At 36.6% G+C, this 72089-nt stretch overlaps 2 protein-coding genes across 4 annotated transcripts; both read left to right on the top strand.

Annotated features, from left to right (window-relative positions):
• The first annotated feature begins 57598 nt into the window (after window positions 1–57598).
• Window positions 57599–60576, top strand: LOC136229067 (glyceraldehyde-3-phosphate dehydrogenase, cytosolic). The gene is made up of 12 exons (XM_066017635.1): window positions 57599–57734; window positions 57853–57876; window positions 57961–58061; window positions 58152–58267; window positions 58390–58489; window positions 58813–58959; window positions 59060–59120; window positions 59217–59314; window positions 59428–59570; window positions 59674–59757; window positions 60049–60138; window positions 60265–60576. The coding sequence occupies exons 1-12, from the start codon at window positions 57731–57733 to the stop codon at window positions 60308–60310; spliced, it is 1014 nt and encodes a 337-aa protein (XP_065873707.1). The 5' UTR covers window positions 57599–57730; the 3' UTR covers window positions 60311–60576.
• Window positions 60577–64037: 3461 nt separating this feature from the next.
• LOC136229054 (uncharacterized) lies at window positions 64038–67973 on the top strand. Of its 3 annotated transcripts, none has more exons than XM_066017626.1 (8): window positions 64038–64804; window positions 65414–65581; window positions 65810–65908; window positions 66017–66121; window positions 66247–66348; window positions 66998–67135; window positions 67218–67541; window positions 67617–67973. In XM_066017626.1, the coding sequence occupies exons 1-8, from the start codon at window positions 64319–64321 to the stop codon at window positions 67902–67904; spliced, it is 1710 nt and encodes a 569-aa protein (XP_065873698.1). In that variant the 5' UTR covers window positions 64038–64318; the 3' UTR covers window positions 67905–67973. The 3 variants fall into 3 exon arrangements, with proteins under 3 accessions (XP_065873698.1, XP_065873689.1, XP_065873679.1); XM_066017617.1 differs by having other exon boundaries at window positions 65411–65581; window positions 67620–67973; XM_066017607.1 differs by having other exon boundaries at window positions 65411–65581.
• The last annotated feature ends 4116 nt before the right edge of the window (window positions 67974–72089 follow it).

Raw genomic sequence — 72089 nt, 5'->3', positions numbered from 1 at the left:
ACAAGGCAGTGAGTATGCAAGAGTACGTCCTCTATTCGTCTACTCGGCTCCTACTAAGTACTACAACCCAGCACTTAGATTTTTCTACCACTGAATACTTACAACCAAGTACTCAGCTCAACACTCTCAATATTCCTATTGATCACACACTTGTTATTTTTCAACTAAAGAACACTTTAGATGATTACAAAACAATCAATCTAGCATTTACACAGAGAATAGAAAAGTTGGTGTAAGATCTTTTTGTATTTGAGTGCTTTCAGAATTTTCTCTCTTGTATTTTTCTTTTGATACTTGGGCAAGTGATCCAAGAACTACCATTGTCCTTTTATAGATTAATTTCTGAAGATTGGATCATTTGAGATGATTTAGCCGTTAAGTCCAAAACGGCTCTTTTAGCAAACAGCTTCTGGTCAGCTTCAGTCTGTTCCGCCATTCCCTTCCTCTGTTTTCTTCAGGCGTCAGGTTTTGTCTTCTTGCATCAGACTTGTCTTTTTGTGCCAGTTGTCTTTTACCAATAATCCATTGACCCATGATTCTTGGAATTAGTCTTCTTTGTATTTTCGAGGCTTCAATTATTGGTGCAGAAGATTGGAAGACTTTGTCCTTTAGTAAACGGATCCTTCATGCTGTCCTGACTGTCACTCAGCTTCATTCGTTATCTTCGAATGTTCAACTTCCATGCTGAGTTCCTTATTAGTCAGCTTCGTTATGTTTGTATAATTCTGAAGGAGTCTTCTAATTTAGTCAGCTTCGTTCTGGAAACTTTGAAGGAAGCATCTGATGCTGAGTTCTACTTCACTCAGCTTCTATTCTTTCATGCTGAGTTCCGTTCCACTCAGCTTTTGGCTTATGCTGACTTTTGACCTGTCTTACTTTATATATATTTTTTCACTCAACATTGAACAAACACATTAGTATAATTAAATCAAAGCATTTAAATTTAATTGCCTCTTAATCATGGATGATTTTGTCAAATCAAAATCTTGTGGAAAGGTGTTTCAACAGCAAGTTCTTCTGCTCCTACAAAGAAAGGGGCAAAATCCACTAAACTGAAGGTGACCTCTTCTATTTTTAGCTTTACCCTCCTGATAACTCTTCAATCTCTATATCCTTGGCTCCGAGCAGCTTCTTGCTTGGTTCCTACACCTTATCAGAGATATGCGTCCCCTCCTAGGGGTTATTTCGCAGTCTATCAAAGCCACGTTGAAAGGGGCTTTAGTTATTAGGTTCCAAGATGGTTGGGGACATTCTTGAATTTTTCTATATCCCTATTTTCCAACTGCATCCAAACGTTTGGTTAGACTTAATATTAGATACTTACTTGGCGGCAAATCTGGGCTTAATTCTGAGCCCTCGCAATTTCCGAACTCTTCATACCATGTCCAAGCGTGGGGTGGAAAGTCACATTACCTTTTCCAAATTGAAAGGGTATTCGCCTTTTCATAGTAAGATGTCGAACGTCTATCGTTGGGAGCAAAGATTTTTCTTTGTGAAGATAGTGGAAGGCGTACCTCTCGGGTTTCCTGCCGGATGGAACTATAAACCAAAAGAGAAGGCGAATCAGAAGTTTTACCTTACCCAGGAGGAGAAGAATACTCTACGGATTCTTCGGTCTCTCAAGCATGACTTTTGGACGTATGACCAAGCTTTGGCCATTATGAAGTCTGGTGAACCCCTAACGACGATACGGGACGGAGAAATCCGATACAATAATGTCTACGCTTTTGAAGGTATCTTCTGCCTTTTTTTATTCGCCTTATTAACCTGTTTTTGTCCTTCACCCCTTCTTGCAGGGGGAGAATTAATGCCAATGATGTTATTGCAGAGAGGCGGAAACTTCAGGCAGCTCTAGTCGCCCAGGAGAAGGCGAATGATGCGCTTAGCAAGAAGGACAGGAAGCATCCTGCGACCTCTGGTGCCCAAACCCCTCCTTCTTCGAAAAAGGCCAGGGCGGACGGTCCTCCTCGGGAGCAAGTTTCACAAGCCGGCGAATCGGATCAACAAATGATTCCGGCAAAGACTTCTAAGGTCTCCTTATTCTCCTCTTCCTTTTCTCAAGTATGCCTTTATTTTTGATGTGTTTTTGTAAAGAATATTAGGATTTACCTTTGTCTTAGCTTTGCTTTTCGTTCAAATTTTCAGTCTTCAAAGCCCGACCTTGGGGGTTACTGGTTATCCAAGCATGGTCCTGGGTTGGTCTTGGCTTCGGAGCATATAATGCATGACATTGAGGAAGCTATCGGCAAGCTTCCTGTTGTTTTGGAGACGAGGGCCAAGTACAAGACCCTAACCCACCTTAAGATGATCAAGCGGCGATCTTTAGCGGTATGTGACATTTTTGCTCCTGGTACCTTTCATGCTTTCCTTCCCTAACTCACTCCCCTTTTTTTTACTATCTGTTTTAGACCATTGATCACTGTAATGCTGTGGAGGCGGACATCGCTATGAACACGGTGAAGGAAGCCCGTCTCAAGGAGCTGGAAGATGAAGTCTCCATTGCCAAGTCCAATGCTCAAGCGGCAAGTGCTTTAGAGAATGGCTTAAAGGAGAAGCTTGCTGATCTGGAGAAGAAGCTAGAGGAGAAGACCTTAGAAGCTGCCAATTTGTCTGAGGAGTTGAAGGCGGAGCAAGAGAGGCGAGAGAAGGATTGGGATCGGTTAGAGGGAGCTTGCGGACTCCATGCCTACTATTATGGCGAACGTATCCTGGTGGCTCTTCTGAAAGATTTCCCAGATGCTGGCATTGACGATCCCCAAGTGGAAGTGCCTTCCGAGAATGAAGCAGTTTACTATGCTTCTTTAGAGGATGCCAGGGCGGTCATTTTTAAAGAAGCTTTTGCCCCTCCCACCATACCAAAAAAGAGTGGAGAGATCATCGACCTAGAAGACGTTGTTCAGGACACGGAGGATGCCTTGGAGGATGGTGATGTTGCACCTGGTGAGATCTCCCTAAGGCGGGTGAATCAGTGGAAGGTCCACATACCCTTGCTCCTGAACTTACGCCGAAGCCCGTTGAAGCTAACCTGGGCGTCTCTCCTCCTGATGAAAATGTTGATGACCTTACTATTTAAGGTCTTCTTTTTTGATGTAAAAATGCTACAATATCATTTTCCACATTTCTCAATATTTATTTTGCTCCTCTCCAAGGAGTTTTTTGCCTTTGGATGCATGACTTTTACTTTAAGCATTCACTTAGTTATATGCTTTTCGGGAGAGACATAAGTGTCTAGACTTATTCTCTGAACTGCTTCTTTAAGTATTTCAAACTTGTTTCACCATATCAATCTTTCAAGTACTTAAACTTTTTCACCATATTCTGGGGTAGGTGGCCAGCCGTCCCCCGGTAAGCTTGCGATAAGCTTTTAAGGATTTCCTTTACGCAGGATGAATCCGCCTATTAATAGGATATCTAAACGACCACCTTAACAAAGTGTCTATCCGTTGCGGGACATTTATAATTTTGGATCCGCCCTATGAAGGGACTTTTAAAATATTCTTTCACGGGGAAGAGAATCTGCCCTGATATAGAGGGACTTTGTAAAAATCTCCTCACGGGAGAAAAAATGGAGAATCTGCCCTATTGCGAAGGGAGAATTTGCCTAAAAAGTCTCTTCACAAGAGATGTAATGGTGATCATAAGTGGAGAATCTATGCCTTCCCTCTTAGTTAGAAGACATTTATGTATTATGCGTTAAAAAGAAATGTACGAAAAAAAATCAATTTCAATAACAATTCCTTTACTGAGCAAGAAATGGCTTGCCTTTATTACAATGATGAATAGCCTCTCTTATGAGCCTCATTAAAACCTTATAACAAGAAAAAACCCATTGGGAAAAAATCTTATTCTATGGAAAAAGAGTACTCAAGGCCCTTTTCCTTCTACTTCTGAAAGTATTTGCGGAGATTCTGGATGTTCCAAGTTCTTGGTATCTCTGTTCCATCCATCTCCTCAAGCTTGAAGGTGGCGGCTCCAATTTTAACCGCTACACGGTCCGGTCCCGTCCATGTTACGCCTAGCTTGCCTTTTCCATCTACCGACTGGATTTTATCCGCCTTCTTCAGGACTAAATCCCCTTTATTTAGCTCCATTAGGCGAGCGTTTTTGTTGTGGTAGGAGGCGATTCGCTGTTTATAGGCGGCAATTCTAGTAGAAGCTTTATCCCTCTTCGTTTCAAGATCATCCAGGCTTTGTCTAAGCCTTTCTTCATTCTGTTGCTCGTAGTAAAAGGAGACTCGCCCACTAGGATTCTTGATTTCAATGGGGAGAACTGCCTCGACTCCATAAGTAAGAGAGAACGGAGTTTCTCCGATCGCCACCCTGGGGGTTGTACGGTACTGATAGGGGTCAAAAACCCCTATCTTTGGGTACGGTTTTAGGACGGGTTTTAGCATTATTCAGTTAATAAGCGAGCATTTCTCGCATTTAAATGCTTTTGTGTGAGTTAGTTAGGAATTGGAAACCTTTTATTTATTTTTCGTTGTTTAGGCTCGTTTTATGACCAATCTAGGCAATTACGGCCAAAATAGCATGCATAGTATAATTTCGTTATCTTTTGAAGCTAATTGGTCCGTCAAAAGTCGCACCAAACGAAGCGTTTGCTCAAAATAAGCAATTGACGGATCAATTTAGCTTTTGGACTAATGTTATCTGGAGTTTTTGTACATGCGCAGGTGTAAGTTCGGGCGAAAAATGACATCGACGACATTCGGCAAGCATCGAGGACATGCCGGGCGAAAACGCTCGACGAACGGGCCATTTCTGCTCGCCGAGCAGGCCGCCAGAGGCCTGCTCGAGCGAGCAGGAGCCTGCTCACCGAGCAGGTCGCCAGGCGCCTGCTCGGCGAGCAGGGGGCTGCTCGTCGCGAGTAGCCCTGCTCGCCGAGCAGCTCGCCCTGCTCGGCGAGCAGACCTGCGGGAATTGGTCAAAAAGACCAATTCCGCCCCCACGAAGCCACGATGGACCCCACGACTTCCTACACCAATAAGGACACGAAAATAGGTCAAAAAGAGGGCCGAGCCACGCCTATAAATAGAGTTTTTCCAATGTAAATTAGATATCTTTTATCTTTGTAATTTTCTTAGTTTTTCCTCTTGAGAAATCCTCTCCACCTCCTCCATATCCTTCAAACCTCCATTGAAGACACCTCCGAAGCTCCGTTCACCGAGGATTGCTCAAGCTCCATCCTTAAGTCCTAGAAAGACGCCTGCATTAGTAGACAGGTTCCCTGAAAGGGATTTTTCTTCTTTTACATTCTGTCTAGCCTCTGATACATGTTATGAATTCTAGGCTTATTGTAACTTCGTGACAATATTTTCCATCTTTGATATATATTATAGTTCTTGTTCATTCAATTGTTTTAATGCTTTAATCTTTGTCTTACGCTTTGTCTGATTGGTTTAACTCATTCGATAATCCCAAAATCAAGTTGGCACATATTGCGAGCTGAATCTGACCTAGTCAGTGCCTATAGGATTGACGACCCTATAGAAGATTAAGCCCAAATTACTGAGCCTTAGAGCTAGTTTCGGCCTTACAAGGGAATCACGAACTAGGAACTTTAGGAGGATAGGTCGGGTTAATCGCCTCGGACACAAGTGACTTAGGTTTTAATTCAATTGCTTAAACAATCTATTTTCATTATCATCGTATCCCTTCATGTTCCTTCGGATAATTACATTGGTAAAAGATCACTTAGGAGTAGTTTAACTTAATTAGGGGTAGAGTAACTTAATTAGGCGTAGAATAACTTAGTTAGAATCAGATAACTTAGCTAGGAATAGTATAAATCAACCTAGGAGTAGATTAACTTAGAAAAACCAACTCAAAACCCCCTAAGCCTAGATAACACCTGAAACCAAGTAGCTCGATACTTGCAGAAATAAATCATATGGACGATAACCTGGACTTAACCAGAAATTTATTACTTGATAACGACGAGGTACACTTATCCCTTAGTGAGTTCTCATCTCTAACTTAGGTGAGGGCGCATCAAGTTTTTGGCGCCGTTGCCGGGGATTTATTTCGTCTGCAATATCGAACCAAAGGTCGATTTGTTAGTTTAGGCATTCTTTGTGAATATTTTTGTTTATATCATTTATACTTGTATATACAAATACTTGTTGATATACTATTACTTAAATTCTGTAACATTACTTGTGCTTATAAAATCGTTCTTCCAGCAACTATGGACAACAGAGCGTCAAATCCGTCCATGAACGATCTCAACACAAAAATGGATTTCCTTGTGGCTTCATACAGCCGTAATAACCAACCAAGGACACCATTTTGCAAGAGATGCGGCCAGAATCACCCCGGTAGGGTATGCCACATCAACTATTACGTACCTCGAGGTGAGAATGTAAGTTACTTGGGTAATCATCAAAGGCAAACAGAGTGCTCAGAAGGAATAATGACCCTCTTAAGAGAGATATCCGTCCGACTGGCAGCCAACGAGGAGGCATGCAGGACCCTAAGCAACCAGCTTGCTGCAATCAGACAAGAAGAAAGGGAATGCCAAGAGGCGTTCCTCTTATAAGAGGAGGCAATTCAAGCCATTGCCCTAAGGAGCGGCAAGGAAGTGGACACACCCATGGCGTCTCCATCGCAAACACATCCATCACCTCAGGTAAGTAGGGAACCGGAAGTGGTAAGCAACCCCGGTCCCGCATCTGAAACTCCAGCTCCTGAGGTAGCTGTAGAAAGAGTAGTTAGGCCTTATGCACCAAAACTGCCATTTCCTCAGAAACAGAAAAGGCCAATTTAGATAAGAAATTTGCTCGGTTCTCGGAAATCCTTAGTAGATTAGAAATCAATATTCCATTAATGGAAGCACTAGAGGAAATGCCGAACTATGCAAAATTTCTTAAAGACATGTTGTCGAAAAAGAAAAAGTTTGGGGAAAATAAGATAGTGGCTTTAACAGAACAATGCTCGGCCACAATCACCCATAAATTACCCCCCAAGCTTAAAGATCAAGGGAGCTTTACCATCCCGTGTAGGATAGGCAACATGCACATAGATAGGGCATTATGCGATTTAGGAGCAAGTATTAATCTTATGCCTTTATCAATTTTCAGGAAATTGGGACTCGGAGAGCCTAAACCAACAAACATGACACTGCAGCTAGCGGATAGGTCGATCGCACGGCCTAGAGGCATAGTTGAGGATGTATTGGTGAAGGTGGACAAACTGATCTTCCCGGTCGATTTTGTGGTCCTCGACATGGAAGAAGATGACTCCGTCCCCATCCTTCTTGGGAGACCATTCCTTGCAACCGGTAGGACACTGATAGACGTCCATGGAGGTAAATTGGTCCTAAGGGTGCAGGACGAAGAGGTAACATTTAACGTTTATGAGTCTATAAAATTTCCTCAAGAACGCTCCAAAAGTTGTAACTTTGTAGATGCGCTAATAGATGAATGTCTTGAAGAAGTTGACCTTAACATGAGAAATGCCTCTTTAGAACTCGGTCTAGGTGGTGAGGAATGTGAGAACTCGAATGAACATTTGAAGATCTCCCACCTGAAAAATGTTATTGGGTCAAGGGTAGAAAAGAGGATCTTGATCGCGAGATCAAACCCAAACCCAAAACCTCGTTAGAGGAGCCTCCAGAATTGGAGCTTAAGCCCTTGCCCAACAATCTGAAATATGTTTTTCTTCAACCTCCCACAGATTTACCCGTTATTATTTCTTCTTTGTTGACAGTTGAACAGGAAGAAAAATTGGTGGAGGTGCTGATGCAACATAAAGGGGCCTTTGGATGGTCAATCCACGACATCAAAGGCATCGACCCTAAAATCTGCACGCATAGGATTTTCCTTGAGGAAGAGATCAAGCCATCCGCCGAACCTCAACGACGGCTCAACCCTAACATGAAAGAGGTGGTAAAAGCCGAGGTGATAAAACTCCTCGATGCAGGTATCATCTTTCCGATTTCTGATAGCCAATGGGTAAGCCCGGTTCAATGCGTGCCCAAAAAAGGGGGAACAACGGTAATGGAAAATGAAAAAGGGGAATTAATCCCAACTAGAAAGGTTACGGGTTGGCATGTATGCATAGATTATAGGAAATTAAACGAGGCCACCCGTAAAGACCACTTTCCTTTACCATTTATTGATCAAATGTTGGAACGGTTGGCAGGGCACGAATTTTTCTGCACTTTAGATGGGCTATCCGGCTATATGCAAATTCATGTGGATCCTTTGGACCAAGAGAAAACCACATTCACTTGCCCCTATGGGACTTTCGCATATAGGCGGATGCCTTTCGGATTATGTAATGCCCCTGCCACATTCCAGCGCTGCATGATGGCTATGTTTTCTGACATGGTCGAGGAGTTCCTAGAAATTTTCATGGATGATTTTAATGTTGTAGGACCTACTTTCGACCAATGTCTTAAAAACTTGGACCGAGTCTTAGAACGTTGTGAAGATAAAAACTTGGCACTCAATTGGGAAAAGTGCCAGTTTATGGTCCAAAACTGTATAGTATTAGGACACAAGGTGTCGGGGAAGGGGATCGAGGTCGATCCGGCAAAAATTGAGGTAATTGAAAAACTGCCACCTCCTACCAATGTGAAATTGGTTAGGAGCTTTTTAGGACATGCAGGGTTTTATAGACGGTTCATAAAAGACTTTTCAAAAATCACCAAACCCCTCACTTAATTATTACTAAAAGATGCTGATTTTAATTTCAATGAAGAATGTATGTCTGCATTCAAATTACTGAAAAAGAAATTAATCAAAGCACCTATTATGGTAAGCCCAGATTGGTCCCTTTCCTTTGAATTAATGTGCGATGCCAGTGATCTGGCTGTAGGAGCCTGTCTTGGGCAGAGGGTGGATAAACTTTTTCGCCCAATCTTTTATGCTAGCAAAACCTTAAATGATGCACAGCAGAATTATTCAATAACTGAAAAGGAATTGCTAGCCGTAGTTTTTGCCTTTGACAAATTTAGATCTTATTTGGTGATGTCTAAGGTAATTGTTTTTACTGACCATGGAGCCTTGAGATATCTGATGAGCAAGCAGGATGCAAAACCTAGGCTGATCCGTTGGATCTTACTGCTCCAAGAATTTGATATCGAGATCAGAGACAAGAAAGGAGTGGAAAACGTGATAGCGGACCACCTATCCAGGTTAGAGTCAGATCAGCAATCCTTAGAGCATGAGGCAATCAAGGAGGTATTCCCGGATGAAATGTTATATTCGGTAAAAACTCTCCCCTGGTTTGCAGACATCGCGAACTACAAAGTCGGTAACATTCTTCCTCTTGATTTAGATGCAAACAAAAGACGTAAGTTTTTGTTTGAAAGCAAACAATATTTTTGGGAAGAACCTTATTTATTTCGATTCTGCACCGATGGCATGATTAGGAGATGTATACCTGAGGAGGAGGTAGAGTCAGTGATTAACATGTGCCACTCTAGGGAACCAGGCGGCCACTTTGGGCCAGATAGGACAGTGGAAAAAATCCTCCAAAGTGGGCTTTGGTGGCCACAAATGCATAGTGATGTCAATAGTTATATTAAATACCGTGATGCATGTCAGAGAGTAGGGAATATCTCTAGGAGGAATGATATGCTTTAACAAGGCATACTCGTCTGTGAGCTATTTGATGTTTGGGGCATAGACTTTATGGGATCTTTCCCTATGTCACACACCAACCAATACATTCTTGTCGCGGTTGATTATGTCTCTAAATGGGTAGAGGCCGAAGCCTTACCCACAAACGATGCTCGAGTAGTGATAAAATTCCTGAAAAAGAATATCTTTACCAGATTTGGAACCCCCCGGACTATCATTAGTGATGGGGGATCCCATTTCTGCAATAAGCAGTTTGACACGTTGCTCCAAAAGTATGGCGTAGCCCATAAGGTCGCGACACCTTACCATCCTCAGACAAGTGGTCAGGTAGAAGTGTCAAATAGAGAGCTAAAACGCATTCTTGAGAAAACGGTGGGGAATGCTAGAAAAGATTGGAGTCTTAAACTGGACGATGCTCTTTGGGCATACCGGACAGCATTCAAGACTCCCATAGGAATTTCCCCCTACCGTTTAGTTTTCGGGAAATCTTGTCATTTGCCTGTTGAATTAGAGCACAAAGCTTATTGGGCGCTGAAATTTCTAAACTTTGACCCTAAACTTTCAGGTGACCTACGGTTAACACAACTGCATGAACTGGATGAGCTCCGATATAACTCTTACGAGAATGCCAAACTATACAAAGAACGAACCAAGAGGGTGCACGATAAAAAAGTACAGCGGAAAACCTTCCAAAAAGGCGACCAAGTGCTGCTTTATAACTCGCGATTGAGATTCTTCCCTGGCAAGCTCAACAGTAGATGGTATGGACCATTCTCAGTTCTTGACGCACATCGGTTGAGATTATGTTGAATGATGGAACCACCCAGAAAGTAAATGGACATCGACTTAAACTTTATCTCGGTAAAGACACTTCGGGTGTCCAAATCCTCCGTCTTCAAGATGATCAGTAAGTTGTCTTCTCCACCCTAACTCTTTACACTTGCTCTTTATGATCTGTGATGCAATGTTGGAACTTATTGCATATTTTTAGTGTGAGGAGGAGGGGTAGACAAACTTACAAAAATTGTATAATTTTTAAATTTTTGTTGCGTCGTGTCTAGTTTAGTTTAGCGTTTTTGGGTTTTGTTTATGTTTTTGCATGTTTAGGACCTAAAACCGTGGACCTCCTTCGAATCTAAACTTCGTTATTTGTCTTTGAGGGCTGAGAACCGAATCTAAAATTGCATGACAACTAGTTTAGGTGTAGGACACAACTCTTGTATCTGTAAAAGCATGAGCTAAGGTTTGCATTTAGACCCTACTTTTGAAGAAATGCTAAAATCATTACTTAGGTAGATAACTTAAGAATTGAAGGCATGTGACATTAAACTTGAGTTTGGGGAAAACTAGTAAACATAAAATTGAAACCCAAAGAATTGTGAGTTGAATTTGAGCCTAAGAGCGAACATCAAAAAGCTCTTTTTCTTGACATTTTTGTGTGAATGCTTTGACTTGTGGAAGATTACAGATTTTGCACCTAATACTGTGTTGAACCTACATGCAATGATTTGAGATGATAAACGATGAATCAGTCTCATTAGAATTAATCCTTTTCTTTACCTTATTTTTTTTCTTTTTCATCTACTCTAGGAAGCCCCTTTGAGCCTATAATTTTGTAGTTTATAGATTTTTCTTTCATTCTAACCTGTTTTTGCAAACCACAACTTGGTTTCCTACCTAACCCAAAATTTTTGCAAAGCTCAAATTGAGCCTTTGTTTTCTTCTAGCGCTTTATCTTTGTTTATGGCATTATAGTAGCAAGCCAAAAGGCTAAGAAGTGAATGAGCATCACTATCCCAAAAAGAAAAAAAAACAGAAAAAGAAAAGAAAAGAAAAGAGACGAACAAAAGGGAAGAACTTCATTCCCCAGTTCTTAAAAAAAACAAAAAAAAAAATCAAAAACGTCTCAAGAAAACATCCCAAAAAGAAAAAAATAAGGGATGAATAAAAAGCTCAGTCACTTCATATTTGCTAAAGTCATTTTAACTTTGTTTTTGTAACGATAGAACTTTTAACCCTTGTTGTACCTTTAACCCTCTAACCACATTACAACCCCGATTAGAGACTGTTTTTGATATCATCGGAATCATATAGCATAGTAGAGGAACTCGGATGAACGTGCAAAATCAACGTAATCCTAAGCAAGAACATAAGCCGAGAGTAAACACTTTAGCCACCAAAATTGTGTGAATGAGTGAACTACCTATGGTGAGGTGTTTTACTTAGCGATCCCCTCAAGCTCGTTTAATTGAACATGTGTCCTTTTGCTTAAAACTATGACCTATGATAATTGAAATGCGGCTTTTGGATATCGTGTCTCTACTTTGTGTTTCCGAATGCATGTAATTACAGATGCTCGAAATTGTGTCAAGCACCTAGTCAAATCGGGAGGTTTTCTAGCTTGCTTGTGATGGCGGGTTTAGTTTTTTTTGTTTACTTGGGGACAAGTAAAGTTTTAAGTGCGAGGAGGTTTGATAGGGGTCAAAAACCCCTATCTTTGGGTACAGTTTTAGGACGGGTTTTAGCATTATTCAGTTAATAAGCGAGCATTTCTCGCATTTAAATGCTTTTGTGTGAGTTAGTTAGGAATTGGAAACCTTTTATTTATTTTTCGTTGTTTAGGCTCGTTTTATGACCAATCTAGGCAATTACGGCCAAAATAGCATGCATAGTATAATTCCGTTATCTTTTGAAGCTAATTGGTCCGTCAAAAGTCGCACCAAACGAAGCGTTTGCTCAAAATAAGTGATTGACGGATCAATTTAGCTTTTGGACTAATGTTATCTGGAGTTTCTGTACGTGCGCAGGTGTAAGTTCGGGCGAAAAAGGACATCGACAACATTCGGCAAGCATCGAGGACATGCCGGGTGAAAACGCTCGACGAACGGGCCATTTCTGCTCGCCGAGCAGGCCCCTGGAGGCCTGCTCGCCGAGCAGGCCGCCAGAGGCCTGCTCGGGTGAGCAGGATGCCTGCTCACCGAGCAGGCCGCCAGGCGCCTGCTCGGCGAGCAGGGGGCTGCTCGTCGCGAGTAGCCCTGCTCGCCGAGCAGACCTGCGGGAATTGGTCAAAAAGACCAATTCCGCCCCCACGAAGCCACGATGGACCCCCGACTTCCTACACCAATAAGGACACGAAAATAGGTCAAAAAGAGGGCCGAGCCACGCCTATAAATAGAGTTTTTCCAATGTAAATTAGATATCTTTTATCTTTGTAATTTTCTTAGTTTTTCCTCTTGAGAAATCCTCTCCACCTCCTCCATATCCTTCAAACCTCCATTGAAGACACCTCCGAAGCTCCGTTCACCGAGGATTGCTCAAGCTCCATCCTTAAGTCCTAGAAAGACGCCTGCATTAGTAGACAGGTTCCCTAAAAGGGATTTTTCTTCTTTTACATTCTGTCTAGCCTCTGATACATGTTATGAATTCTAGGCTTATTGTAACTTCGTGACAATATTTTCCATCTTTGATATATATTATAGTTCTTGTTCATTCAATTGTTTTAATGCTTTAATCTTTGTCTTACGCTTTGTCTGATTGGTTTAACTCATTCGATAATCCCAAAATCAAGTTGGCACATATTGCGAGCTGAATCTGACCTAGTCAGTGCCTATAGGATTGACGACCCTATAGAAGATTAAGCCCAAATTACTGAGCCTTAGAGCTAGTTTCGGCCTTACAAGGGAATCACGAACTAGGAACTTTAGGAGGATAGGTCGGGTTAATCGCCTCGGACACAAGTGACTTAGGTTTTAATTCAATTGCTTAAACAATCTATTTTCATTATCATCGTATCCCTTCATGTTCCTTCGGATAATTACATTGGTAAAAGATCACTTAGGAGTAGTTTAACTTAATTAGGGGTAGAGTAACTTAATTAGGCGTAGAATAACTTAGTTAGAATCAGATAACTTAGCTAGGAATAGTATAAATCAACCTAGGAGTAGATTAACTTAGAAAAACCAACTCAAAACCCCCTAAGCCTAGATAACACCTGAAACCAAGTAGCTCGATACTTGCAGAAATAAATCCTGTGGACGATAACCTGGACTTAACCAGAAATTTATTACTTGATAACGACGGGGTACACTTATCCCTTAGTGAGTTCTCATCTCTAACTTAGGTGAGGGCGCATCAGGTACGCCCATAAGACTGACATTAACTCATCCGCCCAGCATTTCTTCTTTTCTCCTAATCTTTTCTTAATCCCCTTGACAAGCGTACGAATTGTAACCTCGGTCATCCCGTTTGATTGCGGATAATAAACTGAGGTGAAGTTGTTGGTGATTCCCCAATCTGAGCAGTTCTTGAATTCTTCACAATTGAACTGCGTCCCATTATCTGTGACAATTGTATGAGGTACGCCAAATCTTCCAATAATGTTGTCATGGAGGAAATCTATCATTCGCCTGGCAGTGATAATTGAAACGGGTTCGGCCTCCGCCCATTTGGTGAAATGATCTACCACTACTATCACGAACTTGTATTGTATTTTGGTAGGCGGGAAGGGTCCTACTATATCAATGCCCCAGGTGGTGAATGGCCAGCCTTCTACGATTGGTCTTTGAAGCGCCTTGTGTACATGTGTCTCATTTGCGTGAATTTGACAATTGTGGCATTCTTCCACCATTTTCTTAGCATCTTTCTCCGCTGTGGGCCAATAATATCCTGCTAACCTTGTTTTTCTAAAGATCATAGCATGCGTCTCGTGTGCTCCAGATATTCCTTCGTGCAATTCCCAGAGAACATCTTGTCCCTCTTCTGTAGTTATACATTTTAACCAAGGCTGGCTAAAGGATTTTTTGTATAACTGATCTTCCACAATAGCATGATGAGCGGCCTTCTTGACCACCTTCCTGGCTTGATTTTTGTCTTCAGGCAGAATTCCTTCCTCCAGGTACTTCACTATGGCGGTTCTCCAATCATTCTGAGCCAACTGGACGATCGCCACTTCTTCTTTATCAAATGCCGGTCTCGTTTTGATTGAAAACGGACATGTGAGGTCTTGCCACTGACTTTTGTTGGAGGCTGCTTTGGCTAGGTGATCCGCCTCCGTATTTGATTCTCGCGGGATATGTACTATTTCCCACTTTACGTCTTTTCCCTCCAGTATAGATAGGATTCGCTTTGCTTCCTCCACATATTTTACCAAGGTTTCATCTTTGACATGGAAATTCTTCGTTACCTGGTTCACCATCAATTTTGAATCGTTGTATATTACTATATGCTCTGGCACAACTTCCTTCAACAGTTGTAATCCGAGGATTAGGGCTTCGTACTCTGTCGCATTGTTAGTTGTGGTGAAATCTAATTTGGCTGCATAGCAGATTCGGACATATTCTGGCCCCTTTATTACTACTCCCGCTCCTGCTCCTTCTTCTGAAGAGGCTCCATCTATATGCATTGTCCATTCCTCTTTTCTGACTTTTGGCGAGCTTGTAAATTCCTCGGTGAATTCATTAACAAAATCCGCCAAAACCTGGCTTTTCAATGCTACCCTTCCCTCGTACCGAATTTCAAACTCGCCTAGCCGTATGGACCACTCCATCAACCTGCCGGATGTTTCTGGCCGCTGCAACACCTTCCTCATTGGTATACTCATTCGCACTATGATGGTGTGTGCTTGAAAATACGGACGCAGGCGGATGGAAGTGACTAATACCGCCAACGCCATTTTTTCTAGCTTTGAATATCTTGTCTCAGCATCTTTCAACACTTTGCTCACATAATATATAGGATATTGCTGTCCTTCTTCCTCCCTGATTATGACCGTACATATCGCTTTCTCTGTAACTGAGACGTATAAATAAAGGGTAAATTACATACGTGGTGTACAACCTTTACCCATTTTCACACTTTGGTGTACAACCTTCAATTTTGCACACTAAAGTGTACAACCTTTTGGTGACCTCCCACTAAAGTGTATAGTAGGTAATTGTGACCGGTCAACCCGAAGTCAATGCGCCACATCACCATTTTGACTCCTCTAAAAGTCAAAAAATGACCCACTTAATATGAAATTATTTTTGTACCCTTTATTCTTTAGATAATTACTAAAAAACCCTTTCTTCTTCCTCCATTTTTTTTGTAATTTCTCTCTCTAAAGCTTCCACTCTTTTTACCATTTCTCTCTCTAAGTCCTATCTCTCTCTAAATAGTCTTTGAAATTGAATTCCAAAACTCATTCATTAACTCTCTTCACGTAATGGAGATCGGAGGGGATGGACGATTGGCGGTGAAAATCGGAAGCACCCTTTCTCTCACTAACTCTCTCCATCTTATTTCTTTTCTTAAGAAATTTGTAAAAAGTTCATTATAAGTTCTGGGTTTCCTTTTTTACAATTTGATTTTGCAAAACATTACCAATCCAACTCTTATTTCACAAAAACAAAATTCCAAATCTGTTTCTGCCGAAGAAGAAAGGAAATTAGAGATGAGAGAGAAAGGAAATTGGAAAGTCCCAGATTCAATTCTTTACCCAATCCCACAAACAAACTTCTGCATCTTCACCGACTCACAAAAGCTTCAAACAGAATTTTTGCTCAACAATGGTGACTTTATCGAAAAAAGCTGGTAAATTGGAAAGCTGTAATGCTTCTTCTTTAGCGTCGTCGACGGCCCTCAATTCTGGAGAATGTCGTCGACGGCCCTCAATTCTGGAGAATCGGATTGACGCTGGAGGAATTCTCCCTTCTCGTTCGCTCATCGGCCTTCTCCGTCGCCGCCGATCCCCATCGCAAATTGCGACGATCCCTTTGCTTTCCCTGGATCTATTCTCTGTATCTGTCCTACTCTTTATATTAATTTGGTGTGGTCGGGCAAAATTTGTTATGGAGCAGTAGGCTGTTGGTGTGAAGAAAGTAGGCTGTTGGTGTGGAAGAAAGTAGGCTAATGGGTAAATTTCAAAGTCCTTTTAGAGAGAGATATGACTTAGAGAGAGAAAGAGTAAAAAGAGTGGAAGCTTTAGAGAGAAATTGCAAAAGAAAAAATGGAGGAAGAAGAAAGGTTTTTTTAGTAATTATATAAAGAATAAAGGGTACAAAAATAATTTCATATTAAGTGGGTCATTTTTTGACTTTTAGAGGAGTCAAAATGGTGATGTGGCGCGTTGACTTCGGGTTGACTGGTCACAATTACCTGCTATACACTTTAGTGGGAGGTCAACAAAAGATTGTACACTTTAGTGTGCAAAATTGAAGGTTGTACACCAAAGTGTGAAAATAGGTAAGGTTGTACACCACGTATGTAATTTACCCTATAAATAAAGGTCCTCACCTTTAGTTGGTCTACTCATCAGCGGTGGTTTAGACAGGAACTCCTTTATTCCTTTGAAGGCTTGTTGGCAATCATCATTCCAATCGAAGGATTTTTGCTTCTTGATCACTTGATAGAAGGGGAGGCATCGCCTAGCGGAGCAAGATATGAATCTTCCCAGAGCAATGATCCGCCCGTTCAGGCGCTATACCTCTCGAAGGTTCTTTGGTGGCTTCATTTCTAACACCGCCTTTACTTTTTCAGGGTTGGCTGTGACTCCTTGGCGATTAATGATATAGCCCAGAAATTTTCCAGATGTGGCACTAAACGTACATTTTTCCGGGTTAAGCTTAATATTATGAATTTTTAATACATAAAGTACCTCTTTGATGTCCGCTGTATGTTCCTTCATGGTTTTGCTTTTGATGATCATGTCATCAACGTATATGGAGAAGTTATCACCCTTCTTATCCTCGAAGATCTTGTTCATCATGCGCTGATATGTGACCCCTGCATTTTTTAAGCCAAAAGGCATCACCTTAAAACAATATGTCACCTGATGTGTGATAAATGATGTCTTGATTCTGTCCTCAGGATGCATAGGTATTTGGTGATAGCTGGATTTCACATATGTGAAAGAGTAGACCTCGTGCCCTGCCATTCCATCCACTAAGATGTCAATACATGGTAGAGGATAATTATCCTTCGGGCACGCCTTGTTTAAGTCCGTGAAGTCGACACACATTCTGTATGCTCCGTCAGCTTTCTTAACTAGAACCACATTCACCAGCCATTCAGTATAAATTACTTCTTCTATCGCATCCGCCTTTTTGAGTTTTGCGATCTCTTCCTCTATCGCCTTCTGTCTCTCTGACCCATGATTTCTTCTTCTTTTTTGTGATCGGTGTAACTTCATCCATTGTATTGAGTTTGTGAGTAATGAGGTCTGCGCTTACTCCTCTTAGTATTTCACTATCACCGACAAAAACCTTCTGGCATTCAATGAGTGTTTGCATAATTGCCTCTTTTATCTCTGGGTGCAGCCCCTTTGCAATTTTCACTCTTTTTCCTTCGGAGATAAGGCATGTCTCTGTCTCTCCTAGAGCGGCTGTGTTCATATTCTCCTCTTCTTCTTGTTCATCGTTATCTTCTTGTGGGCGTATGGTTAGAGACGCCATATAGGTTTCTTGAGCCATTTTTTGGCTCCCTTTGACCATTATCCCGCCTTTTTCAGTTGGCACGTACATAGTTAAATGGCGTACCGATATTAGGGCGGTAGCTTCTGAGAGGAAAGGTCTTCCTAAGATAACATTATACGCCAGCCGGCCATCCAGGATGGTGAATTCTTGTTCTCCCTTCCAAGTCTGGTTTCCGTCCGTGATTTCACATTCCAGCATTACCTATCCCTTGGTTTGGACAGTGTGCCCGGTCACCCCTAGGATGTCCATAATATTAGCTTCAACCTGCATTGGATCTATTTTCAACTTGGCAAATGCGCTTCTTGTGATCACATTGCACGAGCTCCCGGTGTCAATCATGACACGCTTCATATCCCATCCTTCAATGTTCATCATGATTACTAACGCATCGGCTTGAGGACCATTAGTGGATCCAACTTCGGCGAAAGGTTTATTGAGAGCCACCTTATCAGAATCCTGCATCCTTGCTTTTTTAGCAAGTGGTTGATATCCGGGTCCACCTGCAATAACGTTGATCACTCCCTTGCCTTTGCCTTTGCCACCTTATTTTTCTTTTCCTTCATTTTGTTCATTTTGAACGAACCTATCAAGCACTCCTCGTTTAATTAATTTCTCAATCTCTTTATCCAGCGCGAGGCATCTATTAGTGTCATGGCCCTGCCTCCTATGGAATTTGCAATATGCCTTTGTGTTTTTTCTCATCGGGATGTGCTGTTCGCCTTTGAAATCAGGGTATGTGACGTCTCTTTTGAATCTACTCTTCTCTAGCCATAATAAGACCTCGTTATTATGAGTGTTAAGATGCGTGAAATGAGATCCGCCTTTGGAGAGACGCTTGCTTCTTTGATCCGTCCACTTGCTATCAACCCATCTGTTATCACGTCTACTGGGCCTGACATCCGCCCATCTGTTCTCGCGCCTGCTAGATCTGCCATGGTCTCTCCTTTCTGGTGAATTATGGCCTGACGATTCATTGTTTCTGTTGATGTCTTCAATCTCCATAAATCTTTTGCAGCGTTCGACTAATTCCACCATTGTTTTTGGTTTATGGGTAACCAATTTTTCCTGCAATCGTTTACACCTCGTGTTTTTTATTATGGCCTCTACTGCTGTATTTACATCAACTTCTGTTATATCCGTACACAAGTCATTGAATCGATTGATGTAGGTTCTCAATGGTTCACCTTCCTTATGCTTTAGATCATATAGTGTTCTGCTAGACACCTTGCAGGGGATACTACCTGCAAATTTCGCACAAAATTCTCGGCTTAATTCTTCCTAGCTATTTATGGATCCAGTCGCTAGGGATTCGAACCATCCATAGGCTGATCCGCTCAATGTTATAGAAAACATTCTACAAAGGATCCCTTCATTTGCTCCCCCTAGGTCCATCAGTTCCCTGTATTTTCTTACGTGCGCTTCAGGGTTTTCTGCTTTCTTGTACTGTGGCAAGTTGGAGGTTTTGTAGCGTCCATCTATTTTGAATCCCATAATATAGGCGATGAAAGTCCAATGCCTATTTACTTGATGGGCGTATCGTTCTTCATTCTGTTTTTGCTTTCGGGATTCCTCTTGGAATCGCGCCTCTACCGCCGCCGTAAACCTATCTGGAGAAAGGGATCCGCCATCTCGACCCTTATTGTTGTTTTCTTGTGGTCTGGGTGAACGTCTGTGACGTGATCTCGATCTATCCCTTGGTTCAGAATTATTCATTGCTGGACCTGCACTAGCGGCGCCTCCTTAGGGTTGTTGTTGCATAAGCACCCTTCTAGCCCGCTCTGTTACATCGTTTCTATTGAGGATATCGCGCGCCTTATCAGCCAATTCGTTGCCTAGTTCCCGCCGAACAGATTCCACCATCTGGTCAAGAAATGACTCGGGAGACCATTCATGTGAAGGTTGCACCGTGCCGTTAGGATGTGGTACAATTTGTTCAAGGGGACTATCATTGAGGTCCTCGTTGGTAGGGATATTTCTAGTGAGATTATTTGAAGACATGTTTGAATGTTCGTCGTGTAAGATGTTCGTCGTGTAACCCTATTAATATTAGGATTCCACCTTCACCGCACCAATTGATATGGTGTAGATTTAGCAGCACCATAAAGCGTCCCTGGGAGGCGCCATTGGGATCGGCCGGGGGCACTCCGATGCCTAAGTCAGTAAACTTCTTAAGAGAATAAACTGTAATGACAAAGCAAAGCTAAGAAGAGTGTGTAAGTGTACCTTTGTTGTCATGTTACAAGGGTATTTATACAAGTTTGAGTGATAACTGTAATAAATTTCTCTTTAATGTCCCTTTAATGAAGAGTAATGCTCTTTTAATGTAGTTTAACTCCATCCTCTAACCTCCGAGTTTTGGCAGGTTCTGAGCTATTATTAATGCTAGTTAAATGATAGTGAGTTACGCCGTATAATCCTCTGCTTCTTCTAGAGGGGGATTGCCATATGAGGCCTTTTTTGCCCCTCTTGGGCGGATCTTTGTAAGTATCCCTGGCACGACACCGTATTTCCAACTAAGGCGGATCATAAGTGGAGCTTTACGAGATGACATCGTATTCCTATTATGTGCTATGTGGCGGATCGTAAGAAGGAATGCTCAAGACGACACCGTATCTTTATCTGTACGCCATATATCTTGGAGGCGGGCCTTTTCTCCCTTTAAGCCCTCTTCGCTAGGGAATATCTCCAGCTTAGTCCTTCATGTTTCATGACGGATGTTATCACGCTTATACCACTATCAAAGAGACAACTTTAATTAATACAACTATTTCTGCAACAAGATAACATGGTCTTATTTGCCTTCGATTTCAAAACCCTTATATTATTGCATATAGATTTTCTCCTCTTGTTCTCCATGTAAGAAGGCGGTCTTGACATTGAGTTGCTCCAACTCTAAATCATTTATGGCAACCAATACAAGAAAAACACGATATGTTTAACAATAGGAGAAAAAACATCATTAAATTCAAATCCTTGTACCTGACTATAGCCATTAGCTACCAATCATGCTTTGTATTTAGCATCCTCAATGTCAGGAATACCATCTTTCCATTTGAAGACTCATTTACAACCAACAATCTTCTTATTCTTTAGTGGCTTCACCAATTCCCGCGTTTTGCTTCTATGGAAGGATTCAACCTCCTCTTGCATGGCTATCAACCATTTTCCATAATCATCATTGGAAAATGGCTTCTGAATATATTGAAGGGATGCCAACTCTTTCAGTCTCTTGTGCAATAAGGGAAAAAGTGGCATAATCTACTAAACCTTAGACGCACCCTTCTTTCTTGCCTGCTTCTAAAAAATTAAGTCTCCTTTTCAGCTGTAAGTTTTTCTACTTCGGTAGACTCTGTCAAATGATCACTCACAATAAAGAGAATAAATTCACGATCTCAACTTGAACGTCCATCTGCTTATTATAATTATGTATCTTGATATCAGATGCAACTAAAAAGTCCTTTAGATGAAGCATGGTAGATTCATCAAATACAACATTTCTATTGATAACATATTTTGGCAACTTGGGACCAAAAAGGAAAACCTTATATCTTTTTACACCAAAGAATAGCTAAAGAAAATTCCCCTTTTAGATCTAGGCTCTAATTTTTCATCCTTCACGTAGACATAAATAATACATGTGAAAATCCTTAGATCAACATGTTATCCAGATCATACCTCTTCAGGAGTCTTACAATTAATTAAAGTAGACGGAGAATGATTCACCAAATGGCAAGATGTTAAAGTTGCTTCTGCTCAAAATTCTTGAGATAAGCCAGAATTAGACAACATGCAACTAATCTTTTCTAACAGAGTTTCTCCAAGACAACATGCTTAATATTTTTACCAATTTGGGTTTCCACTAAGGTTTTTTATTGCTTGAAAGTGGCAAAGGCACCATTTTTTTTGTTTACTTCAAGAAATAAGTCCAACCTTTCTTGGAGTAATCATCAATAAAGGTGAGCATATAACAATCATCGCCTTTTGAAGGAACATATGCATGACCTTATAGGTCTGGATGAATTTAATCCAGAGTGCCTTTCATTGAACACTAATGCTGAAACTGACTCTTTTGTGTTTGCCAAAAATGCAATGCTCACAAAGCTCGAACTTAGAGGTATGTTGGCCACAAAGGACACCTTGTGTACTTAAGATAGATAAGGCTTTCTCACTCATGTGGGCAAGCCTCGTGTGCCATAATTTGGTAATGTATGACTCTAACATAGAAGAGGAAACCGTAGCAACGTATATGGCTATTAAACATTATAGCACATACAATCTTCCAACTTTTCTAGCTTACATAACAACAAGAGCACCTTTCAAAACCTTAAAAACTCCACCACCCAAAAATCTGCAATTGTTTTCATCTAAAGCAGATAAGGAGAAGGTTTTTCTTCATGTTTGGAATGTTCTGAACATTTGTCAAGGTTCTGACAACACCATCATGTATTTTGATTTTGGCGGTACCAATACCAACAATTTTACAAGAATGATTGTTGTCCATCAACACAACTCTTCTATTTACCGATTCATAAAAGAAGAACCAATCTTTGTAGAAACAAATGTGAAATGAGCAAGCAAATTCAAGGATCCATTATTATCTAGATCTAGCACCATCGTCGAACACACCATAAACTTCGCAATCTATTTCATCTTCTATGACACTGGCTTCACCAGGGTTGTCTTTTTTATGACTTTTTTCTTTATTTTTCCTCTGTAGCCTGAAAAATTCAGTTGTTATGATGTGCTCTTTCTTTTTACAATAATTATATATCAGTTACTGTATTTGATTTTGATCTAAATCTGGATCAATTGTTGTTACTTCTACTGTTGGGATCTCTTATAGTATATCTCCCTCTAATGACCAAACTTTCCACAAGACCAATTTTGCAACCAGAAAGCTCTTTGTCTATTAGATCTTTTGAAAATGGTCACTCTTTAACCCAGTCCACAGTTAGAGTGTTTTTACTGTAGATTATAGTCTCTTTTTTTTTGAAAGATGGAGGTAAAGATTGTAACAACATACGGGCGTTATCTTCTTTTTCATATTTAATATCTAAATTCTCTAGATCTAGAAGAATGGAATTGAAATTATCAAGGTGTGACTTTAGGGAGTACCTTCTGCCATAGAGCATGTGAAGTTGATGTTTCATAACAAACTTGTTGATGAGGTTTTTTGACATGTTGAGAGACTCGAGTTTGTCCATAAACCTTGGTGAAATTATTTGTTGAAATATTGGTGAAAATAGTTTTTCTTGTCTGTTAATTAATTTTTTTGTTGAGTTTTACCAAGTTTCATATTGGTAAAATTTTGGAATTCAACAAGTTGCACCTTGGTGAAACCTTGTGAAACTGATGTGAAAATTAATGAAACTATGAAATCTGGTGAAACTGTGGTTTTCATCAGGTTTCACCACTGTTTTTTTAGTTATATTGTAGTGAATATCACAAATTTGCAGAATTATTTGTTAAAATGTTGGTTTTCACCAAGTTTCACTTTAGTGAAATTTTTGTAATCATCAGCTTTCACCTTAGTGAACATAATGAAACATTGTGAAATCGATGTGAAAGTTGATGAAAAACCGTGAAACTTGGGAAAAAAACCGTAAAATCAATGTTTCATTAGGTTTTTCCACTAACATTGTAGTTATACTACAGTGAATATTGAAATATGGTCAAATTGTTTGTTCAAATGTTGATGAAATTTGTTTTTTTGTTTGTTTATGTTTTTTTTTACTTGTTACTTTCACCAAATTTCACCTTGTAAATTTGGGTTTCATTAGGTTTTACCTTGGTATAACTAGCGAAACATATTTGCCTAAGATGAAAAAAATAGGCTTAGCTCCCTAAACTTGTCCATAAATGTATACTGACTTTCTAAATTTTATAAGTGTATTACCAGCTCCTTAAACTTAATTATGTCTTACCACAAACTCCTTGAACTTGTCCATAAAAGTAGATTAGCTCCCAAATTTTATAAGTGTCTCACCAACTCTCTAAACTTGCTTATTCTGTAACAACTAAATACAAAAACCATAATACTAACTCTCAATCCTCATCTATTCGATCTCTCAAAACCTGCAACACTAACTCTTATAATAGGTTGAAAGATATGAGAAGAGAAAAAATTACCAATGTATTTTTAGAATTTAGCTTTCATAGGTTTTTATATTTAGTTGTTATGAAATAAGCAAGTTCAAAGAGTTAATGAGACATTTGTAAAATTTAGAGAGCTAATTTGCTTTTATGGACAAGTTGGAAGGAAGCTGGTGATCAGATATGAAGAAAAATATGAAAAGATATGGTAATTAATTACATGTTATCTATCCTAATATAATAAATTAAATGTCAAAAATAATGTCAATTTAGTTTTTATAGCAAAAAAACAAAAATTAACTCAAATCAATAACTCATCAAAACATGCAATCCAATTCATTCAAAAAAAAAAAAAAGTTTATAAGTGGTTCAACTCATTGAATCTATTCATACATTATCGTTATATGAGTTGAGGTGAAACCCAAATATAAGCCATCCAATATATGACCATGTCTAATTATATATTTAATAAAAAAATATTATTATCATCTCAATTCGAATTTGATTTAAAATCTATTTAAGGAAATTCTAATTTTCTAAAAAAAAAAAAAATCTCTCAATATTATTGAGTTCAAGGATGAAGACTTCTATATCACATAAATGACCTATAATATTTCACAAAGTAAACTTTACTTTGTTTTTTCTACTATTGGATGAACTTACTTTGTCGAAGTTTATCATCATTTAATGGTGGAAAAAACAAAGTAAGACTTACTTTTTAAAAACAAAGTAAGTATAACTTAACCCCTATAATACATATTTTGGCATACATATCTCACCTAAAAATTATAATAACAGACATATATATGGATTCATATTATATATGTCAAAATGTATCTTTTTAATGATTTGCTTTCATGCTAGTTGCAAATTTGTCACCTATATTAATGCAGGGTTATAAAAGTATCATAGAGCATATGTAGTAGTTCAATTTACATATACATGTTCATGTTGGGCGATGCTACATATAATAGTTCAGTTTACATGATATTATAAAAACTTCTATCCAGATTCAGCCCAGTCCGTGTTAAATATGTTTTGGGCTTGGGCCAAGCTGAGCTGGATTAGAGAACCTTAATCACAGGTCTAGCCCTAACCCCAGCCCCAGCCATACTTTATTGGGAGGTTTTGACATGAAAATCATATCTAATTATAAAATTACAATTAAATTATATTAAAAAACTTAATTCTTAATATGTCATTATTATATGTCGCAAATAAAGTATGATTTTATACCGTAATTTATAAATTTTAGATCTCAATTCATAAATTCTAAATTTTAAAATATATATTATAGACCCTTAGTTTATAAAACATAGTTCTTAAAATATATGAAAAACAACAATTTGTTTAGTTTGACATCATTTTTTTTTTGAAGCTAAATATCATTAATGAGCCAAAAGCCGATAAAAGTTTAATACAGAATGAGGAAACTTATTAGAATCTAAAGTTATTAGAATTCAACATGGGCTAAACTTATTAGAAGAATTCCAGATCCGTTCAGCCCACCCAATCATATAATCTGGGCTAAATTTTTTATCACATGAAAGAATCACCCCCATCAACAATATAATTCACTCATACATCCAACACAATTAAACTACAAGAAGAAGAAAAATAAAAACATTAGCTAGTCCCATGGGCTAGGAACGTGTACAATGCAGGCTCATCCTACCATGTATTTTAATTCCACAAAATTAATGAAATTGTCAGGATTTGAACCCTCGACTGTTTGGTCCAAGAGGCTCTAATACCATATCATAAAACCGATTAAACTAAAAGCTCGAACTAATAGTTAGGCTTAATCATATATCTTATATTAATCTCTGACAAAATCGAATAGTATGGTACTTAAAAATTAACCAATAATAGTGTCAAAATGAAAACATTCAAAAAAAAATTAAAGTGGTCTAAAATTACTTTTTTTTTTATGGAACCACAATTTTTTTCTTTCAAATCACTATTTTTCGAAGTTTCTCTCTTAACCAAACAAGACCTAAATAACCTCGAAACAAAAAAGTGTAAGAATTAAAGTTTGTTAGAATAATTTGAAGTGATAATTTTGATCAACGGTAAAAGAGGTTATTATGTTAATAAAATGCAAAGTTCATTCTATTTAGAGTTAGCGACTCTATTTTTTAAATAATGTCGGGCGGAAAATAGAGCCGCACGACTTTAAATAAAGCCATAGAAAATATAATTTTTTTTAAAAGAATAATATAATAAAGAGAAAAAAAATCGATATTTTCAAAAATAAATTCAAAATTATGCTAAAACCGATCTGATAGGGTCTATAAAGAGTCGTACGGATAGAAATAGAACTTTGGGGCTTCAAAAAAATTCGAGAAACTTTATAAATATAAAGCGATACAAAGAACCCTATTTTTTAAATAAATTAAAATGAGATCAAAACGGTGTTTAGGATGCGTTTTGAGTACGAAACTTTACCAAGAACTTGGAATTTAACTTGTCGATTAAATTGACCATTAAAGCGTAATTAACTCATCATCGAAATTGGACGTAAATCCGTGCTTACATGAGTTTGATATTGGAATCCAACAACTTATTGATACATAATACGTTAAATTGAAAGGAATGAACATAAATATCATTCTTCTTCAATAACAAAGTGTCAGCAAAAAAACATCCTCTATATACATGACTTTCTGCAAAGATTCATCAGCCATGAAAACCCTCTTAAGAACTTTATTCGTTTTTATTATTATTATTATTTATCCGATTTTTCAATTTGAAGCTCGTCATACGCTTTTTAAGTGAATTCTCTCCTAATTAAAGCTTTATACAGTAACTAATAACATCTTTATTTTTAATCATACTCAATTACGATGGAAACAATTGTTAGGTCCATGCACTTAATTCTTTATGTCATTTCTTTGTTATTATCTTCTTTTTTTTTCACATTTTATTTTAAATGTAATGTCCAGTAGAGTGAAATATTCAGTCACGGGCCAAGCTGGGTTTGGTGGACCCGGGTCAAATACATGAATATCATAATTAAGTACAAAATTACAACTAAGTCATATCATCAAATTTAATTCTTAATTAATATGTCATTATTCTCTAATATATTATGATTTTATACCATAGTTTAAAAATTCTAGACTCCAATTTATAAATCATAAACCCTAAAAATATATATTCTAGATTTCTAATTTATAAATTCTAATCCTTAAAGTATATTAAAAGTACCGATTTTACTAATTTAACATAATCCAAAATTATGACTTGACATAGTTGTAAATAGTTTTTAAAAAATGAATTTCTGTGTAATTTTCCCAAAACCGTAAGCTGGGGCACAACCCAACTCATTCTAGAAAAACTTCAGACTTGGCCCAGATCCAGACCAACAAAACTGAATTCAACCTCAATCCATTCAAATTTATTTGTATTTTTAATATAAATTTCTTAATTTAGATCTCGAGTTCTAGGGATTAAATGCACCATTGGTCACTGAATTTACATGGTTGTCTCAAAATGGCCACTCAACTTCAATTTGTCTCAATAAAATCACTCAACTTTGAGTTTTATCTCAATTAGGTCACTCTGTCGATTTTATTTATTAAATAGCATCGAAATGATGGCATACGTGACACGTCCGCATTAGTCAACTCAAATCTTTGACCGAAACGACACATTACATCCACTTATTGGTTATTTTTGTGGAAAAAAACTAAATTTTGTTTAAAAATACCCGACACGTGATAGTCATGTGGTGTATACGTGGATGTCATGTGTCGTTTCGGTTAGAGATTTGAGTTGACCCATACAGACATGTCACGTATTCGTCATTTCGATGCTTTTTAATCAATGAAATCGCTAAAGTGGCTTAATTGAGATAAAACTGAAAGTTGAGTGATTTTATTGAAACAAATTGAAGTTAAATGACAATTTTGAAACAATCATGTAAGTTCAGTGACCAATAATGCATTTAACCCCGACTTCTAGTCAGTTTTAAGTTTATGGACTAAGAGTGTTGTCTAGGGTCAAGGTTGGAGGGATCCAAATTTTATTATTAGGTCTTATATATATAATTTAGACTTTAAAGGTTCTAATTTTATTTTATTTTTTTATTGAAAGACTTTAAAGGCTCTAAATAATTGATACTTTAGACTCCAAATAAATCCAATTGATTTTTTGAATTTAAATTGAAGATTAATTTAAAGAAATTACAAAACTTTTTAATTTTGGGTAAACAACAAATTTTAATGAAGTGTAATAATACTTTTTTATTTATTATTTATTGAAATATATTTTAATTTTTTTTTACGTATAATTTTATTTATTGAAAAGGTAATTGTTCTGTTATTTTGTTTAGACCCCGTAAATTATCACTACGATCAACAATGAGTAGATATTTTTTTTCAAAAAAAACAATGAGTAGATATATCTTTATATTAAGACACTTCACTTGCAAATATTATTTTCATCATCTGTATATTATTCTTTGTTCTCTTCCTCTCTAATCTAACTTCACCTAACTTGAAAACATATACAAGGTAATAAATTTGTATAATTATATAATTTAATTTATTATATTTTGAAATATCTATTGAGATGGTGGGGTGGGGTAATAAATCAGTTTAAGATTCCCAACCAAAAAAGCTACAACCACAAAATCCTATGGCAGGAATTGTAATGGCAGTCAATTTCTCATCAGAGTTTACAAAACATGAATTTCAATAATTCACAATTTTCAAAATTAGGGATCTCAACATGTGTTGGTGGTATACTCATGTAGATTTAATCCATTAACATTAAACTTGACACAAATTACCCCTCATTTCCATTATATAATTCATTTAAAAATATTTTATGAAATCACATTAATATGGATAAAATTAATGAATTTATATTGGTTACTAAACCAAAATTGTCTCTCGTAATGAGCTTTGAAATGTTCACACTTGGACGAAAATAAAAATTTAATGCTTAAATCCTTGAAAAATTAGAATGACTTATATTTTGAAGAAAAAATTTGCTAACTTGCCGAACATCTCCAATGTGGACGCTTAAAATGGTGCTTAATAGGGTAAAGAGTGCTTGCATTGGAGTAACAATGGTTATTTAGTTTTTTTATAGCAATGTTGCCACTTTTTAACACTCCTTTGATATACTTTTTTATATATATATATAATGATTTAGTTATTTATTATTAGTGCAATTTTATGACAATATTTATAATTAAAAGGGTAATTAATTTATTAGTCCCTATATTTTGACAAAACACACTGTTTAGTCCCTATATTTTCAAAAACACATTGTAAGGTCTCTAACCTTTTTCTCAGTGAAGTGTTTAGTCCTTCGGTCTGTTTGTTAGATTTTTTACCGTTTATGACTTCAAAAATAACTAAATTACCCTTTACTATTTACCTTCAAACTTTAGAAGAGGAAATCCAATTTAGAAGAAGAAGCTATTTGTATGGAGAACAAGAAAAAGAACAGATCCAATTCTTACGAATTTGAACGATTAAGAAGAAAATCAAGAATAAGAACATTCAAAGTTAATTTCAGATGCATTAGAGTTTAAAGGAAAGGAAAATAAAGGAAAAGAATAACGCAAATCCAAATTGATTAACATAATCTTCATGAGAGTCTAACGGCAGGGACTAAACAGTTCATCGAGAAAAATATTAGGGACTAAACAGTTCATCGAGAAAAACGTTAGGGACCTTACCGTGTGTTTTTGAAAATATAGGGACTAAACAGTGTGTTTTATCAAAATATAGGGACTAATAAATTAATTACCCTAATTAAAATAAATTATACATAAAATAATGATTTGTGGGACCATAATGGTAACTTTTGGAGTTGTTTGATATTTGAGCATTTTTTATCAAATTGGCAAAAGTGACGTGAACGAGAGAGAAAATAAAATATTATATTTTTGGATTATGTGTTAAGTTTTAGCAAAATTTGAAATTGCTTACATCGGAGATGTAACATGGAATGGAATGAGTATTTGATAAATGATTAATGCATTATTTGACCTCTAATTTATTTAAAATGTTGGTTATTGTGATTGATCTGTTATTTTGTAACATTTACTTCTGTGGCCTATTTAAAGGTGTGTTTGGTAAAGAGTTTGTTGGGGTAATTTAATTTTTGTATAGTTTTACTCTATAATTAATTTTATTTAATTAAATTCATGTTTCAACAAAATAAAAATATGATAAAAAAATAAAAAATAATATCAAAAAAACGGAAAAAGAAAGGAAAAGAAAAAAGAAATAGTTAAAAATCAGGGGCAAATTTGAACCATTTTTTCGACGATAAAAAAAGACCTCAAAACAGTGAGTTTTCGAACGGCCGGTATTTTTTCCTGAAAGTTTGGGATATTAGTTTTTCGGAATATAAAAAAACAGAGCAAAACGGAGCTGTATTGAAACCTGTGTAATTTTTCAAAATTCACTGATGCTGAAAAAACAGGTTGAAATATTCAACACCTTTAAAAAAACGTTTTTCATGGCCTCAACTCCATTTTGTTAGCTGCAAATTGACTTACGATATTCTCTTAATTGATGGAAAGTTAATGGACATCATGGAAGAAAGTTTTAAGGATCATTTACAAGAAATTAGTTGCTCAAAATCTAAAAATAGAGATTCATTCATTCATTCCAAACCTCAATCAATTCAAATCAAACACCCAACAAATCAATTTTTATCAAATCAATCTTATTTCGGATCATTCCAACATAGATTAGAAATCTCCAGTCTCTCAAATTCGTCCATTTAGCTTAAATTTAATCAATCATAGCCTATTTGTACAAATCAGATTATCAGTTCTTCCGAAATCCAGAAACTTCAGATCCTAAATTCTCTTAGTTTACTTGATCAAATCTCAATTCGATTCTTGCTACCTCTTAGTTCAATCGTTACCAATGTTTCTCAGCAATCAATTCAAGCTATCTTACTCTAGATCAAAATTCACCATTATCGTCTTCCTCAAAGTTTTCAAGCATAATGTGCTCAAATCTCTTTTTCACAATCATAAATCATTTACCTTCAATAAATTATTTCGTAAAAATAATCACAGTTATTCAATAACTCTCCAAATATTAGTATAATTTTCAAAAATTCGTATAAGCATTGATTTGATTCAACACTAAAAATTAAAGCTGCTCAAAATAGTTAAAAAAAATATAAAGTAATTTAAAATCAAACATTCTTCCTACTTTTATGGAATTTCGGAATTGTGTATTTCGGAGTAGTACAAGTATTACTTTTTATCTAACGCCACCCACAACTGCTATGTATGTATGTAAATAGACTTATGAAGTAAAATTGGACAATATCAAAACCAACCTCTCTATTGGTTAGAGAGTGTTTTTCAATAACACCAGCAAATTATATATATATATATTACCGCTCTTACTGTTGGGGTTTTGTGTCCTATAGTCAATTGTTGCAGGATACAAACTTATTGTAAATGAATTGTTCTTTATATCATTTGTTTTAATGAGATATATGTTTTATAACTATATAAAGGCAATCCCTTTTAAGCACTAAATAAAGTCTAATAAAAGGAAATCCGTAAGTTTGTTTAAAGTGATTATAAAGTGTTCATACAAGCATGAAGTGAGACAAAACTTTATAATAAACTAATAAACTTAAAACCACCCCAAGTCAAGTGATATATTTAGGATTGATATATCACAGTTGAGACTTGTATGTAACAATGTCTTCTGTCCGACAGAAAGCTGATCTCACAAGCTTCACATATATAGATATCTGGACAGTTACATAGATCCGGTGAAACGTTGTTCATTAGGATTGGGGATCCGACTTGAGATAACAGGATGGGTAGATTCATCCTTGTCACCTGTTCATCTCATTGGTATTAATAGGTATAACTAATCCTCAGACTCAAAGGAATGTTAATTGGTCATCCTGAATTACTGAATGTGAGACTTTGATCGCGTGGTCCCACGATCCTTAACAGAGATGACTCTGGGGTGTGAACTGCAAAGGTTGGGTGTCACAGGAGGTAATGTCAGGGTAGTTATACATTGGATTGAGCATTTATCACTCCCGATGAATGGGAGATACATCCAAGGATCGCTTGTGGAAGACTCGACTCTAAACCCTTGCAAGGTGATAGCTTAAGAGTAGAAATTCGGATTTCACTTAACCTATCTTTTGAGTTGACTCGGCCAATAACAAGTAAAATGAACGTCTCGCTATATGTGACTTGACATTACCCATAGTCATAAGATTCAGTTCAAGGATGTAGTTGATAAAGGATCGTATTATACCGTAACTAATACGGAAGGGTTAACGGCAGAATCAACCTGTCTTCTTAATGGACTCTGGGGGAATGATTACGGACATGCCGATAACATGCTCTGTTCATCATTCCGTTATGCAAGGATTAAATATAATTCTTGAAGAAATTAATTTAATAGTTGCATACGGCCAGAAATAGTAAGGACCTAATGGATCACACATAAGACTTGGAAACAAAAGAGAGATGGATCTGATTAATAGATGGAAGCCCAATTGAGCCCAGTAAGGCCCACATGGATAGGGGGTCGAAATTTATATATATGATTAGGGAAGGAATTAATTTATTCCACTAATCCTAATTTGATTAGGATTATGAATTAAATTAATTAAGAGATAATTAAAGTAGGAGTTTTAATTAGATTAATATGCTCCTATTATTATCTAACTAGGTTACTTATTATTATCCTAATTATATTAGACATATAGTAAGATAATAATTAGAAATCCTATTCTGAATTGGATTCCTATTAAGTGACCTATTCTTATCTAACTAGGTTTAGATACAACCTAATATATATACCCCTACCCTAATGAATTTCGACACACTAATTCCTCCCCCCTACAAGTGATTTTCGAAATTGCTTCTGGAGAGAGAAAGAAAGAATTCCCATCCCCAAGTTCGTGGACAAGAATTCATTCGGCATTCCATCGATTGATTAATCTAATTCATCCCTCTTTCTCTTTGATCTTGTGTTGGTTAATTAGAGGTAATCTATTTTGGTTACATCTCATAAGGGTTGATTCTAATTTAACCTCACCGTGTTCACGAAAGAAGAAAAACAATCAAAAGGGAGAAATTCGTTTTTCTTCGTCTACATCAGGTCAGTTCACTATTTCGAGGATTCCCGGAGATTGAACCATCGGATCGTCGCTATTTTTGGACAGTAGCTTCTCGACATATTCTTCTACGTTTCCACCGAAGGGATTGTCGTTCGGAGGTCTGGAAGGTCTGTTTCGAATAGGGGCAGATTGGTAAACAGTTTACATCTCCTTTGAAGTTGTGGGCACTTCGTTTGCAACGGTAGATTGATCATCGAAATGTATATCTTCTTATCCCTCTTTATATGAAATAACGATTAACGGATCATATGGTTAAAAGGAAGTAGGCTAAAATTTTTATATTTCCGCTGCTATACCTTAGCCCTATTTCCAACAGTGGTATCAGAGCCATCGTTAAATCCGTTATTTCATATATGAAAATATAGAAGTTTTCAATAGGATTGAATAAATATTTATGGTTAGGATTAATTGACAAATAGTATTGATTGATTAATTCTAAAGATAAATAAAGTTTTGATTAATTGTTAATTAAAACTTATTATGCTTATGTTCCTAATTATTTCGGTTGATAATCATTATAACAAAATCTATTAGTTTTATGGTTAGATTAATAAAATTAGTTTTATTGATTCTAAAGATAAAACGGAAATCTATTGTAGTTTTTCCTATTTTTGAAAATCGCTTTTCAACCGTTTTGAAAAACTGATATATATATGTGTTTAAAATTAGTTTTGAATATAAAATATATATACATGTTTCGGAAATTAATAGTTTTCTGTTTTGATTATCGAATGAAAATTCGTTTAAAAGTTTGTTTTTACCAAGTTGTAAATCAAAGCGTTAAATGAATTGAAATCAAAATAATTGGGACATGCATAATCAACGTTTTGTATGGTTATATTAATCTAAGAATTAATATAAAGATATAAAACGATTAGAAGTAAAATTGGATGAAAGTTAATTTGATAAGTTAATGTGATTAACCTAAATATTACATAAGACAGTTATGTAATCAACCAATTAAATTTATTTAATTGAGTCTTTGCATGTTTGGAGTTATGGACATATTTGGATCCTCTTTTAGTCTTTTGGTATTTTTGAAATAGGGCTTGCGCGTCCTGCCTTTCTACTATCTATTGTAATTTCTCCTCTCATTTGATTCCCTTCAATTCAATTGAAGTTTTCTTTTAGTAGTATAGAAATTAATATGTAATTTCAAGACGCCATGGAGAAGACGGAGGACCTAAAGAGAAATATGTAATAGTTAGTATTTCCTTAGGTTTGCCCTTTTTATTCCGTCTCTGGCTCGACAGAATAATTTAGATGATATGTCCATAACGCCAATGTATGTGTGAATGTATGTCTGATGTATGCTAAAGCAAATCAAGACTAAGTTAGATTATGAGACTTAAATAAAAATCCCTCATTAAAAAGTTAAGTAAATAAATAAGTTATTAAAATCGGTTGCCCCTCCCTAATATTATAATTCAGCCGGCAGTACTGGGGGCCTTTGGGTTGTTGGCAAAAGTCAAGCTCGAGGTCTTATGGTAACACCTGGATTATCGAAAATAGTTATTTCATGAATATGGGGTAATACTTAAATTAGAGTATGACAATTGGTTGGCAAAAGTCATGTTGTTCATACACTAATGGGCAAAATGGTTGGGATTAATATGAATGACATATTAGTTACTAATGTGGTTAGTAACCCAATAACCTAGGAGTCACATTCGAGATGTGATTGATTGAATGAATCTACCTAATGAATGAGACTAGTTTGTTGGCTAAAGTTAAGGCGAAATCTCAGGAGTTAGGATCCTAGCTCACTAAAGGATTTGTGAAATTCTTCGAATTAATATGGAGGGTTATTAATTTGACAAAATAGTGGGAGCAATCTGAAATAAATTAAAAGGCCTATAATTTTAGATTGTTATACTTTAAAGCAAATGAATAACATACGTTTACTCTTTCTCACTCTCAGTTTAATGAAACACTCTTAAAATCATGACTAACACTAATCTGCAAAACACATTTACCGATAACAAGTTGAATAGTTCAAACTTCACCGACTGGTATCGCAACCTCAAAATTGTTTTGAAGTTCGATAAAATAGGGTATGTATTTGATACATCGATACCCCCTATCCCTAATAATGATGCTCCAAATCGAGGAAATCGATGCTTACAAGAAGCACAAGGCTGATGACGATCATGCCGGATGCATCATACTTGCATCGATGACATCGGAATTACAAAGGCAACTATGCCTGTTCCATCATCATGCGCCTAAAGGAATTGTTTGGGAAACAAACCAGGTGCAAACGCTATGAGATATCCAAATGGTTATATCGTTGCAGGATGCAAGAGGGCACATCAATCATGACACATTATGTCAAGATGATTGGCTATATTACCAAACTTTCTAGTATTGGATTCGCGATGGATAACGAACTAAGTGTAGACTTAATTCTTCAATCCCTCCCAAAGAGTTATTCATAGTTCATCATGAACTATCAGATGAATGACTTGCAAACCTCTCTTGAAGAGCTTGCAAATATGCTCAAGTTAGTTGAGCCCAATATTCAGAAAGACAAGGCAATACCGGCTATTGTCATAGAGGGATCATAGAAAAGAAAAGGGAAATTTCCCAATTCTAAACATCCCAAGAAAGGTAAGAAAGATGTGTCCAAGGGAAAGGAAGTTAAGAAGCCTAAAAGAAAGTACCACTATTGTGGTGACATGGGGCATTGGAAGAGAAATTGTTCTTTGTACCGAGCTACCCTCCAGAAGGGAAAAGCCGGTACTCCAAACATCTGGTATGTTCTATATTTCGATAAAGAACAAACATTGTGATTTTTATAGAGATGGGATTTTCTATTTTTTCAGGAATATCACAAAATGGGATTTATGTGTTAGATTTATGTTTTCGCAATTGATACCAAAAGACATAAGCTAGATAATTCAACTTACTTGTGGCATTGTCATATAAACGAGAGACGCATGCTAAAGCTACATTCAGATGGTCTTATAGATTCAATTGATTCGGAATCATTGGAAACATGCGAATCATGTTTAAAAGGTAAAATGACAAAGACACCCTTTAGCAATAAAGGTGAGCGTGTATCAGACACTCTAGGACTCATTCATTCAGATGTATGCGGTCCTATGTCAGTCCAAGCAAGAGGAGGATTCAGATACTTCATTAGCTTCATAGATGACCATACTCGCTATGGTTATATCTACTTGATGAGGCACAAATCAGAAGCCTTTGACAAGTTCAAATGCTTCAAGAATGAAGTAGAAAATCAATTAGGAAAGAAAATAAAGACGCTTCGATCTGATCGAGGTGGCGAATATCTTTCTGATAATTTTCTGAATTATCTAACTGAATGTGGGATATGCTCGCAATGGACACCTCCCTATACACCACAACACAATGGTGTATCCGAGAGGAGAAACCGTACCCTATTAGATATGGTACGGTCCATGATGAGCATGGCCTTACTTCTAAAGATGTTCTGGGGCTATGCCTTAGAAACTGCCCTCTTCACCCTAAATCGAGTACCAACTAAATCCGCTAGTTCCACACCGTATGAATTGTTCGTTGGTAGGAAACCTGTGTTCTCATTTATGAGAGTATGGGGTTGTTCGGCATATGTCAAACGCATTGCGTCCGACAAATTAGATTCTAAATCTGATAAATGTTTCTTCATTGGATATCCCAAAGAAACCATAGGGTATTACTTCTATCATCCAGATGATCAGAAAGTAATAGTATCCAGATACGCAACCTTCTTAGAGAAAGAGTTTCTCGAAGAAACACAAAAGGGAAGCGTGATTGAACTCGACGAAGTTCAAGAGGAAGAGACGCCGGCTGAAACAACAGAAGCGGTTGAAGTACCCGAAGAAGTCCCATCAGATGAGACTCTAGTGGCACCTATTCGTAGATCACGAAGAGTTCGTGAACTCCCAGTTAGATATGGTTTTCTAGTGGGAGATGATGATGAGGTTCCCGTGCTAGACGACGAACCCGAAAACTACGAAGAGGCTCTTACTAGTCCAGATTCTAAAGCATGGCTTGAGGCCATGGATTCTGAAATGGATTCCATGTATACTAACCAAGTGTGGACTTTGGTTGATCCACCCGAAGGAATAAAACCCATCGGGTGCATGTGGATCTTCAAAAGGAAGACTGATATGGATGGAAAGGTTAGCACCTACAAAGCTAGGTTGGTAGCGAAAGGATATCGTCAAAAACAAGGCGTTGATTATGACGAAACCTTCTCTCCCGTTGCTATGTCCAAATCAATCAGAATCATGCTTGCAATTGCCGCTCATTTTGATTATGAGATTTGGCAAATGGATGTGAAAACAGCTTTCCTAAACGGAAACCTGCTTGAGGATGTATACATGATGCAACCTGAAGGTTTCATATCAAAAGATGCAAATAAAGTTTGCAAACTTCAGAGATCCATTTATGGACTCAAGCAAGCATCTAGAAGCTGGAATAAGCGTTTTGACGAAACCATAAAACAATTTGGTTTCGAACAAAATTGCGAGGAAGCTTGCATTTACAAGAAAGCAAGTGGGAGCTCTATAGCATTTCTCATACTATATGTGGACGATATACTATTAATGGGAAATGACATTGCTCTATTACAATCGGTAAAAGTTTGGTTATCCGGTAACTTCTCAATGAAAGACCTTGGTGAAGCAGCCTATATACTTGGTATAAAGATCTATAGAGATAGATCGTGTAGACTGCTTGGTCTTTCACAGGCTACATACATTGAAAATGTGCTAAATCGGTTTAGCATGCTTGAATCGAAACGAGGTAACTTACCCATGGTACATGGAGTGAAGTTAAACAATCATCAATGTCCTGAAACTGATGATGACAAACGACGCATGGCTGTAGTCCCGTATGCCAGCGCGATCGGTTCGATTATGTATGCTATGCTATGCACTAGACCTGACGTAGCGTTCGCGTTATCAGTAACGAGTCGTTACCAAGGGAATCCGGGAGACGAGCATTGGATTGCTGTCAAGAACATTCTTAAGTACTTGAGAAGGACTAAAGATATGTTCCTAGTGTACGGAGAAGGAGATCTGAAAATTGAAGGATTTTCAGACGCTAGTCATCTCACAGATGAGAATGATTTTAAATCCCAATCAGGATACCTGTTTATCTTGAATGGGGGCGCGGTCAGTTGGAAGAGTTCCAAGCAGGGAAGCATGGCTTTCTCTACGACCGAGTCAGAGTACATCGCTGCTGCGGAAGCGGCAAAGGAAGCGGTTTGGATTAGAAAGTTCATTACAGAACTATGAGTGGTGCCTGACATTGTCAATCCCATTACTCTGTACTGTGATAACAATGGAGCCATTGCGCAAGCAAAGGAACCACGGTCTCATAATGCATCCAAACACTACCTAAAGCGATACCACATCATTAAAGAGATTGTGGCTAGAGGAGATGTGAGAATAGAAAGAGTACCTACAGAGGACAACGTTGCAGATCCGTTAACAAAGCCTTTAACCCAGAAAGTACATGATCGTCATTTAACTTCTACTGGGATAAGTTTTAGAAACAATTGGCTTTAGTCCAAGTGGGAGTATGTTGGGGTTTTGTGTCCTATAGTCAATTGTTGCAGGATACAAACTTATTGTAAATGAATTGTTCTTTATATCATTTGTTTTAATGAGATATATGTTTTATAACTATATAAAGGCAATCCCTTTTAAGCACTAAATAAAGTCTAATAAAAGGAAATCCGTAAGTTTGTTTAAAGTGATTATAAAGTGTTCATACAAGCATGAAGTGAGACAAAACTTTATAATAAACTAATAAACTTAAAACCACCCCAAGTCAAGTGATATATTTAGGATTGATATATCACAGTTGAGACTTGTATGTAACAATGTCTTCTGTCCGACAGAAAGCTGATCTCACAAGCTTCACATATATAGATATCTGGACAGTTACATAGATCCGGTGAAACGTTGTTCATTAGGATTGGGGATCCGACTTGAGATAACAGGATGGGTAGATTCATCCTTGTCACCTGTTCATCTCATTGGTATTAATAGGTATAACTAATCCTCAGACTCAAAGGAATGTTAATTGGTCATCCTGAATTACTGAATGTGAGACTTTGATCGCGTGGTCCCACGATCCTTAAGAGTAGAAATGTCAAGGTAGTTATACATTGGATTGAGCATTTATCACTCCCGATAAATGGGAGATACATCCAAGGATCGCTTGTGGAAGACTCGACTCTAAACCCTTGCAAGGTGATAGCTTAAGAGTAGAAATTCGGATTTCACTTAACCTATCTTTTGAGTTGACTCGGCCAATAACAAGTAAAATGAACGTCTCGCTATATGTGACTTGACATTACCCATAGTCATAAGATTCAGTTCAAGGATGTAGTTGATAAAGGATCGTATTATACCGTAACTAATACGGAAGGGTTAACGGCAGAATCAACCTGTCTTCTTAACAGACTCTGAGGGAATGATTACGGACATGCCGATAACATGCTCTGTTCATCATTCCGTTATGCAAGGATTAAATATAATTCTTGAAGAAATTAATTTAATAGTTGCATACGGCCAGAAGTAGTAAGGACCTAATGGATCACACATAAGACTTGGAAACAAAAGAGAGATGGATCTGATTAATAGATGGAAGCCCAATTGAGCCCAGTAAGGCCCACATGGATAGGGGGTCGAAATTTATATATATGATTAGGGAAGGAATTAATTTATTCCACTAATCCTAATTTGATTAGGATTATGAATTAAATTAATTAAGAGATAATTAAAGTAGGAGTTTTAATTAGATTAATATGCTCCTATTATTATCTAACTAGGTTACTTATTATTATCCTAATTATATTAGACATATAGTAAGATAATAATTAGAAATCCTATTCTGAATTGGATTCCTATTAAGTGACCTATTCTTATCTAACTAGGTTTAGATACAACCTAATATATATACCCCTACCCTAATGAATTTCGACACACTAATTCCTCCCCCCTACAAGTGATTTTCGAAATTGCTTCTGGAGAGAGAAAGAAAGAATTTCCATCCCCAAGTTCGTGGACAAGAATTCATTCGGCATTCCATCGATTGATTAATCTAATTCATCCCTCTTTCTCTTTGATCTTGTGTTGGTTAATTAGAGGTAATCTATTTTGGTTACATCTCATAAGGGTTGATTCTAATTTAACCTCACCGTGTTCACGAAAGAAGAAAAACAATCAAAAGGGAGAAATTCGTTTTTCTTCGCCTACATCAGGTCAGTTCACTATTTCGAGGATTTCCGGAGATTGAATCGTCGGATCGTCGCGATTTTTGGACAGTAGCTTCTAGACATATTCTTCTACGTTTCCACCGAAGGGATTGTCGTTCGGAGGTCTAAAAGGTCTGTTTCGAATAGGGGCAGATTGGTAAACAGTTTACATCTCCTTTGAAGTTGTGGGCACTTCGTTTGCAACGGTAGATTGATCATCGAAAGGTATATCTTCTTATCCCTCTTTATATGAAATAACGATTAACGGATCCTATGGTTAAAAGGAAGTAGGCTAAAATTTTTATATTTCCGCTGCTATACCTTAGCCCTATTTCCAACACTTACAGGGATGTCGAAAGAGAGGGAGAGCAAGGCTAGGGCGACGGGTAAGGCGAGGGAGGGGTTTGGCGGCCGCTCGGGGCAGGGGCCAGTGGATCGGGGGGCTGTGACGGCGCTGGGGGTGGATCGGGGTCCGGGGGATAGGTGCGTGACGGGAGAGGAGGCTTCGGCTGGCTCGAGAGGTGATAGGCGGGGTAGTGGGGATAGGATCCAGGAGAGATCGGCGGAGAGGGATAGATCGGTTGGTTTGGGGGGGTTGGCCGGATCTGGCCTCGGGTTTGGGAGGCGAGGGTGCGGTTGGAGACAAGGAATGGTGGGATCTCGCTGAAGGGGGCGGTGTTGGCGAGTTAGGGTTTGCTGGGCGGACGGGTGCCGAGGGGGGCATCCTTGGGGTTCTGATGGCGAGTCGGGGGCTGGGCGATCGGTAGCGGTTGGAGAGGTGTGCGGTGAGTCGAGGGTTGGGCGCTCGGGAGCGGCAGGGGATGTTCCCCGTGCCTTGATCTCCGCCGTCCCGGATGGCATGGTAGCCAAGATGCCGCCTGCCCCTTGTGCGGCGCCCGACATTCTGGCCATCGGCTCTGGGCACTATTCTGATCCGGCCGACGTTGGGGCTGGGCGTGGGGCTGGGATTTCCGGCACGGTGCCTGGCGATCATTGTTTTATCCCGGTCAGTGCTGGGCTGGCTGGGGCAGCTATTGGGGGGCTTATTGCCTCGAGTCAGAGCCCTTCAAGGGCTGGGAATGATGTTCATAGACAGGGGGATAAGGCTTCTCCCAGGACTGTTATGGGGGTTAACGGGATAGGTAAAGGGTCTTGGGAAGACACGGTTATGGGGGTGGTTGAGGAGGAGCCTTGTTTAGAGGAAGTGGAGATGGTAGGGGACTCGGCGGATCTGTTTTCTGATTCTGACGAGGAGGAGGGTGCCCAGGATGATCCTTTGTGTCCGGTTATTAGACTGTCCTCAGAAGAGGCGTGAACTCAAAGAGAAGTGGAGAGTGTCTTTGATAGTGAAGGTGCTGGGGAAGAGGATTAGCTTCAATTATTTTGCCCAGAGGATTCAAGCCCAGTGGGCTAGGAAATGGAAAGTCAGTATTACTGACCTTGAGAATGATTTCTATGTCATTAAGTTTACCAGAGTTGAGGATTACAATACTGTGATCAAGGGGGGCCCGTATATTATATCTAACCATGTTTTGGCTTTACGGCCTTGGGTGCCTAATTTTAACCCTCATGATTCTATGGTGAACAGGATATTGACTTGGGTTAGGTTTCCGGGCCTTCCCATTGAGTATTACAGTGAGAAATTTCTCAGTAAAATAGGAGGTATGGTTGGGAAGGTCCACCATGTGGACAAAACTACTATCGGTGCCATTAGGGGCAAGTTTGCTAGGGTTTGTGTGGATGTTGATCTTGCGAAACCCTTATTATCCAAATTTTGTGTTCAGAATAAGGTTTTCTTTATCGAATATGAAGGCTTACATAACATTTGTTATGAATGTGGTATATATGGTCATTCTCAGGAAGGTTGCCCCAAAAGGGAAAATGTTTTGAAGGAGACTGTTGTGGAGAGTAAGAGTGTTTCTGTTGGAAACCAAGGGAATGGAGGGAACTTCAGACCCTGGATGCTGGCTAAAAGGACTGCTCGTCGTAGAACTCAACCTCCTATTGTACAGAATCTTCCTCCTGATATCAACAGTAAAGGAAAATCCTCTCTTTCTAAACCTATTGCTGGTCCTGGTGGGAAGGAGAAGCCTATCTCCAAAGCTAGGGAGGAGGCTGGATCCAGCTCCGCTCTTAGGTCTGGATCTAGGTTTGATGCCTTGTCTATTGAGGACGTTCATGTGCCTGCCCAGGGTGATAAGCATATGGAGCACAGCATACCGGGTCTAGAGTCCGTTGAGCCTTCTGAGTTAGTGGTTGACTCTGTTAACCCCCTCTTTGATTCCAAGAATGAAGCTAAAGGGGGTTCCCTGGCTCTAGTGGCCCGAAATATGAAGGAGAATAATGAGGTTAGTATTCCTATTCTTAGTGGTGATCCTAGGATTGGGAAATCAATGGGGGTTATTAAACATAGCTTGAAAAAACCAAAGGGTAAACAAAAGAGTATCCAGAGTTCTTTGGCTCATTCAGAGAAAAGGGGACCTGCGGGTACCTCGATGAGGCTCTCAGGGGCCCCTAGTAAATACCTGTCTTAGGTTGGTTGGTGTGGTTTGTTTCCTCCTTTCGATGGATTTGTTGTGTTGGAATGTTAGGGGAGCGGCTAGCAAAGCTACCCGTATCCATATTTTTGATCTTATTAAACAGTTTAACCCTTCGTGTTTTGCTTTACTGGAAACTAAGATTAGTGGAGAGAAAGCAGATGAGGTGGTTAACAAGTTTAAGAACTGGAGGTGTGTTAGATTGGAGGCAACTGGCCGGGCTGGTGGGATCTGGCTTTTCTGGAGGCCAGAGCGGATTCATTTTGATGTTATTAGTATCGATAAGCAGTTCATTCACTGTAAAGTGAGCATTTCTGGTAATAAATTCTTCTTGTTTACCCTTGTGTATGCTGACCCTATCTTAGCGAATCGAAAACGGCTTTGGGAGGTTTTCTTTTCTATGAGTGTCAGCATCTCCGAACCCTGGTTTGTTGCGGGTGACTTTAATGATATCGCCTTTATGAGTGACCAGAGAGGGGGTTCCAATCATTATGTTAATCGTTGCCTCCACCATAAGAATAATATGGATTTATGTGGGCTTTCCGATCTGGGGGCTTCTGGTCACAGATTCACTTGGAAACGTAATAGTACCTTTGTTCGTTTGGACAAGGTCTATGCTAATGTGGCTGCCCAGACTTCTTTTCCGGAGAGTTCTGTCTTAAATCTCCCGTTCCATCATTCGGATCATTGTCCCATTTTGTTTAGACTTCTGAGAGGCAATCGTCCTAGGGGTATGAGACCGTTTCGGTACCAGTTGGCTTGGGAGTCCCATCCTAAGTTCAAGGAGTTCGTTCAAGAGAATTGGAAGCCTCATTCAAATGTTCTGCAAGCTGCTAAAGGTTTCAGGAATAATGTGCTGGGATGGAATAAGACTGTCTTTGGGCATATTATTAGAAGAAAGAATAAGTTGTTAAACAGGATGGAGGGCATTCAACGCAGGTTGGAGGTGAGGTTTGACCATAGTTTGGATGGCCTCCTCCAAACCCTTCAGAAGGAGCTGGAAGCTGTGCTTAGGCAGGAGGAGCTTCTCTGGTTTCAGAAATCTAGGGAATCCTGGATTAGAGATGGGGATCGTAATACTAGGTACTTCCATCTGGCTAATATGATCAGAAGGCAGAGGAATAGGATTGAGGCCATTAAGGATTCTAATGGGGAGTGGGTGTATGAAGATGAGGTAATTCGGAACTTGGCTCTGGAGTTCTATAAGGATCTGTTCAAAGAAGAACCTGTCCAGCTGGAGAGGGCTCACTCTGTTGCTACCTTTCCTTTGATCATTGAGGATATCAGGCAGAGTTCCTTCCTTCCTATTTCCCGGAAAGAGATTGACCATGCCATCTTCAGCATTGGGGCGTCTAAAGCTCCGGGGATTGATGGTCTTCCCGCTGGTTTCTACCACAAGCATTGGGATGTTGTGAAGGAGGGCATCTATGAGTTTATCATAGGAGTGTTCAATGGTTCGAAGGATATTGAGCTGGTTAATAGAACTCTCCTGGTTCTTATTCCTAAAATTGATAAACCCACCTCCTTTTTGCATATGACACCCATCAGTCTTTGTAATGTTCTTTATAAGACGGTTACAAAGATTGTGGCTAATAGAATCCGGGGCTTTCTTCTGGAGATCATTTGTCAGAATCAGGGTAGTTTTGTACCCGGTAGACAAATGATGGATAATGTGGTGATTGCCCAAGAAATGGTGCACACAATGAAGATCAGGAAAGGGAAGAAAGGCATTGTGGCTCTAAAGCTGGATTTGGAGAAGGCCTATGATCATATCAACTGGAATTTCCTGGTGGAGAGTCTGGAGAGAGCTAGGATCCCGGACAGTTGGATAAAGCTTATTAAGGTTTGTATCTCCTCTCCTGTGTTTCAGGTTATGGTGAATGGGGATATGTCGGAGGAGTTCTCGCCGGGCCGGGGCATCCGTTAGGGTGATCCTATGAGTCCCTTCCTCTTCGTTATTGCCATGGAGAGGCTTTCCCACCTGATCCAAGATGCCATTGATATTGGAAGCTTCCACCCTGTGGCCATTAATAACTTCTGTCCCCAGGTGACTCACTTATTCTTTGCAGACGATGTCCTTATCTTTCTTGAAGGTAATGAGGAGCAGTTGAGTGTCATTATGGATATCCTGGATTGTTTTTGTTCGGCCTCTGGTCAGAGACTTAATATCCAGAAATCTAGGATGATGTGCTCTAAGAACATGAATCTGAGGATGTGTAAAAGGTTAAATGATTTGTCTGGTATTCCTCTTACTAACTCTCTTGGGAAGTATTTGGGTATTCCCCTCCACAGTGAGAGGGTGTCTAAAGTTTCCTTTAAAGATACTTTGGACAAAGCCAATACGAAGTGTGCCACATGGAAAGCCAAGACTCTGTCCCTCGCTGGTCGCCTGACTTTAATTCAGTCTGTGAATTGCGCAGCTCCCAACCACATTATGCAGGCTTGTAAGCTTCCGGATCATGTGCTCAATGATCTTGATAAGATTAACCGGAGATTCCTGTGGGGGGAAGCTGCGGAGGGGAGAAAGATCCATCTGGTGCCTTGGAGTGAGGTTTGTCAGCCCAAAGATTTAGGTGGTTTGGGCATTAGGAGAGCTAAAGACAATAATAAGGTTTTATTAATGAAACTCCTTTGGCGTATGTGGCAATGCCCATCCTCTCTCTGGGTTCGCCTTCTTTGTGGCAAGTATCGGAAAGATAAGATCTTCGGGGGCCCTAAGGAGAGAGTTGTCAATTGCTCCTTCCTCTAGAAAGGGCTTAGCGCCGTGTTTGCTGAGTTCTGCTCGGGGGTTGGTCTGGAGGTGGGTAATGGTAAGTCCATTAGCTTCTGGCTCGACACCTGGATTGGGGATAAACCTTTAGTGGACGTGTGTACTTCCCCCCTCGCCCGGAGATATCCGTAACTGGAGGATTGCCGATGTAGTGGACTCTGAATGGGACTGGATCCGGCCTAAGTTTGATACTTTCTTTAGCCTTGAGACTCTCCTTAGAATTCGGGGAGTGAAGGTGAGTAACCAAGAGGAAGACGAAGATAGGCATTGCTGGGCGCTGACTAACAATGGAGTTTATTCTTGCAAATCTGCCTTTAAAGCTCTTTCCCTCTCTAGGTCCGATTGTCCCTCGGATATTTGGAAGACCATTTGGGCCCTCAAAGTCCCCTACCGTATTAGGAGCTTCTTGTGGCTGGGTGTTAAGGACAGGTTACTCACTAACGCGGATAAGCATAGAAGGCATTTGGCGAATTCTGGAGCTTGCGGGAGATGTAGAGGCCATGTTGAATCTTTGTGCCATGCTCTTAGGGATTGCCCTAAGAGTAAAGAGGTTTGGAAGAAAATTCTCCCCCAACATTTTTTCTCTTCCTTTATGGGCCATTCTGGGGACGACTGGTTCTCTGATGGTATTAGTGGTAAGTTACTGAGTTATATGGAGTATGGGGACATTTTCTTTGCCATTATATGTCACCAGGTTTGGAAATGGAGGAATGAGGAGATTTTTGGTAATAAAGCTGTGCTTGTTCCAAACTTAGCTGAGTTCTTCTCTAAAAAACTCGCCTCTATTATTGATAGCTTTAGAGGAGAGCCCCTTGCCAGATCTTCCCAGCGTAGTGATGTTCGCCTCGTGAGTTGGAGCAGGCCAAGAGAGGGGGTTGTGAAGCTGAACACTGATGGTTCCTGCCTCAGTAATGGTAAGATTGCTGCCGGAGGGGTTCTTAGGGATGCGGGGGGCGCCTGGATTCTGGGTTTACCCAGAATTTGGGGTTGGGTTCTTCCTTCTCAGCGGAGCTCTAGGGCATTCTTTCTGGTATCCATCTTGCTAAAAGGCTGGGGTTTAAGAAGCTTTTGGTGGAGTCGGACAACATGGAGGCCACCAATATGATTTTAGATAATCATGCGATGGGTCTGAATAGCCGCAACCTTATCAGAGCTATTAAAAGGCTTAACTCCTCTTTTGAGTTTGTTGAGTTCAGTCACATTTTTAGAGAGCAGAACCGTGTTGCGGATCACTTGACGGCGGTTGGCCATGAGGGGTTGTTAGGCGTTTCTACCCTTACCGTCCCCCCTATCTCTCTCTCTCCTCTTCTCTTAGAAGACAGGATTGGGGTTAGCTTCCCTAGGCTATCCCTTTGTAGTTTGTTTTTTGTTCGTTTTTCCTTTCCTTTTCTACCAAAAAAAAATCAAACATTCTTTTAATATAACAAAAATAGTTAAGAATTAGTATAAAATCACTAATTCATTATTTAATCTAAATTAAATTGCTCAAAATATTATATTGATAAAATTTAATATCGTTTAAAGTTAAATATTTTTACCGGACTATTTTTAATCACCCGAATAGTAACGTATAACATTAAACCGACATAGTTAATTCAAACTGAATATATCGTTAAACTCGTGACACTGCTAGAAGTCTATCATTAATAATTTTTATTCTCAATTTCTTTGTATTATTAGTATTATTATTCTTATTCAATATATAAAAATTAAGACTGTGACAATTTATTAGTGTCAATTCCTTACGTTACCGAAACTTCTAAATGTTCGTCTAGTTTAAAATATAACTGCTAACTAGAATTGAAATAAAGATAAACTGATATTACTTCTCGTGATTCTCGTAAAGTCTCCCACGACAAACCTGTCATTGCACCTCTAATTATCCACACTTGTTTAAACGAAGATTTAATCCGAATCAAACTACCTGTAAAAACTATCTTAGTATATAAACCCCACATTACCTAATAAGAAAAGCACTCCTCCCATTTTTATTTTTATTTTTTTCATCTACATTAAAATAGTGACATGTGTAGTTTATATATTTAAGTAGTTGACAAATGCATTTTGTGTCTTAAATTATTGACACATATCCATACATCATCATCTTTTATTCATTTAATATTTTTTTTTCCTTATCAACAATCCAATCATAACAACAAAATTACTTTTATTTTCTAATTATTTTGCTTCCTTGGTATTATCATTATTTTTTTGAAGTGCTTCCTGTTATCAATTCCTTTTTATGAAATTGATGTTATTATTAGTATTACATAGGAACTAATATTATTAAATTGACATATGTTAAGTGTTTATTAACTTATAATTATGTCTATTATATTAGAATGTTATATCTTTTAAATGGATAGACCATTCTGTTTTTTTTTTTGACACAATAGACCATTCTGTTATTCTAACATAACTCTATTAGGAATATTACCATCTAATATTTCAATTATTATAAAAAATTCTCCTACTTATAAATACATGTAGATTTAAATTTACTCCACTTAAAAATACATACCAATTAAATTATTAATTAATTTTTTAGGCACAAAACACATTATGGTACTATATTTAATAATAATAATATATTATTACTCAACAATAAAATTCATATGTAAAAAGACCAATAAAATATATTTTTTTTTCCATAAATGGACACATGTCTTATAAATCATTAACCAAATGACACATGTTTTAAAAATTGACACATGTCTTATAGATTATTAAAGAAATGACACATGTTTATAAAACATGAAAAAGATGACACATGAACATATTTCAATTTAGACTTCATTTTGTAATTAAAATTTATTTTACTAAACTTCCCTAAAAAAACTCAAAACTCAATATTTTAAATGCATTAGAATTTTAAAAATATCACTTAAAAACCTTATAATTACTGTTTAAAAGGTCTATAATATCTCAATTTCATTGCTAACCAATCTTTAATAAAAAAAATTAACTTCAAAAAAAACTTCAATAATATCCAATTTATTAACATACCAAAAAAATGTATAATAATATATATCGTTAAAGATTAAATTTTTTAGATACGGACGATACAGTGAGTGGATCCTCATCTACTATGAATGTATAAAAGTCAGGAGCAAAGTCTTTAGAGACTTTACGTCTCTTACTTCTTTTAGGTTCATATTCCTCACTCTCATTATGCACTATAAATCTAAAAATATGCATGTTAGACGATGCACATCCACTATTTCTCAAGTTAAAAGCATTCTATCTTCATAAAAATCAGCATAATTTGATTCCAAAATAACATGTGCATTCAAATTATAGAACCTATATGTTTTACTATCCATAATATACCCAATGAAAACACATTCATAAACCCTACTAACAAGTATAACATTGTTAGGGTCGGAAATTCTAACATAAGCTAAACACCCCCAAAATCTAAAATAAGACAAGTTTGATGTTCTATTTTTCATAATCTCGTAAGGAGAGATTTTACTTTTTGACTTAGGAAATTTATTAAGCACAAAAGATTTCTCCTCCCCACCAATGAGAGGCAATACATGAACTAAGCATAATAACAACTATAGACTCTATCAGTGTCCTATTCTTTCTTTTAGAAATCTCTAGTGATATGACACAGTGGTTTCATGTATAATTCCATGTAATTTATAAAAGTCAATAAACATGCTGGAACCATACTGTGTCTCTATCGTTACGAAGTCTCTTAACTTTGCAATTGCATTGATTTTCTATTTCAACAACAAACAATTTAACCATGTCGAGAGTATCACTATTATTTTTCATCAGATGAAATCAGAACAATCATCAATAAAAGTTACAAAATAACGTTTAGCGTTTTTGGTCAACTTTTCATCTAATTCACATATATCGGAATGAATTAATTCTAGAGGTTCAGAATTTCTAATCACAGATTATGAGGTGTTTTGTGATTTTTTATTTGACTACAATAATCACATCTTATAAACTAATTTAAAGATAAGTTAGATAGTAAGCCTAAGTTACTTATATTCTTAATAATACACTTATTCACATGACAAAGACGAGCATGCCAAATATTAAAATTACACAACGTATAAACATAATCATTCACTTTACTAATTTCAACATTAAGCTTGAAGATACCAACAGTAGCATAACCTTTTCCTACAAACATCTTTTTTTTTTGTCAAAGTAAACAAGTCTGCTCATATAGTCTTAGTAAATCCCGCTTTATTGAGAAAATAGGTTGAAACAAGATTTTTTCTCATCTATGGAGTATGCATAACATCCTTTAAAGTCAAATTTTTTTGATAAGTGAAATTTAATTCCACACTACCAGTTCTAGCAACAATAGTAGTGTGGGGATCGGCCAACAACACTTTCCGATCCTCGGTCACATTTATATATATTTTAAACATATTTTATCATCATAGACATGGCGAAAGGCACCCGTGTCTATCCACCGTCTATTTGATCCACCAACAAGATTGATCTCAGTAATAATTGCTATCAGAGGTAGTTCTTTAGTCAGGTTAACACTAGGAGTAGTGCTTGACCCGTTCCAGCACTTACATGCCATATGACCTGGTTTTCCGTAATTAAAGTTGAGAAATGCGGTGTAATTTAGGTGAAAATTGTTTTAAGTTTCCAATGTATTTTTTGAGATTTAAGTTCCTTTCAAAATTACCATTATTCATGCCTTTTTCTAATATTGATTGTTGACGTTGAAGTTGTTTCTGAAATGAACAATTGTGTTGTACTGTTCTATTAACTATTTGCTTTGTTTATGCTAATGATCTTCTTTAAGCAGATTTTTTTTTTGTAAAATTCTAATTCCTTTCATGCTAATTATCTTGAATAGAAGACTATATTCTCTTCAAATATTACACTTTGCACTCTAACGATTGATCTTGATTTATCCTAACCCTAGGCATCCAGTCAATTCATATATACGTAATCCGTCTCGGAGGGGTTTATCATGGTTAAACCTCGATATATAAGCAACTCGCACTATGGACCCACCCAAAGTGTCCGCTGGGATTCCACCCGAACGGAGACATCATCCGCCTCCCTTCCCGAAGGCCGGATGCCCGACTCTCCTAGTCCCTAGTGGACTAGGGTGGATCACTTAAACTAGTCCCGACAACTGGTCCTGGGGTTGGCGGAGATCCGATGCCTGAGACCCTGTCCCCCTATAGTGTTTCTTATACCAACTCGGGTCATACTATCGGTGAACACACATATGCTCCATACACCACAACTTATCCAAAGGTACGTCTAGAGGTTCCTGTTTGTTCTAATCTTTTATGGAGGTCCCTTATAGAATATATTGAACCTATAGACTTTGGATCGTGCAGGGAAAGTTGTCCCATTTGGGAGAATTGGCGTGGACATAGTCCACGGGCCCGATCTTCTCACCGCTGCCGCAATTTCTCGCCGATGGCTCGATCTTCCACAATTCTGCTGCAAACATTCTGCGATGCCTTTGCTATGCCAATATTAACACCTTGGTCCAAGCCACGGGCTGAGATTTACATACGGCCAAATCTCCGCCCATGACATTCTCCCCCACTTGGATTATCAACGACCTCGTTGATGGATTCGAAAGGAGAACTTCACTTCACCCAAAACAACAACCAAGGTTCTGCAATAATCGACCGCTGCTTCATTATCCACACTAAACTCCGCTTAGGAAGCTCTCTGCCTTCAAATGTTATATGTGAATATTAATTAGGTGATCTCCAATCCAATACGCTATTTCTATCTCCATTTTCTATCTTCCAAACATCAAATCTTATTTTTCCTCCAATCCACTACACCATTCATTACACTAAAAAAACATTCTCTACTTTATTCTACTCTACATAACAGTTGTACTAATATTTTCTTCTTTTTACATCATAAATACAATAAATAAATATAATTCTAAATATTTAATGTCACACCCGACCCAAAACGACATCAGGTATGAAAAGGAAACAAAATAGCGATCTACGAATTCGGCTCTTCAATCTTTAACTCGTTCAATTCTTAATTTAATTTTCTAATAGATAAAAATTTCTTTGGACTACCTAAGGTTTTATTTAATTATTTGGCTTGAACTCGATAATTCTATCAAGCTTCCTACGTATCCCGAACGTTTTTATTCTTTAAATCGGGAATCAAAGCCACGTAGTTCTACCTATTTTAGGTAGTTCTCTTAAATTAGGTAGTTCTCTTTAATTATTCACATTTGTTTGACTCATTAATCATTTGAGATACTAAATATTAATTTATGCTCAATAATTTTATTGTGAACAAGAATAAAATTATATAGTACTAAAATATATTTATATAATATTAAAATATTGGTTTCCACCAATTTGGTTGATTTCTAATCTCTACACCATTTGGGTGTAGAGATTTGGTGGTGGTTGGAGAAGCCAACCACCACAAAAGTAGCATTTTCGACCCTCATTTGATGAGAGTTGGAGATGCTCTTAAGCGCAGAAGTTGAGTCTCTATATAATATTTTTCTTTAATCAATTGACATTTATTTTTTTTTAATTTATAAGTCATTTGAAATTCTTTTAAATGTGAATATGATAAGATACTATAAAGTGTTACAGATTAACCGTAGGTTCCTGTGGGGGGAAGCTGCGGAGGGCAGGAAGATCCATCTTGTGCCTTGGAGTGAGGTTTGCCAGCCTAAAGATTCTGGGGGTCTGGGTATTAGGAAAGCAAAGGACAATAATAAAGTTTTATTAATGAAACTCCTTTGGCGTATGTGGCAAAACCCCTCCTCTCTTTGGGTTCGCCTCTTTTGTGGTAAGTATCGGAAAGACAAAATCTTCGGGGGCCCGAAAGAGAGAGTTGCTAATTGTTCCTTCCTCTGGAAAGGACTTAGTGCTGTGTTTGATGAGTTCTGCTCGGGAGTTGGCCTGGAGGTGGGGAATGGTAAGTCCATTAGTTTCTGGTTTGATAACTGGATTGGGGATAAACCGTTAATTGAGGTGTGTTCTTCCCCCCCGCCTAGTGATATACGCAACTGGAGGATTGCCGATGTGGTTGACTCGGAAGGGGACTGGATCTGGTCAAAGTTTGATACTTTCTTTAGCCTTGAGACTCTCCTTAGAATGCGGGGAGTGAAGGTGAGTAATCAAGAGGAAGACTTGGATAGGCACTGTTGGGCGCTGACTAACAATGGAGTTTATTCTTGCAAATCGGCCTTTGAAGCTTTCTCTCTCTTTAGATCTGATCCTCCCTCGGATGTGTGGAAGTCGATTTGGACCCTTAAAGTTCCTTTCCGTATTAGGAGTTTCCTGTGGCTGGGCGTTAAGGACAGGCTTCTTACTAATTCGGATAGGCACAGAAGGCACTTGGCTGATTCTGGAGCTTGCAGTAGATGCAGAGGCCATGTTGAGACTTTGTGCCATGCTCTTAGAGATTGCTCTAATAGTAAAGAGGTTTGGAGGAAAATTCTCCCACACCATATTTTCTCTTCCTTCATGGCACATTCTGAGGTCGACTGGTTCTCTGATGGTGTTAGAGGAAAGTTGCTTCCATACATGGAGCATGGTGACATTTTCTTTGCTATTATCTGTCACCAAGTTTGGAAATGGAGAAACGAGGAGATTTTTGGAGATAAAACTGTTTTTATGACAAACTTAGCTGATTTCTTCTCGAAAAAACTTTTCTCTATTATCGATAGTTTCAAAGGAGAGTCCCTTGCCAGAGCCTCTCAGTGTTGTGATGTCCATCTCGTGGGATGGAGCAGGCCAAGAGAGGGGGTTGTGAAGCTGAATACTGATGGTTCCTGCCTCAGTAACGGTAAGATTGCGGCTGGAGGTGTGCTTAGAGATGTAGGGGGCGTCTGGCTTTCTGGGTTCTCCCAGAATTTAGGGTTGGGTTCTTCCTTTTCTGCGGAGCTCTGGGCTATTCTTACTGGAATCAATCTTGCTAAAAGGCTGGGTGTTAAGAGGCTCTCTGTGGAGTCTGATAATTTGGAAGCAATCAAAATGATTTCTGAGAATCATTCTATGGGTCTTAACAGTCGCAACCTCATCAAAGCTATTATAAGGCTTTGCTCCTCCTTTGAGTTCGTAGAGTTCAGACACATTTTTAGAGAGCAGAATCGTGTTGCTGATCGCTTGGCGGCGGCGGGCCATGAAGGGACGTTAGGCGTTACTACCCTTCCTGTTTCCCCTAGTTTCATCTCTCATCTTCTCTTAGAAGATAGGATTGGGGTTAGCTTCCCTAGGCTAATTCCTGGGTAGTTTGTTGTTATTCATTTTTCTTTTCCTTTTCTACCAAAAAAAAAAAAATAAAGTGTTACAGATCGAAATATGTTTACACCGTATCTATTTTATCTGTCTAGAATTCTTTTATAAAAAATGGAACTGCAGGAGACAAGAATATCCATAGCTCTATTTAGTTATATTTGGATAGGCTTAATAAGCCTTCTTCTTATGAACTTCTATAGTTTTATTTATATATTATATAATTCTAATATTATTTAATTTATAATTTAATATTCTAATTCTTAAAAAATAGATAAAAATAAATTCCTTTTATGTACATGATATGCAATTTATTTATTTTGAATTAAACAATGAAATCCAGGAAAAATCTAACTAAGTCTTAAAAAAAACTTTATATTGTTTCGGATTATTGATTCTTTATCCCATCAAAAGATTAAATCCTGAATCCATAAATGGATATCCAATCATATTGGAATATGTAATATCATAATAATAGTAGAAAGTTAATCACGTTTTGTTTTGGTATTCTATACAATATATCCCAAGTCTAAGTTAAGTGTAATTTCTCAATCCATTTCCAGTTGTATCTCTTGCAAATTCGAATTTGAGTATAAAATTATCTTTATTCAAACGTTCATATGTATTTTGAGTTGATTTATCTGACTTTTAGTAATATAAATTAAAGATTTTGGATATATTGTCTAGAGTTTAGAATTTATGAATTGAGATTTATAATTTTTAAATTAAGGTATAAAATATATTTTATTTGTTATATATAAAAAATTGTGGGATATTGAGAATTAAGTTTGATAATATGATTTAGTTATAATTTTATAGTTAATTATATTTTTTTTTTGGTAAACATGAAAGAAAAACACAAAAAAAAAAACTAAGCCGGAATTATCATCGGAAAGCTAACACCCAAAAGGTCATCTAACAGCAGTCTTCGAACCTCTTGTGGTGGGAAGAAAGAACTAAGACTCCGAAGTCAAAATCATGAACCGTACCAGTCAAAAAATCAGCAATCTAATTATGCTCCTGAAAAATATGACGAACCTGAACACACTCAAAATTCCTGATAAGATGCTTAATATCTTTACAAAAAGGGAAATTTACATTGAAAAAGGAAAAATTTACATTGAAATTCACATTTAAAAATTTATCTACAATTATATCAGTGATAATTTGAATTATATAAAACTAATAAAATTATTATTTTAATATATTTCAAGGATTAGAATTTATAAATTAAGGGCTCGTTTGGTTCGCGGAATAGAGGGGGAATAGAATAGCCTATTCCTAAAGAATAACTATTCCCACCTTTGGTTGATTTTTTTTTTATGGAATAGCTATTCCATGGAATCCATATTCTTTGATTTCATGGAATAGCTATTCTTCAATTTAGGTTAGGAATAGCCTATTCCTAATATTATATGTTTGTCATTTACAAAATTATCCTCCATTAAATCCTCAATCTTCTCTCTAATCACTTTCCCAAATCTTATAAATTTTGGTCAATCCATAATTTATATCATATAAAACGTGAAAAATGGAAAAATGACGAAAACGTTAAAAAATGTAAAAATATGAAACACGAAAAATGTGAAAATGTTACAAACACGAGAATATGCAAAAAATAAAAAACGCGAAAAACATGAAAACGTGAACAAATGCGAAAAACACGAAGACGCAAAAAAAAGCAAACACACGAAAACACAAAATAGGAATAGAGCGAAAAAGTGACAAAACACGAAATATTAAAAAACGTGAAAAATAAAAACACGAAAGTGCAAAAAAATACGAAAAATGCTAAAACACAAAAACGTGACAATATGTGAAAAACATGAAAATGCGAAAAACGCAAACAAAACACGAAAACGTTAAAAACACAAAAATATGAAAAAATACGAAAAACATGGAAAAACGTGAATAACACGAAAAAGTAACAAAATACGAAAAATACAAAAACGCGGAAAAAAACAAAAAGGAGGAAAACCGAAAAACTAAAACGTGAAAAATCGAAAAAATGCAAAATAAAACACAATAACATGACAAAACGTGAACAAACAAGAAAACTTGGGAAACACGAAAAAACGTTATAAACGCATTTTTCGTGTTTTTAACACTTTTTCATGTTTTCTTGTTTTTCGATTTTTTCACGTTTTTCATTTTTTTTGTTAACACGTTTATATGTTTTCGCGTTTTCACCCTTTTCCACTTTTATCTCATTTTTTTCCTTTGTTTTTGTGTTTTTAATTTTTTTTTGCGCTTTTACATTTTGTTTTTTTACCTCTCTTTTTTCGTGTTTTTAAAATTTTTCCGTTTTCATGTTCTTATTGTTTTTTCGTTTTTAATGTATTTTTCGTGTTTTTTTCGTCTTTCGTCTTTCGTGTTTCCCATTTTTCTATTTTTTATATATTTTTTAAATAATATATATTAAATATTTGAACAACTTATAGTAAAAAATTAAAATTTTAAAAGAAATAAGAAATTACATTTGAGGATAATATTGTCTTTTTAATAAAAAAATTATCTATTCCATTCTACCTTATTCCACCAACAAACATAGGAATATCAATTCCTAAGAATTTCTATTCCATTCTTTGCTATTCTATTCATTTGGAATAACCATTCTATTCCATTCCATTCTATTCCGTGAACCAAACGACACCTAAGAGTTTAGGATATATTTTATTTTCTAAGATTTAGAATTTTTAGTTGGGAGTCTTAATTTACAAATTAGAATATAAAAATATATTTTAATTGTTATATATAGAAAATAATGATATATTAAGAATTAATTTTGATGATACAATTTAATTGTAATTTTGAAAGCAATAGTGATATTTATGTAAAATTTCAAAATTGGTTTCGAAATGAGTTAGTTACATAAATATCATAATTAACTACAAAATTATAACTAAATCAAATTAGTAAACTTAATTCTGAATATGTCATTATTTTTCATATATAATAAATAAAATATTTTTTTTATATCATAATTTAAAAATTTTAAATTTCAATTTATAAATCTTAAAATACATTATAAATCTTAATTCTAGACTCATAATTTATAATCTTCGATTCTTAAAATACATTAAAAATAATGATTTTATTAGTTTGCAATAATGAATTTATATGTAAATTTTCCTTTCGAAATCTGATGTCAAAGCACAACAAGAAGATGGGCTTTGGTACATTCTAGATCATAATAAAGGATCAATTTTTTAACCAGCCATTCTTCCTGATCCTCGTGACCACTAATAGTGACGTGTCACCGAAACAGCTTCCTAGCTGACGTGGCCACCATTAGCTTTTTCTTCACGTCCATCATGCAAAACTCCTACTTTCTACCTATTTTATACCACTTGACTTTTCGCCATCATCAACGGTCGCTCGGACCAATGTTATCATTACATCTGCTATTTTTCCCTCTAATCAACGGCTGTTATTTCATCATCATATCCTCAATTCGATACTTTTCAATCTTACGGTCCATAATACTCGCAACCATGATGTATCACACACCCGCATTCCACTGGATGTCCCGGTATACTGCTCTCTTCCTTTCTATTAATAACTTTATTTTCTTGGCATTCGCCATTAAATCTCTACTTCTATCACTACTTGCACTATTCATTTCTACTGCAACATCCTCTAGATCAAGTGTGTTCTTTATTCCATCTCTGAATCATGGGTAAAAAAACTTAAATCCTTTGTTTGCGCAATTGAATTTCTCATTTTGTACTTCTGTTTTTGTTTTCATTTCTCATCTGATCTGACTTTTTTTTATGGTTTTGGGCTTTGATGTGCAGGCAAGGTTAAGATCGGAATCAACGGTTAGTTATTTTGTTCATTAAACTGAATTTGCTTATTTTGATATGATCTAAGAGAATAGGATCTGATTTGAAATGGTATATCAGGATTTGGAAGGATCGGAAGGCTGGTGGCTAGAGTAGTTCTGCAGAGAGATGATGTTGAGCTCGTTGCCGTTAACGATCCCTTCATTACCACCGAATACATGGTGAGATATTAATCTTTACAACTATATGAGATTTTAAATTTGTCATTTCGAATCGGTTCTTAGATCTAAGGTCCGCTGTTGTTTTTGTAGACATATATGTTCAAGTACGATTCCGTCCATGGTCCATGGAAGCATCACGAATTGAAAGTTAAGGATGATAAAACACTCCTCTTCGGTGAGAAGTCTGTTACCGTCTTCGGCAATAGGTAGGTCATTATGCATTTTTCTTGTATTCTGTCTAAATGTTTTGATATTTTTGGCTGCATGTATAGGCTAATAAAGTTAGATTGCTGAAGACTGAGTTATATTATGTTGCTTTCTCACTTAGAAACCCTGAAGAAATCCCATGGGCCGAAACTGGAGCTGAGTATATTGTGGAATCAACTGGAGTTTTCACTGACAAGGACAAGGCTGCCGCTCATTTGAAGGTTCTTAACCCTATTTACATCTTAATCATTTGCTAATTGTTTGCTTTTGGTTGAGAACATGCTTGCGAGAAATTCCAGAAGGAACATTAAATTGCCTGTTGTTAGTTGCATTCTGACTCCTTTCTTTCAACCCAGTAAATATTAAGAATCTGGGCTGCATTTATGAATTTTGCATCTTATATAATCGATTGCATCTGCTTAAAAATACCTTCATTTTAAGAACTGAAGCTGCATGTGTTATCCTTGCTGGTTTTTTTGTGCCATCGTCCAATGAGTATAGTATCAATTGTTCTCAATTCTGAATGAATTGGCCTTATATATAGGGTGGTGCCAAGAAAGTCATCATCTCTGCTCCAAGCAAGGATGCACCAATGTTTGTTGTTGGTGTTAATGAGAAGGAATACAAGTCAGATCTTCACATTGTTTCAAATGCCAGTTGTACAACCAACTGCCTCGCTCCACTTGCCAAGGTTTTATTTCCACTTACGCATTAATTTTTATTGTTTTGTTTTCTTATTAAAGTTGTTGTAGGGTTGATTTATTCTTTTTCTAACACTTGCAATATTGCAGGTCATTAATGACCGATTTGGTATTGTTGAGGGTCTTATGACCACTGTCCACTCTATCACCGGTAAGCTTCATTTGTTTCTATGTCAGCTTATTTGCCACAAGAGTTGACCCCTTGAACTTGCGGTACTTAGCTGTGACTATTCCATGTTTGTTTCAGCCACCCAAAAGACTGTAGATGGACCATCAATGAAGGATTGGAGAGGTGGAAGAGCTGCCTCATTCAACATCATTCCTAGCAGCACTGGAGCTGCTAAGGTAAAATCACACTCTTATGGTCATAAGATGAGATGGGAATAACGAGTGCCCAGCATCTTCTTATTTGTAAGCTCTACACTGTGATGATTGGTGTATTTGGTTGTTTCTTGTAGGCTGTTGGAAAGGTGCTTCCTGCTTTGAATGGGAAACTTACCGGAATGGCCTTCCGTGTTCCAACTATTGATGTATCTGTCGTTGACCTCACAGTGAGGCTAGAGAAGAAAGCTACATATGAACAAATTAAAGCTGCTATCAAGTGAGTAAAATTAATATAAGAGGGCAAACTGCTTTTTTGTTGTCTATATTACCTTATCTTAATCTTATATTATTGATTTATTTATTTACTAATATAAATATAGGGAGGAGTCTGAGGGAAAGATGAAAGGAATTCTGGGCTACACAGAGGATGACGTGGTTTCTACAGACTTTATTGGTGACAACAGGTAAAGATGATGTATTTTAGTGGTTTTTGCAGCAGACATGGCCTCCTCTTGCTCCATTATGTTTGTTTCAAGATTTTTTAGGGGTACTTGAGAAGGGAATGTTCTAGCCGGAGAAATGGATTTAATGTCAAATGTATATTATTAGTCATTTACAGTGTATTCATCAGATACCTCTACCTGGTGCTGGAGTAGATGCAAACAACTGTCTTTCTTGTTATGGTTGTGGTATTAGCATTCTGTACCAGAAATTCCTGCAAATGATAATTCAATTGTTTATTCTTAATTTTGTAGGTCAAGCATCTTTGATGCTAAAGCTGGAATTGCTTTGAATGACAATTTTGTGAAGCTCGTCTCGTGGTATGACAACGAATGGGGCTACAGGTAATTTCTGCTCCATCTTTTTTTTTTGGTGGGATGGTTATTATAGTGAAGGATTCATTTTCAATTTCCCTTGTGCTTTGTGATGGCTGTAAATGCTAACTAGTTTTTATATTGCACAATTTGCAGCACCCGTGTGGTCGACTTGATCTGCCACATGGCATCAGTTGCGTAAAGTTGTGGAACAAGAATGCCCTTGTGTTACCACAGGGCATAGGCATGTACCCAGCGTTGGAGTTGGTTGTTTGTTGATGTGAGTACGAGGCTTAATCAAAAATAAATTTGTGTCGAGACAAATGTTTTGAGCGCTGTATGCCAGCCAGCGTGAGTGTGTAGTTGTTTAGAGATAAAAAATGTTGGTTTATTAAACTCCTCAACCTGAAATTCGAATATTTTGTCTTGCTAGTTAGTTGTATCAATGCATGAGGTGTTTCAGAACGATCTTTTTCTTTCCCTTCCATCTTTTATTATTTATCTGCATTCTTACTTTCTTCATGTTTACACTGGGGTGATTGGATGGAGGGGGTTTGGAAGGGTTAGCGATGATTGTTTACATTGGGGTGATTGGATGGAGGATTTGGGAGGAGGTTTGGAAGGGTTAGTGATGAATGCTGGGGAATAAAGTACCATTATTACCCCTGTTTATCTAAGGATGTGATTGGATGGTTGGATGTAGTCGTGTGTGACACACGACAATTGACACGCGATATGAAATCTAAGTAATTTCGTATATTTTAGTGTGTTAGTCTGGGGTAACACACGACAATTGACACGCGATACGAAATCTAAGTAATTTCGTATATTTTAGTGTCTGGGTTTAGTAATGTGAGGTTAGCGTTAAATGACACGGATATTTAAAATTATTGTTATATTTACTCATATTTTTATGTCATTTTTATTAATAAAATTATAATATTATTTGTAAATATAATTCGAATTTTAAATTGTTATAAATACATCATATAATCCTTTCATCTGATATTGATGTACCTTTTGATGGTCATTACTAACATATTAATATAAAAATAACATGAAATATACTTATGTCTTCTTTTACTTTTAAAAATTATGTTTTATATTTTTAAAAGTTATCATTAATATAATTTATAAAATTAACACTAATTTGAACAGATTAAATATGATTATGATACGAAATTTTTTAGGTTGGATTTGAGTTTATCCTTTTCAACACGAACGTGAAAAGGGTCTAGCTAGTTCGATGGAGGGTTAATGATGCATGCTGGGGAATGAAGTACACCATTATTACCCTTGTTTACCTAAGGATATGTGATTGAATGGAGGATCTTGGAGGGTTTGTAAAGGAACGGTTAAGGTTATGGAAGGATTTTTTTAGTAGAATTGTATAATAGATTTGTAGAAGGGTTAAGATGTAAAAGTATCCCGCGTTAGGAGTAATTTTACTTCTAACGCTAAAATTATCCAATTTTATTTTCAATATTGGAAGCCAAGAGTAATTTTATCCCAACGTGATAAATTGAGTCAAAATAATTTATTAAACTGTCTTTTCGGTCATGAATCTTGTCATTTACATTTCATATGCGCGTCATTCTATCAGTAACAAATCACAAACATATGTTATATAACCAAATCACAAACATATGTTATATGTTATGATGCGAAAAGAATAAAAAAATAAAAAATAGTCTTTTATACTTTTTAGATAAAAAAAATATTGAATTGTATGATGCGAAAAGAATAAAAAAATAAAAAATAGTCTTTTATACTTTTTAGATAAAAAAAATATTGAATTTATAAATATTAATCTCCAATTATATTATTAAATTATAAAAAACATGAATTTTTTTAGAACGAATTGTTATGTAATTGGTGCAGAAAGCTGATTCAATTTATCAACGTTAGAGGTAAAATTGTCTTGGTTATGGGTAAAATTGCACCATTTTAAACGTTAAGGTAAAATTGCTCATGATCTAAAATATTAGAAGTATTTTTGCACCTTAACCTTTGTAGAATAAAGAAATGCTCAGCTTTAGATTTGAATTGAAGGATGAATATCAATAAATTTACAAAGAATAAACTATCACCCTCAATACTAATAGCACGCCAAAAAATAATATTACTTTCGTCTCATTACACAAGTCATGCTACGTCTTTTTATACAAATTGAGAAATATAGAGTCAAATCAGTGGATTTTAGATTGATTAACTTAAAAAAAAAAATTCTCTAATATAATGATTGAGGGATAAGTGAATGTTAAAAAGTACATGGATACAAGACAAAAATTCAATATACTTGGATTGGAAAACCAAAATAAAAGTTCTTGAGAAAATAAAACGATTTACATTTTAGAAAAAGAATCACTTTCTAAAACGACCTATATTATGAGACGATATATATATATATATATATATGGCTAAAATTTTTTTGGGTCCTTTCTAGCCCTGGGCCCTAAACCGGCGCACTCCAGGTCTAAGTCCATGGCCAACCTTGACTAGTGCCGGATACCCGCATAACCCATGCAGTTACTATCCCTACATCCACGGAAATTTCAATTATATTGTATTGGCATCTATTTGTTGAAGTGAGAAAAATGTGACAGATTAATTGGCATACAAGAAATAATTAAATTTGGGAGGTTAGAAACATATATGGTAGCTTAACAAAATCATATTCCACATTTTCTTTCCTTTCATAATATAAAATTTCAACACTTACCATGTATTAAATTCTCTATTTAAAGTAATCAATTTATTAAAATCTGTTTTGGTTATGAAGTCAAATCACTTAACGTCATAATCAAATGTTAAAAAAACGTTTCTTTGTTTTTTAAACAAAATGTTTATTTCTTCTCTCTCAAACATTTTTTTTTATGTTTGAGAGAGAAGAAATAAACTTTTATTATTATTATTATTATTATTATTTTATTTTATTTATTTCTCTGTGTTCTACCATCATCCCAACTATTATAAAAAAAAAAAAATCATCCCAACAATTGAAATATTAAATTCTAATTGGAGGTATATTACGTGTTTGTTTCAACGGTTAACTTAATGATGAATACAGAATTAGTCCGTTATAGGATTAATATTAACTCTTTATAAGACGAGACTTTTACTTGATCTATAAATGAAAATAAGGGTGTTAGCGCGTTCCTGATCATCAGGAACCACTGGACTTATTTATGAGTCAGACTAGGTCTAACCGGCTTTTACGTAAAAATGTCCTGTCTAAACTCAATCACCTATTAATTTAGGTGGGTTCGAACCAGGATCGGACTTGCGTTGTTTTTTTCTATCTGATGTCAAAACAATATTATACCCAAAATTGTTTGATATTGTAAATAAATACAAAATTTTACTATTTTACCATAGATAAGGTATCAAAATAGGTTTATGGTTTTTGAAAAAGTATCAATTTAGACTTCACGTACAAAATAACACCAATATAAGTTAAAATTTAAAAAAGACGCAGATTTAGATCTCGATAATGGAATGTGACATAACATTTATATTACTTCTTAAATTCTGATTTCTCTCTCCATGTACAATTGATAGAATAATACTAATGACGTGTCACGTTCCGTTATCAAGACTTAAATTAGTACTTTTTTAAACGTTAATCCTATATTAGTATTATTTGATACGTTGAGTCTAATTTGATACTTTCCTAAAAAAACTATAAACCTATTTTGATACCTTATTTTTTTTTTTTATGGTTAATTATTTGGATAAATTTTGAATTTTAAGGGTGATTTTGGATATTGTAAATTTCACATATGGAGTTAGTGAGGGACGGCTACCGGAGCTCTAAAATTGGTCATGACCGGAGTTTTATTTAAATTTTTAGCTGTCAGCCAGGGGTATATCTGGCAATTTTGAACAAAATCTCAGGCATATTATCAATATATTTGTTTTTTTTTTCCAAAAAAATATTGAAATTGTGAAAAGCTCCCATATTCAAATTTCATTTCCTTCTGATCTCTCCGCCAATCTTCCTCCTTCAACTCTGCAACTGTACAGCCTTGTCTTCCACTCCTTTTTCTCTCCTCCATCACCATCTTCTCGTGAGTTCTCTCTAAATCAAATCTATATTAGATTTCAACGAATTCACGTTAACCCCAATTCTAATTTAAGTTTCCATCCATGGTTTTAGTATTTCCTATCTAGTCAAACCTGGACTAGCTTCTCTACCCACTCCCTCCTAATGGCCACTTCAGCCTTCAAGTCTACCAGTAAACGAACGCCCATTGGTAAAACCTCCTCCGCTGCCACTACTGATGATTCATTTTCTTCTAATCGGACCTCCTCTGCTCATCGTCGTTCTCGGAGTCTCAGTAGGTTCTCTCATCCTCTACATTCCCCTGTGGATGACGCTCCGAAAGGGAGGTTTGTTAACACAATTAGAGGATCCGGGTTTCCTGATGTTACCCTGGATGATCTTGCCGTTCAGTTCTTTGACTCTGCTGATCGTGGCCGTTCTTCTTTGTGGAAGGATGGCGTCAGCCCTGGGGACAAAGCCAGTGTGTCTCAGAGAAGAGGGAGGTCTGTGTCGAGGCATGGCTCACGAGTTGGTGAAGGGAAGGGAAATGTTGGAAATAGCTATGCTGGTGGAAGCCGGTTGAATTCGGAAAATAATTCGCGGAGAAGGCGCTCAGTGTCGGTTGTTCGATGCCAGATTAGTGATTCTGAGGTAAAATTTCGGTTGCTTCCTTTTTTTGTTAGTTCTAATTAGCAACTTCTTATGCTTTTGCACTTCGTGTGAACTTGTTTCCAATAAGATTTATTTTGTTAAACAAGACAAAATTTTCGTAATCATTGCATTTTGAACGATTTATTTTCTTTAATTGATGTGTAAAAAGTGATAGGTAGGGTTTCAGCTCTTTAGATGCTTTTGCTATTAATCAAACTGGTTGATTAATTTAGAAAAACTTAAGACTTTTGTAAAAGTGGAATTGACTCATGTCATAATAGTGTTGTTTCTGTTGACAGAATTTTTTCAATGAGAAACTTTCATGTATCACACCATTCTTATAAAATTTCAAAATAAATTATTTCCACAAGGAGACTATATCTTGGATTTTTATTGATGCTTTCCCGGAATTTGTAAATGCAAAAGGATTTGCTGGGATTTTATGATACCAAATTGTATACTTCGGATCTATGTCTGCCTTTATTGGTTATTTATGTGTATCGGATTGTTTTATATGCCTGATGGTCATGAACATCATATATGCATATGTTTTCAATTGTTTCATCTCTGATTGGCGTATGACGTATGCTGTTTTCCTGCAAATAGCAGAGTGATTTGGATCTTTATCAGAATTCAAGCAATGGTGGTTCTTCGAAGAGCTTCAGTGGCAGAAACAACCAGGTGGCATTAGCAAATAAGACACCTGTTTCAAATCATAAACCAGGACTTAGACGGTCTCTTAGCCAAAGAGATTTGAAGTATCAAGATGGTTATTCTGTAAGCATTATAATCTCTTCAAGCTATTTTAATTTGCAACTTCTTTATAATCCTTTATTTGAGGGGAAAAAATAATACTAAGTAGCTTGAATATGAATGTTGACAGTGAGGCCTTATCCACTGACTTGCCTTATGTTCATCTGTATCATGAGACCTCTATGTTCACGGTTCGTTTTATCAGCGTTTTCCTGACAACTGAACTAAATTTAAGATTTGTGGTCCTTTCAGAGCCACTCATCAGCCATAACTGATGATGAAGGAAGGGATGCTCATTCCAACATAAATGGGATCGAGAGAACCATAAGAACAGTTTATGCACAGAAGAAGGTTGGATTTAAATTGCAGTAATGACAGTTATTTGATGTGCATTGTTTATGTGATTCGTGCCATACTGCCTACTTAAGCTTAATTTTGTATACGTTTTTTACTCTTTAGGCTGCTGAGCATCCCATTGGTGATGATACGAACAATGGGCTATATGAAGTAATGAGAAAAGAACTTAGGAATGCAGTAGAAGAGATCAAGATGGAACTTGAACATGTCTGTAAAGAAACCTTGTGAAAATTTAATGTTAGCTTAATACATAAGAGCCCATTGATCTTGTTTATGTATTTATTCTTTTAGTCTTCGTTGAAACTTATCTAGGTTGATTGCTTCATATGCAGGGTACGAGGAAACCAGTACTTGACCGCTTGCAACCCAAAAATTCCGATGCTGTTCGAGCAGTTTCTACAATGAAAAAGGAGTATGCAACAAAACTAGAAATGGTATGCAAACTCAAATGCAGTATTCATCCAGTGCTATTGCTATACCATCCTATGTGTAGCATTCATTTAGTTATCATTAATTAGAAAGCAAATGATATAATAATGAAACTTAACCTCCACGTTAGAGGAGTTAAATAGAAGTAATGCAATGTAAAAGATTATATTAACCTTGTTTCGGAGTTTTTTTTTTAGAGTAAACGAAGGTTGATGAGAGTTAATACTTAGTCTGACCTTTTTAGTGTGATTACCTGCTAAATGTTTTAGCATGTTAGTTTTTAAGATACTAGCAGCTTATTCTTATGGCTATTTCCTTGTTGCATACATCTTTCTGACATCAGTTCTTAAAAATCAAACCTTGTTTTATTAATTAGAATATTTATGTCGTTAGAGGTTGATTTCAAGGAAGAATGAACAGTATAATGTGTTGCAGTTCTTGATGATCATTCTACATCAGGGAGATAATCAGCCCATTGAAAATTAAAAAATATTTCCTGCTGTTAAGCTGCTTCCTAGTAAACTAATTCATTAATCTTTTTGACAGGGAAAAGTAATTAATACTTGCTAGTTATTTCCTGCTGTTAAGCTGCCTAGATAAATCTGCTGCACTTTAACATTAAATGCTTCTTACGAAATTCTTTTTACCTGACAGTCTGAGAAGCGTAAACAAGATCTACTAGCGGAAATGTTGTTGGAGGAGCAGCGCGGGAAGGAACTTTCAAAGATTTTTAAGGAACTGCTTGCTGATCCAAAGGAAAGTGCTGCGGACAAGCCAATGCGAACTAGGAAGGTATAAATCTACTTGTTCTTATTGCCAGTTCCCAATGGGGTAGCTGTTATATCTGATTTAACAATGTTTAATATAATCTCAGAGAAGCAACGACAGAAACAGGATGTCTACGCGGTTGACAGAGGAAGCAGAGAAATACTTCGAGGATTTCATTTCAAATGTCGAAGATACAGATATCTCATCTTTAGATGGGGAAAGGAGTGATACAAGTTCAAGTATAGGCGGACTATCAAAGACGCGAAGTTTCCAAAGTCCAGCAGCCATTTCCAAGTCTGTTCCTGTTGAAATGGATGGAGTTGTACTGCCCTGGTTGAAATGGGAAACTTCTAATGATTTTTCTCCTTTATCAATCAAGAAATTGCATTCGACGTCTACTTCCGACACTCATTTGGGGGAAGCCGCTCAGGTAAGCTTTGACCTGATGTTATCCGACATACTCAATTTCTATATATATTGTGTGAACTCGTGTGCATTCGTGTAGCAGGAAGCAACACCGGTGCATGATTTAAGCAACCACTCATTGAGTAGCCGCGGGAGCTGGAGCCCATCAGTTAGCCATTCCATAAATGTGGATGAACTTAGCCGGAACGGATTGAGAGAAGAACTAAGTTGTCATAGCGGGTGTTCCTATAGTGGAGCGAGGCCACAGTTTGATGTTGATGAGTATCTTAATCGTGAAAGCGAAGAAGATTTTCTCATGGAAAGATGGAAGCAACAACAGAGACTCCATTCTGGCAGTCTTCTACTTTGCAACCAAATGTTCTTTTAGCTGTAATCTTTATTTTAGAACTACATTTTTCATTATCATAATAAGTAAACTAGATCCCTTATTTTTTAATTATCCCTTCGATTACCTTAACGGGTATAATTCTTGAATCTTATATCGCCATTTAAATTACTGTTACCCATAGGTACTCTTACCTTTGAAAATGCCACACAAAAAATAAAAAATCTAACAAAACATAAATTTGATAAATCATCCACAAATTTAATATGCATTTTAACCACTCAAGTTATCCATAAATTAAAACATACTAAAAATATAACAAAAAGTTATTTTAATATAATAATAATCTTCATTTCCCCCTCCATTAGGTGGCCACATCGATAACTGCTAAATACCGCTCTCAAATTCCTTATCACCGTCTCTTTTGGATTTTTTTGCCATTCTCATAATTTTGATCAAAAACTGAAAATTCTTTCTCCAAAATCATAAATCCGAACAACAATAATTGAAATTATGAAAATAATTGATGTGTGACAATCCGATCCCGAAAAATAATACATATTTTTCATGATGATTTTACATTTTTCGTCACAAAAAAATTGAATGATTTAGTATTTTTTGTCACTAAAATTTTACGATTTTGAATATTTCAAAATTTGGCCTAAACGGATGCGGTATACCGTTCGACCCATGGCGGGAACGGATGCGGCATACCGCTCGACCCATGGTGGGAACTGATGCGCCATCCGTTCCCGCCATGGGTCGAACGGTATGCCGCATCAATTTAGGTTAAATTTTTAATTTTCTCTCAAATTTGTTTTTTCTATTTCGAAACTTTTTTAATGCCAAGGTAAAATTGTCCAATGGAGGCGGTGATAAAGAATTTAGGAGCGGTAAATAGCAATACCCTAAATTTATGTGTCAAAAAACATGACATATATAAGATATTGGGTACTTTGAGAGATATCTTATACTCGTATCATATCTGTCACGAATAACTTTTTAAATCACATATCGATTTTATGTTGTTTTAAATATCCATTTTCGTCCCTACATTCAGGAGAATATCAAAGATAGCAAAGCTTACCAACACGTCATGGTATTGGTATTTACTTGCTAACGTGAATGTGACATGTTAATAGCTCAACAAACACATATTTCCAGTACTTCTTCTTTCCTTTCGTAGTACTTTTAACTTTTCCAATTTTTCAACACTTACTACCATCTATTAAATTCCCTATTTAAACTTATTTACTACAATACAATTTGTTTTACCTATGAAGTAAAATCACTCAAAGTCCTAATCAAAAGTTAAAAAACGTTTTGTAAGACGAGACTGTTACTTGACCAGTAGCGTTCACCTGGACTTAGGGATGGTAACGGGTAGTGTACCCGCGGGTACCCGGCACTACCCGATCCTAATGGGACTACCCGTACCCTGTATAAAAGGGTATGAGATCAAAATTATTGAAATTACAACACCAACTTACAATTAGTCTCTAGAATATTCAAGGTATATTATTAGTCAAATATTAGTCAAAAATATCTATGCATTATTTATGCATCTAGAAGGTTTGAAAAATATCAATTAATAATTGATGAAATTTGTGGTTATAAATTAGTAGGATAACCGACCTAACTTGCTATAAATTGGAAACAAAAATTTGATGAATGAATGTAAGAGAGAGCTGAAGCAGCATGAGTATTTGAGTTTATTAGAGTTGTGAGTGGGTGAGTCTTAATATGTGTTCATCAAATAAGTGAGATTTGTGTGAAGTGTTTGAAATCAATAAAACTTATATTATCAATTAAGTCCTCCTTAGTTAACAAAAATCACCCGTTAGGGTAATAGGACGGGTATGGGAATACCCCCTAGGGTACCCGGTACCCGTCATAAAAAAATTTAGATTAATAAATATCATTGTTTTTTAGATGTAAGACATGAAATTTAAACCCCAACCATTTATTTTTCAACAATTGAGTGATACTACTAAACTACTTTATTCTTATTAATTAAGGTTCAATTTATTCAATTTTTAGATTGATGATTTATTAAATTTATAGTTTGTTAAATTTGTAATATTTTTTTTTATTTATTGATTATTAACGGGTAAGGGTACCCGCAGGTACCCGCGAATTAAATGGGAAGGGTATGAGATGCAAAAAGTATACCTGTTAGGGTAATGAGAGACGGGTACGAATAATTAAAAAATAAAAGGGTAAGGGTTTGTGAATGACATTACCCGCGGGTACCCTACCCGTTGCCATCCCTACCTGATCAATTCACAATTAGATCCAGCCTTATTAAAACTAAACTTTAGGATGCATTGAATATCCATGGTAGGATTATAATAAGCCTATATCTAATTTGGCCATTCAAGATCCAAAGTGAACGGTACTGGTTACTTGATTTAGTGATAGAGGTAAAGGGTACTACCGCACCCTGACCATCAACTACTTACATTTTTTTGTTCTTGTCAATCACTCTATCTTTAACTACAGAGTGTTGCTTGCATCTGTAATAAATGGAAGTTTATGCTTTTTTTTTTCTCAACTCGTGCACTTCTGTAAATTTTGACAAATTATAAATTTTATCTATTAATATTGTTCATATTTGGGCTAATTTGTTTTAATTTGTCAATTTGACAATTGAATTAATATTTAAATTTCGATTTGGATTAAATTGATTATGACTCCTAACTTTAGGCGTCATTTCGATGTTAGTCTCGATTTTTTTTATCAGGAGTGAGTGGATGACTGTCAGATCGAATCTTATTAGAACCGGACCGGACATCAAACCGAAATTATAGTTAGATAAGGGGTCACTTGGTCGGACCGGATGATTTGGATTGATTGCAAATAGAAATTATACCACATATACCTCTATTGGTAAAGTTTTAAATCACATACTTCTATTTGCAAATAGGACAAACCACGTGCATTTTTTTTTTGTACTTTGCCCTATTAAATATATATATATATATATAGTTAATTTGAAATTACTTTTATAAATTATGCACTTAAAAAATTATAAAAAAAAAGAATTCAATGTGACTTAGCATACTCATTATGAGAAATTGATGCTAAAAGTGAACGGTTTGAATTAGTTTTGAAGAGGTTAAAAGAAAATTAAGTATCATCATTCACATACGAAATAAATGAAAATTTTCACTAGTTTATAAATAAACAACATTTAATAGTCTTTAACCAATCAGTAGGGGGAAACACTCACTCACATAAAGCACCACCGGGTTAGATGTGCAACTGTACGATGTGGACGATGCGAATATCGTACCGAAATGAGATCCCTCGAACCAATCTATACTTTTATATTTTTTTATTTTAAAATGCAAATTCTTTTTTATCAGTTTAGTTTTTCCGATTAAAGTTTGATTTCATTAAAAGAAATCAAATAAATAATTAAAAACCTTCTCAACCGGATCGTTGGATCCCAATTAGACCCAGATCTGTTCGGTTTGATGAGAGACTTAATAAAATCAATTAGGTTTGGGTTGGATATCTGGCCAGTTTCTGATTTGATTGGTCGAATTGGTCGGTCTGTTCGAGTTTTATAACATTGACCGAATTAGGAGTGAAAAAAATTACGTGTAACTTATTACCGAATGGATGACCGAACCGAAATTTTAATTTGGTTCGATTATTTTAACATTCTGGTTTAAATCAGTTTTAATTTTTACTCAGTTTGGTAATCAGATATCGGTTACTGAAAAAATACCAATAACTAATAACTGAATCAAACTTAATATATAAATATAAAAAATATAATTTTATCATTACATGTATAGATATTTTGTAAAATCTAAAACATATATAAATTTTAGCTTAGTGATTTTTTTTATATATATCGGAGAGCTAAGAAGACACAGAAAAGAACCCCGACAATTGGAAAAAAACAACAACTAGACACAGTTTAGTGACTTTTAATTTTTTCAATTCTAACTTTTTTTTTTTACACAGAGGTGCATTATTTGATAGTTTATATATTCAATAAGACAAGTAACCATTTAATTTTTTCGTATCATTATTATTAACCAATTTCATTTTTTTTTAAATTTAAGTGTCTATATATATATATATATATATATTCAATTTAAAAATAATATACTTATTTACTTCGTGTAATTTCACATGACGTAGATAATCGTTATTTTAATATGCAAATAATTCTAGTTAGTATACTCGTTACTATTGCACTGCTAATTTAGC

This window comes from Euphorbia lathyris, chromosome 1 (genome assembly GCF_963576675.1).
Source record: "Euphorbia lathyris chromosome 1, ddEupLath1.1, whole genome shotgun sequence".
Lineage (NCBI taxonomy): Eukaryota > Viridiplantae > Streptophyta > Magnoliopsida > Malpighiales > Euphorbiaceae > Euphorbia > Euphorbia lathyris.
The sequence above is the reverse complement of the archived record's forward strand: the minus strand, read 5'-3'. Positions and strand labels throughout refer to the sequence as shown.

Excerpts from the sequence above, each read along its gene's own strand:
- LOC136229067 (XM_066017635.1), top strand. Across the intron at positions 58,490-58,812 it reads AGGCTGCCGCTCATTTGAAG|GGTGGTGCCAAGAAAGTCAT; the intron begins GTTCTTAACCCT and ends CCTTATATATAG. Across the intron at positions 58,960-59,059 it reads GCCTCGCTCCACTTGCCAAG|GTCATTAATGACCGATTTGG; the intron begins GTTTTATTTCCA and ends GCAATATTGCAG.
- LOC136229054 (XM_066017607.1), top strand. The coding sequence starts at position 64,319 with ATGGCCACTTCAGCCTTCAAGTCTACCAGTAAACGAACGCCCATTGGT. Across the intron at positions 65,582-65,809 it reads AGTATCAAGATGGTTATTCT|AGCCACTCATCAGCCATAAC; the intron begins GTAAGCATTATA and ends TGGTCCTTTCAG. Across the intron at positions 65,909-66,016 it reads CAGTTTATGCACAGAAGAAG|GCTGCTGAGCATCCCATTGG; the intron begins GTTGGATTTAAA and ends TTTACTCTTTAG.